General features: G+C 39.1%; 1 protein-coding gene across 1 annotated transcript; it reads right to left on the bottom strand.

Annotated features, from left to right (window-relative positions):
- Positions 1 to 36,129: 36,129 nt before the first annotated feature.
- On the bottom strand, positions 36,130 to 54,635 carry LOC128905585 (desmocollin-2-like). The gene is made up of 14 exons (XM_054191858.1): positions 54,544 to 54,635; positions 53,941 to 54,066; positions 52,337 to 52,492; positions 51,248 to 51,392; positions 49,860 to 50,026; positions 48,026 to 48,160; positions 46,588 to 46,773; positions 44,906 to 45,165; positions 44,547 to 44,689; positions 42,632 to 42,847; positions 40,765 to 40,998; positions 38,629 to 38,750; positions 37,101 to 37,340; positions 36,130 to 36,327 (listed from the first exon to the last, which is right to left on the bottom strand). Exons 2-14 carry the CDS (start codon positions 53,983 to 53,985, stop codon positions 36,130 to 36,132), a joined length of 2,247 nt encoding a protein of 748 aa, XP_054047833.1. The 5' UTR covers positions 53,986 to 54,066; positions 54,544 to 54,635.
- Between the last annotated feature and the right edge of the window lie 17,454 nt (positions 54,636 to 72,089).

Here is a 72,089-nt window from a genome sequence, read left to right as displayed (position 1 = left end):
TGAATTAGCCAAATTATCATTATTCTCTGTAGTGGGCAGATGGGATGTGTTCTGTTATTTGAGTGTGGAGGTAACGAATATATAATTTGTTTAGGCAAAGACCTTACCTGAACAGGGTAGTGTTAGCTTCATTATGTTAAAAGGTTAAGCACATATGGATGTTCAAGAGCAAGTTTAAGACTGCAAAGATGAACCAGGACTCCAAATAAACTTGGGTGTCAGAACACAAATCCCGGCAACGAAGGTAAAGCTACACCTGAGGTTAGTTTGGCCTCTCCTACCAACTTTTTCTGCTACTATAGCTTTATCAAGCTGCCCTTGATCCTTATTCAAGGAAAGGCAGGTCATGACGCTGCCTGTATTTCCTATAAATAACTCATTACACCAGCTAGCAGAGAACTGATGTTGGCGTCTCTCTAGAGAGCTGATTTCCATGCCTTAGATTCCAGCTTTAAGACCTAGGTGGTCGGTGACATACAAAAGAGAAACAGATTCAACAGCTGCAACTCCTGGCCCTATGTGATCTGGAAATAAGTATTAGCAGATCAAATGAAGATCAATAGCATTGAGCACAGAAGTAACAGGATCATTCTGACTTCTTGCTCCTTTCTACTGCATATCTAATTAGGTGCCTGGTAACTTCTACGTTAACTGCTACGAAAAAAAGGTAACGTGTGAATTGGCTAGATTGGAAGAGTACCTGTGTGTGCGTTTTGCACCTGTTGATGAAGAAAAGTAAGAGGTGCAGTTAATTGGCATAATATATTGTACACCTCTAAGGTGAAAAACTGTAGAAAGGTGTTCAGTTGTTTATTTCCTCATTGTTGAAGCGCTGGCCTAAATTCAGATTAGACAGATCATGTGTGATACAAACATGAACTAAAGTAGTAGGGTTTGGGGGGGTTACTTCTGTTACAGATGTAGGAAAACAGATGTAGGTGTACATTCAGCCTCCAAATCACAGTAAGAGGATTTGAACAAACAAACCTGCACTTTGCCTGTATGCTAGATATTGCACTGGTCACAGTGTTCTTAACAAGCTTATTTTAATCAGGAGTAAATAGTATAAGTTATGTTAAGCAGACACAGCAACATCAAAATACTGAAGTTTTCATGTTTTCAAAACAATCCCCAAAACCTTGTTTTGTAGGACTTCAACCCAACTGCAATTACATATACAAGTTTATAGGCAATTACATTCATAGTTGCATGACTATCTTCACCAAGTGCTTTTCTCCATTTTGAAAATGTGAAATCAACGCATATAAATGATACAAAACTAAAAGCAGTCTGTGAAGCATCCCAGCCTGGCATAGGCATGTGCCTCTAATGACAACACACATGACAAATGTTAAAATGATTACCCTTCCTTCAGGCCTGAGAAGTGCACACAACCCGGAAGCACAGGTTTCTGTGGAAGAGTTAAGTAACACGGCACATCTGTATTTTCAATGAACCGCCTGTTTTGGTTTCACAACCACCAGCACCACCACAAAGGCAGTTAAATCGCACAGCAACAATCTTCGCTTTCAAGAATCTTGTTCTTTAGCTAAAACAAAACAAAAACCCCTTCCAATTATAGAGATTAAACTCTTTCTCTGCTTGTATAGCATTCCCCACCCCAAACCCTGCATAATTGAAATTATCTGTCAACATCCTTAAATCTCATTCACAACAAAAGTAATTATGGGAGGCAACAGGGACAGGCTTTTTGTTTTGTTAGTGCTCTTTTGTTTTTTGCATTTTTGGAGAGGGAGGCATGCAAGCAGAAAGCAGCTTTTCCTGTTTATCCTTTGAGTTGATAGCAGCCATGTGCCTACAGATAGTATAGCCCTGAACTGACTAATAATCTCCGTTAAAAAGTCCGATCTGTTGGCTCTGTGCCGTATGTATGTGGCTATATGGCTTCTGATAGACTCAGGGCACGAGTCTGCCTGTGAATGGCCGAGCGGACATATGTTAAATAGTATTACCTGGTAACATCTGCCATAATAATTAAATCCTGCCTGAAGACTAGCAGTGTCTCCTACAGCAACTGCTCTGATCCTGTTCATATAGGAAGGCAATCATGCAGAGAAAAAGGTTACCTGATTTCTTTTACAGGTTGTCAGGGGATAGCAGGTTCCTTTAAGGGGAGCCAAGGTCTATAGAAGCTTTATTTCATAAATCCGTGCTGGCGCCCTGTAATTAGTTGCCTAGCAGCCTCCACAGCAGATAGTGAGCATCTGGCTCATAAAAGGTTACTTGCTGGTTTGAGCTGATCGTGGAAGGGGAAGCTTTAATGAAACAGAGCAGGACAACCTTAAGAAAAGATTCAATCACTTGGTCAATGAGTAAACCACAGCTGTAGGAAAAAAACCGAGGATGTAAGTACTTGCAGATAAAATGTACAGTTTTTTGGACAGGAAGCCAGGAAGAAGGTCTGTCTTTTGGTATGTTGAACTCTTAATTAGTGAGATGCTTGCAAAAGAAATTTAGGGACTTTTGCCCCTGTTTCTGGTTAGGAGAGGAGGGTCAGTAGCCAGAGGGAAGGAAGTGAAGGCTTCTGGCAAAGGGGGAAGCTACTGAAGTAGCTGCTTTAGAGTGTAGCAGAGCTGCAGCAAAGATTTGGTTAAGGCTTCCTGAGAGAAATCTGTAAAGATACATTCTGCGTTGACTTCCCAACTGGGCTTTCAGCTACCCAGTTTATCTCAAGTAACAAACCCTTTTGAAGATCTATTTACAAAATCTATGAAACTAGGCAGGCCTGCATGGAAAATTTTTTAGCAGAGGGCGTTCTTTTTCTAAAAAACTGTCCCAAGATCTTCTAGCTACCAAGTTTTTTAGCCTGTTATCAACTAGTACATATTCTTCTGTAGGAAGGACACCTGGAATCAGTCTGACAAGCGCCTTCTTAAGTAGCTCTGTCTAGGGTGTCATTTATTATTTATTTATTATCTGGTTTGTTGAAAATCTCTCTGCTTAGAAGCTTTTACTTGCTTATGGCTAACTTCAATAGATGCTTTTACCCCTTAATGAAGAGCAGGTTTTTATTATCCAGGTTTCTGACTTAGGGTTCCGTATCGTGTTTTTTTCTTTCCTCTTAATGCTGACCTCTTTGAGGTCTCTGCCTGGAAGCTGTGATTATTGAAGCTTTGAGACAACAAGCAGACACACGTGTATATAAAATGCCAAGCCTGTGTTCAAGTGCTGTCTAGTGGATTCTAGGACAGCAGGGAAAATTTTTGGTCCAACACAAATTTATTATTCTGTTATCTTTTTCTTCCTACTGCCTTCTCTCTCACCTTCTTTAACATTAGGTAACCCTACACAGCTAGAAACAGACAAGAACTTGGGCAGGTTGGTAGGGGAAAGGAGGGAAGAGGAGCAATGAAAAGGAAGCAAGGAAAAAAAGTATATATATAAAGGAAAAGACCAGGGGATTAGGGTCATTAGGGGAAAAGAAAACTACTCCAACCACCTCTTTCTATTAACAGAATCACAGAATCACAGGGGTTGGAAGGGACCTTCAGAGATCATCTAGTCCAACCCCCTTGCCAAAGCAAGTTCACCTACAGCGGGTTGCACAGGAACGCGACCAGGCAAGTTTTGAATCTCTCCAGAGACGGAGACTCCAGAGCCGCTCTGGGCAGCCTGTTCCTGTGCCCTGTCACCCTCATAGCAAAGAAGTTTTTCCTCATGTTCAGATGGAATTTCCTGTGATCCAGTTTGTGCCCGTTGCCTCTTGTCCTGTTGCCAAGCACCACTGAAAAGCGTTAAAAAAAAAATTTGCTAATTACTTAAACCTTCAAGCAGGCACTACATGCTTGTGCTCATATTATAGGTGCTAGAACTTGGTGGAGAGTAGTTAACAAATATACCTAGCTTGTGCCTCTTCTTTATTTCTTTCTTGTTTTTACTTAAAGGCAAATATAATATTTTAGAAAATGGTAGGAATGTTAATAGGCAGAACAGAAGGCATTTGATATAAAAAAAAAAAAGCTTGATAATCGTTCTCCTTCACCAGTCTTTGAAAACAAGTGATGTGCTCTTACGTTTTTGCAAATTAAAAGGTTCTATATGCTGGCCTTAGTTCACATTTTGCTTTATTCCCTGAAGTAATGTTTTCTATATGATAATTTTCTTTCTCTGGGAATACATTATTTGACCTGAGATGCATACTCAATAAGGGACAGACAAGAATAAAAAAAGACCAGAAATTTTCAGACGCTTTGAAGGATAAAGGCAGATGTTCGCCTATTGGAAGATATCGCTTATGCTAGTTCTTGCTTATCTGTTGCCTGTAGATGTGTTGTCTTTGTCATATCTCTGTTCACATTTAATTACTTCTGAACTTCTCAATGTTTATTTATGAAAACACCTAATCTCTTTTTTTAGATCTTCTGTTCAAATTATTTCTTTTAAATTAAGCCTGAACCATGTTAGTGTTCCAGCATGTTGACCTTTGACTGCCTGCTTTAGTGGTAATGAATGCATCAGCATTGTCAGTCGCAAGAAACCACTGCTGCAGGAACAGGAAGCCTTCAATTTTCCCCCTGAAACAAGAGAAGTAGGGTGTTGGGTTTGTTGTTTTGTTTTTGGGTTTGGGTTGGTTTTTTTTTATCAGAATAACAGCAGAAATAACTGATCTATAATTATTAGCTGGAAGGTGCTAACTACTGTCTTTCCATGCCCTTTTCTTCGTTGCTTTTGGTTAGCTGTTTACAATAAAATGATAGTGAAAAATGGCAGCATATGGTGGTGGGCAAGGGAGAGGAAACACAAGTGAGAGAACGTACCAAGACAAAAATAAGTAAAAGTCAAATCTGTGCTGCTGGGTCATTTTCTCTCGTCTCTCTGTGAGGTTAATTAACAGCAAAATATGCCTTACATACAGTAATGTGCCCACTGAGTCCCACAGTAAATGATTCCATCTTCAACCATTAAATTACAGAAATAGCTTGTGTTTCTCAGCCTTGAATTTTAACTGGAGCTGGTGAAACAGAAAAACAAATAAATGGGACTTCAAACTGAGCTTCAAGAGTATTTTGGGTCTTCAAAATATGTGACTTGGTGTACATGTGAGTCAACAATATGATTGTTGTAGTACATGATTTTGACTGCAGCTGCAGGAGACGTCACTTGTACTCGCTCTTTTAAATTCTTTTAAGGGCCAAATGCTGGATACCATAAAAAGTGGTTTCCCTGGCCCAGCCTGAAAGGGCAATGATGTTTTAATTCCCAAATTATGTAACTTTTGTTTGTGTTATCTTCTCTATTTAATTTCCTTTGTAAATAAATTCATGGGCTTATTACAAGAAAAATAAAATGTGAAGAGACTGTGGCTTTTAGTCTTAAAGGGGTGTTGTTTCCGCTGTTGACACATGTGTCGGTAAAAGCAACAGTTGTGTTCCTGGTAGAGGAGCTGCTGTGCTTTGACTAGCAGATTACAAATAGTCTTGGCAGACTCAGTAAATGTGACAGCAAGAGATTCTAGCTACAGTAGAGTACAGTTTGATAGGATGTAGTGCTAAATGTTTGAGGGGTAAAAGAACATGCATTCAAGTTCCCCACTGAGACTTTGGATCTTTTCTAGCACATACCCTGTAGTAGGACAAACGCTGAAAAGGAGCACTCTCTTGAATGTGGTGCTTAGTCTGGTCTCTTTTCTCTCTCTCTCTCTTCTTCCACCAAAAGGCAGATCTTTTGCTTCTAAAAGAAGCAAATCTAATATCATTGCCATAACTCTGCCTGTACTTTCTCTCTGTAAAAGAGATTCTAACTTCAGGGACTATTTGGTAGTTTCTGTTGAGCAGAGTGATGGCTGTATTTGTTGTCTCTCTCTTAGTTTATGAAATGCTCTGATATGTATTTGGAACAAAAGATTTTGCAATAAACTTTAGTCTGTAATAATCTGTTAATCTCATTACTGTCTTATTTCTTTCTCTGTTACACGTGTGTACAAGCATATATGTATGCTGTCATCTGGGCTTTTGTTTACTGTATTTCCGGTTACCATTTTTTTTTTAATACTGAATGAGTTCTCAAATATTCCTTCCTTACTCATCAACACAAAGATCCTGTTGACTTTCTTCCTAGCCTCTACTTCAGCAGTAACTGGCCTTTTGAGTCTAAATGTTAAGCTGTGTAAAGCAACCTATTTTATATTCAACTACGACTGATGTCTGCAGAATTGGGCTCTTGATTGGTAGTATTTTGTGGCTGTAGTGTTATCTTCGGGTAATTGTTCTGAGGTCTGACCTGATTTACTTTGCTGTCCAAAACCACACTATTTTCTGAAGTATTTTGTTTCTTAAAAAGAAATTGAACTGCTGAGTTTCAGTCTCTCAAATATTGAGAATCTGTGTTTCTAAAACGGGGTTTTTTTTTGTTTAACACATGACCAAAGAGTGGAGAGGGCTTCCTACCACTCATCCAGTTCCCAGATGCAGCACTGTTAAGGACTTGCACATCACCTGATGCTAAAATAGAGTAGTCCAAAGTGTTATTAGGACTGCTAGATATTTTCAGAAAGCAATGATTTGCCAGTGTTTGCTCTATACGCTTTCCATCTCAACGGCTGAAAAGAGCAGAAATGGGTAGAGAGAACTTGGTCAACTTGATGCCACTGTGGCCCAGTGGGTCTTTGCTGCACCACAGCTCACCTGTGTCAACAGAAAGGTGCAGCAGCAAAAGACTAACGTGCCATCTTTTAAACCTGAGGCTGTTGTCATATAGGAAAAGGGGGGAAAGGACAGATGGCTTTAAATCCTGGTCACAGACTGTGGACCGTCTAACTTATCTTTTCAGCTACTAAGATTAGTGTGGTACGTAAGTGTCCAGGAAAGAAGTAAACAAAACCAAAATGTGATGGACTTCCCACTTCATTTGAAGCTAGCTTCATTAAGCTGGTGGACTTGAACTGGAATAAGGCTGATTCTTCTCTTGCTTACACTTTATTATTTGTCTGAAATTAATATTTTGGCCATTCTCATACAAAATTTCAAGTAAAGTTCTTCTTCCAGTACTGCTTTAAATACTGCTAGCTCTGAACACCTCACTTACCCTTGTCCTTGTACTTTTCAGCAGCCACAAAGTGAGAAAAACATGCATGCTTTGACCTCAGTATCATTCTTTTGCCAATATTTTTTTTCTGATTTTCCCTTGAGTTTGGGCAATACAATCAAGTAACAGGATTTCTGTCCAGTAGAACAATATTACTGCGTTTTCTGACTTGTTCACTAAATTGAATTGGGTAACACTGGTCTGTTCTTACTGATATAAATGTGAGGCATACTTTTTCTTTTTGCTACCAAAATTGTTTAACAAGTACTAGAATGGAAGATTGAAAAAAAAAAAAATCTTCTTTAAAAGCATTGATTATTTTTTTTTGGTGGTTTCCCCTTTCACCTCAACACCCTAAAACAAACCCTGCTTTTATTGCAAATGTATGAGTATGCATATCCAAACTCATAGACAACTGACCTCTGAAGTGAAATAGGAAATAGGAGAGGCAGGAAAAAATTATTTATAGAAGAGACATCTAAGTTCTGTTTTATCATCACATCAGGATACATTTATTTTACAGTTTGGGGGAGTATCAGTAGAAATGTTTGTTGCAGAATTGTCTACATCTCTGTAAATAATTTAATTGAGCTGTGAATATTCAGTGATTGAAACCTAATTACTTTGTGGCTTAATTTGAGTACTGCCTGACTGCTCTGGAGTTGCGGGCAATTTAACAAAGTAGACAGTACGTGAACATGGAACGTTAAACAGTGACTGGGACAGAGTTAAAAATGAAAAAATAACTCTCCTACAGTTTAAAAGTATGCCACTGACTGGGCTGTTTGTACCGTCCAAGGGCTTTATACAGACAGCTTTATGCGCAGTGCTTCCTGTAATATCTATGGGAATATTTTTATACATCATTAAGTAATTGCTTTCCCCTCCCCATAGAATTTTGTAATAATTTTGCTCATAAAGATTAATGACATAGCACAATGAATCACATTCATTCATGTGAGCTTCAACTTTAAGTTTTAATAGCAGGTTAGGTATCACACAGTTATTTTTCCTATGAGTTTCTTTAAACATTTCCACCAACAGTCTCGTCGTTTCTGGAGGGAATGTGAAGTCTGTGCTTTTCCTGAAGAGGTATTTCAATCATGTTAAATTGCATGGCATGCAGTGCTTCTGCGGTGTGTGTTGCTGATACCCGTAAAATGCAGCTATCATTGAATATTGTTCCTATAGAACTTTAATCCCTGTCTTCTGGGGTCATGACAGATTAAAACCATTATTCCTATTATATATGATTCTATGCGTCTAGTTTTCGTATGACTTGTAATAAACTCCTAATATGAATGCCTACTGTGAAATTATATATAGAATTAATATTTAGCTGCCCATAAAATAATATACTTCTAAAGAAGTCTGCATTTTAAATTGCATTCTCATTTTTCAGAATTGATTAGGAAAGTTCAAGGACTGTATGTGTTGGGGAATTCATTTGCAAAAAAAATGTGTACCATGTATTCTCCAGTGGAAAGCAAGGGAAATGAGAATAATGGAAAACCAGAAGCACATGAATAAAGATGATACACAGTGCTTGCATTGTTCATCTATTATTCTATGAACCAGTCATCAACAGTGATGTGGTCAATAGTTTACTAGCAGTTTATTAAGATGAATAAATAAGACTTTCCACTAATTTATGAGTTTATTATCTAAGTTTCTGTTCTATGTTCATATATCTCAAGGAAGATGTGTAAGAAATGTCAGAGGAATGGGTTGAAGAGCTATCTGGGTTTCATGACAATGAGCTAAAAGGATTCCAAGGTTCTACTCTACTGAAGTAGAGTGCTACCACAAAAAAAATATTTGTTGAGTTTGGTTTTCTTTTCCTAACTATCTGTTCATATGAGTAAAGTGAGAACTTTTCACAAGAAGTTCTCATCTTCAATAAATTAACTAAGGGCACAAGGGGCCCTTGCAGTTCAGGCAGGCCTTCAAAGTCAATATGCATTAAATAAGTTAGATGATTGCTGCATAGACCTTGCAAAACAACATCTGTGAACTTTGTCTGAGCAATTCCTGAACCAGGAGACTGACTGTGCTCTGTTAAGAGGTGGCCTCTCCTTATTTGGCATCAAATGACCTCTGAAGTGGGTTTTCTGCAATGTTGAACAGACTTTAGTGGTGCTCTTGTTCTTCCTGAGGCATAACAGGGTTAATTCTTGGGAATAACTATTACAATGCTTGGCCCACACAAGCGTTGTGCCTAGAGTGCCCAGCATGGAGGACAGTTGGGTGTTTGCCATCACGCCACAAAGGGTGCAAAGTCCAGGGAAGGGTTCTTAGGTGGGATAAGTCTTCAATCACGGCTACCTTTGCTGCTGCTGAGAGAGCAGGTTCATAATGTACGTCATCTTAAGGATGTATGGAGAGAGTGAAACCCATCATACTGATTGACAAGTCACCACACTGAACAACAGAAGAGCCAGGTATCTGAAACCTGTCCTCCATGGAGTTTCTACAGCCTATGCCTTCCAGCAAAGCTTTTTAGACTGAGGCTATCCTGTGCACAGTAAAATAGGGACAGAGCCCTCAACTCACCCATAAGGCAGAAGAGAGAACAATTCATATCCTGAACAGTACCCTGAGGACTAGCATGTCAGCTCCCCAAGGAATGGTGATATTTCACTATCTTATTCAAGAAAAAGAATGTAAGCTGTACCTGGATCAGGGATCTAACAACTAATTTTGTGATATTCTCTTACTGCTTTATCTTATCAGCCCTTCTAGTATATCACAATACATAGTACAAAAAATTCAGACCCTTTGGATCCTAAAATATAAACATAAGTTCCCTGAAAAAGTTCTCTGCACTCCAGAGGATGTGAATAGCATCTTTTTTTGGTTCTTCCCTCCTTCCTTCCACAAAAAACTCACCATGGTGGTGTTCATAAGAAAAGTCTCTGGCACAAGGGGATCTGAACCATTTTAGAGTGTGCTTGCAAATGTTTTAATCACTTTAGGATGTAGTTTTCAACTTCAAAGACAACCTGAGAAGTGCCTTTGATACAATTTATGATTCCAGTTGCCCCTGCTAGGATTGTCTTCGACCCTGAGGAGATTTTTCAGAAGTTGTGTATATTCAGAAGGTGGCCCCTTCAAACTCTCTAGATGCTACAAAATGCAATCCCTTGACTCCAGAAAACTGTATAAAAGAACCTACTGGCCCGGCTGTTTTTTCCTAAAAGCACTTTTCAACACTTAAGGTACTCAGAGACAAGATTAAATGCTTTTTTGCACTGTAAGACTGCATAGGAACACAATAACCTTCTGAAGTCCATCAATACGATGAACATTCTCTGAGTTTGTTTTTAAATTTATAAATGCTCTTACAATGGTTACCAGTAAAGAGGTTCTCCAGAAATTCTGCTTTTCCAGGAAGTATTTCTTTAAGTAACCCACAAGTCCAATCCAGATGAGGTGCTGTAAGACAACTGTAAAACTCTATTGAAAAGTAGGACAAGGCCAAGGGTTTTATTCTCCTATGTGTGAGAAGGTGGAGGGAAGAGGCAAACCATAAAAAAATATTGTATATTTCCACTGTTTTTTGAGACAAGACATAATTGTTTTCCAGTGCTGTTATTGCTGTTATTTAGCTCCACCAGCAGCAGTAGGACAGGAGATGCAAACAGGGAAGCACAGAGAATCCTGTGCATTCTGTGTCAGGTGGATAACTGAGGGATGAGTGCGTGCTGGTATGCTACAAGTGATATGCCTTTTCAGTTATGCAGCAAAATGTAGGGTTTTTGAGTGACTCAACAGATTTCTGTATTCCCAATGAGCTACAAGCTGAAAAACAGGATTATCCTTCACTGTGGTTTACTTTGCTCTATGAAGAACAAGAAGTTCAAGTAAAGTCCTAGCAGCAAATGGGAGTACCACAGTGGTGATGCAGCAGTTGAAACACTTGTCACCATCAAAACAGGTTCAGTGACTCACCACAGCTTGAGTCTGTATGCTGACTCTAGTCAGTCAATGCAGCGCAGGAGACTTCAGACTTCCTGCTGATTAGCACTTGTTTCCACCAAGTACCTTATTCTTTAATTAAGACAGTCTTCTTAAATGTAATGTCAATAACGGTATATTGTCAAATGGAGCAGGTGGAGAGAAGTCCAGCTGGCCATTTTTTTAATGGGTATGGTAACTGTGAAAGTGAGTGTACTAAAGGATTCAGTATTAATAGTATGTGATAAGAGGGAGAAGTATCCTGAAATATGAAACTAACACTTTTATTGGAATTATACAAAAATTAGATTGGAATGGACCTGCAGTCAAAGCAAGGGCAACTTCTAAGTTACATCAGGCTGCTCATTCCAAATATAACTCAAAGTACATTCTGGCATGACAGTGAAGAAGATTTGCATAAGGAATGCTTTTGTTTCTCCTGCAGACTTGAAGAATCAGTCCATTGCATTCACAAGCTCCTTCAGGGTTTTGATCAACTGCTGCTTTAAAACACAGGAATAAAATGCAGGACACAGCTCCAAAATGTTACATGATGTGTTTCTGCTCTCCCTCTTCCCCCGGTCTTCTTTCCTTGATGCGCTTCTGCATAGCCCAAGGTAGGTAACAAAAAAAGGTATTCACAGTATTCACTTAGGGAAACTACAGGTATCTGAAGTTAACCTGAACTCCTATGTTCTCCATGAAGAGAGAGGCTTATGCAGAGCACCAGAGTTGCAATCCTGCCCTCAGTTGTCCTCTGGAACTCTCTGACTCTACCAAGTAGGAGGCTAATTTCCAAATCTAGGCCACTGTCAAAAGTGTGAATGCCTCCCAGGGTGCAAATCAGAACCCCAAAAGGCATGGGTAGCTTTACCATCCAGAAGGTCACATACTCATAGTCAATTTTTTGCATGCTGTCAGTGTCTAACTGCTTGCTTGTGTTTTGTCTGAGTGATTCAAAGATTATTCACATGCATATAAGCAATCTGGCCCAATACTATAAAGATTATACAGTACCTTTACACAAAGTAACATGTTGACTTGAATTTAGTGGAAGGAATGATTTTTCTCCTGCAAATTCAACATTGCTTTCTTCATTGTTTTTTTTCTGATGATTCAAATTGTTAATGTACTTAGTACTTTTCATGTGCTTCCCTGCTCTACTCACTTTTCACCATCTGAGTAAGTGGTAAGTGGAAATATCCGATCAACAAATATTTCTTAGTTGTATTTTTCTCATTTTAAGACAGCACTCTCTTAGTCAATTTTGAAACAGATACTGCAGCTCCTCATATGACTTGACACTTGTACAAACCGGTCCCTCGTGTAACAAGTGATGTCCAAACTGGCTGCCAGCTGAGAGCTTCACATCTAGGGCGAACATTGTTCGGGAATGGGTGAGATCTTATTGTGCGCTCCCATCTGTACTTTTGCAAGCTCCCTAAAAAGGAGGTTCCCAAAGTAATTTCTCTTTGATGCAATGATATAAGTAAACATTTTTTGTTTACTTGTATTCCCTCAACACTTCCTATACTTCATTTGGCTTGGATCCCACACACACCATGAAGAAACAGTAACTACTTTGACTTCAAATTATTTTCTCCTCACTACTCTTAGACATTTTCATGATGACTCAGCTCTTCCCTAGACCTGTGTTGACTCTCAGACATTCAGATGAACTGTTACCTATTGGCATTGCTTCATGGACCGTTGGTTTGTCAAGCAAGTAAGAAGCCTGGTTTCTTTTGCTCTTTAAGCCTGAACATTCCTTTCACAAGCATACAAATAATCTTCTTTCTCACCATCATAGTTGCAAAATCTGCATATAGATTTAAATGCCATCCATTTATTGCTTTTTTTTCTGTACTGTTACCTTCATGTAAAAGGAAGACTGTCTAGCTATCAGTAAATTCCGTAAGGAGTTTTGAGTAAAGCTCTTCTTTCAGTTTGAATAGCAAATGATCACTTGTCAGAGTTGATGCATGTTTGCCTCAGGTAGAGGTAGGCAATGGGTAAAGCTAGAAATATTTCTTACTGTGTTATGCATTTGATCTACTCTTCCCACTCTTGCAGCAATAGTAGAGTTACACATGAGCAACTAACTACTGTTTCTTTCCAGTGTAATAATGATCTGAAGGTCTCTGTTCACAGTTTCAAACACAATACATTGACGTAATACTAATTACTTTTCCACTAGGATTAGACAACTTCACTCATGCAACTTTGAAAAAAAGGTGCTTAAATATGGTATCTTTTGACTTCTAGCTGATGGGCATGAGCGAAAGAAATGTCCACAAAGGTCCTTGACACAGGCTAAAATGAGACGGAAATAGATTCTGCTTATTCTAGGCCTTGCTGACATTCGGCAAACTGTAGGACATTGAAGGGAGACCCTGCCTACAGGCTCAGTATTGGAGTTCCGGCTGTCAGATGAAGGGAATTCAAACCACTTTATTTCTCAAAGGGCTATTTTCCCACCTAAGGGCAAGAAAGGAATCCTGTTTGAACATGGTAACTACACTTAAGAAGTGTTGTATGCTAGCATGTAGGACCGAGCTGGGGGAGAAATATTTTTCTTTGGACTTCAACTAACTTTGCAAGTGGTGAAGTTGTACTTTATACTCTCTTTGTGCATTGTATTTCATCTAAGGCTCCCCAAAGCTTTTGTTAATGCTTGAATGTATTCCAGCAGATGGATCAGCAGGAACAATGGAGGTTTTTCTCCAGTTTTGCACTGGCAGGTTTGCCAGACCCCAGGAAGTCTAGGCTGCCTTGAAAGTCCACTGAAGTTGATGGGCCTTGCTTCGTCAGCCTCTATCTCCAACAGAAATTCAAGTTTCAGATTATAGCACTGATTCAGTTCATTATGATCACTGTCTATTAATCATCCACAAACATATGCCAAAGGATATTTTAATAGAAAAACTAATTTTCCTTATCACTGCTTTAGCATTAGAAATAACTTCAAGCTCTGGTATAACTGTTACCAATGGACAATATAGGATAAAATCTGGCATTTATAGTCACATTTATGCAACCATAAATGCAGTAATATTGCTTGATTATTCCAAACTATGTGAAGTAACTGAAAAAAGTTTATTAACATACAGGTTGGTTTAAGGTAAAATCACTTAAGGAATCTTAAAGCATAATCCATTTTCGTCACATTAACTCTTTTAATAGCATACGCATGCTAAAAGGTAGTTTTAGAACATCAGGCAAATTCAGAAACAAGGTACGTTATTTCTAGTGTTCTTCAGTGCAGCTATTTCTGTTCTCAATTATTTTTTTCTTTTCTCATTTGCCAGTCTGCAGTTAATCTGTAAAGCACTGCTATATATAATCATTTTCTTCCTTTCAAGACATAGATACAATCAATTGTTTAGGTTTTGCTCACAGTGCCAGGGGAAAGACATTTGATACTTTATCTGTCTGAGTGCCATAAATAAATAGCATCAGATAGTGAAAAAGAGAACACTAATACTTTCAGGCATAGAAGAGAATTGAGAAAGCACATACTATTCCTTTCATTTTCAGTGTGTTCCCTAGTCTTTCCTTTTAACCTGATTATGCCTGGGTTTGTTATGGGAAGCAAAGCATCTGACTCCCTTTGGTTCTCACCAATAGTTTCTGTAAAAGCCTGCAAATAGTAACAGTGCTATGAAACACTGCAGCAATTCTGAAATGGGAATTTCTCTTTTTATCTTCATACATGTTCCAAAGGATTGTGCCGGGTGTCTTCACAAGCTGTTTTTAGAGATGTCTGCAAATCCTTCCTTACAACTCCATGAAGAAAGGCATTAATTAAAATTACCAATAATAATAATACGCACTGCTCATTGTTGACCAATTTTTAAATGAAGTGGTCATCCCTGAAAACAACACCGTATAGGCAAAAATATTTAGGCTGTATAAATTGCAATTATTTCATCAGCTGATTTATTCACCCTCTGCTACTTTGTGAAAAATAAAAAAATAAAATAAAATTAAGAAATCAGCTAGAATTCATAAAGCTTTCAAAGATTTATGAAATCTAAATTCATTAGATGATTTATTCCTAGGAAATAATTTATCCACTTTGACTTATAATAGAGCTTGAAGTGGGGAAAACAGTATCCTCCTAACAAAAATTAGACAGATTGGTTCCTAATTACAATGTTATATGTTCCAGAGCCGTGTAGTCTATTGGGTTTTGTCTGTATTTTTCTCTGAGAAAAGACATCCATATAAAACAGCTGCAGCTCCAAAAGGACTTTCAGTGGTAAATTGATTTGATTGATTCAAATTTGATTACATACTGGAAACACATTTAGTTCAAGTTAAGCACATTAGCACACATCAGCTAGAATAAAATTCCAATTGCTTCTTTGTTATTCATTAATGGAACTTAATGACTCCAACAAAACATTAATGAAGAAAAAAATATTGGCTTGCATAATTCATTTGGAAAAATTAATTAATTGTTGTATTAAGGGCAACCTACTCCATATAGTAATTATTGAAGCTTTGGTGGGGAATTACTTCACGATATTTATTTTGCAAGCTGTTGTTTACTCCTTTCATTTCACATTGATTTTGTTATGCAGATAGTATATATTTTTCTTGCAGAAGGAAATTAAACACACTTTGAAATGATGATCATAACTAAGTATTTACAATTGATAGAGTGACTGCATTTTTACTCTCAAGCTGTTAACATGATGTTTACTACATTCAGCATCTATTGGAAAGATGGGAAAATTTGTCTAGGCATAATATATGAAGTCAGGAAAGACCTTTGCAAGAGCTAACTTACCAGTTCCAGTGGACGACAGAAATAGTCACTTTGGCTCAGATGTACCTTTCTAACAAGTAGAAAATAATTTCTGGAGCCATATTTTCTTCTTGCTAAGTTCCATTATAAAATCTATGAGAACTTCCCATAGGATCTTAATATTAAGACAATGAAGGAATCTTCTAGAAACATTTTTTTTTGCTTTTGTGCACATAATTACTTGACCACTACAAACAGAAATTTTATTCCAATGGACCTAAAACTTTGGGTAGAGCTAGACCTAAATCAAGACAGAAGTCTCAACAAGAGCTAGGTAGTAAGAGTTACAGTCCAACCCCCCTTCCCTCACAAATAATTTAATCCTATGGATTTGTTGGGTCTTATGGAAGACTAAATCCAGTGCAGGCATTTACAGGGGAGACATTGCAGTGCTCGTTTTTTTGCCTCCTAGCATCCAGAACTAGGGACCAGAACTAGGGTCTGCTACTTACCCGGATCAGGATGCAGTCAAAGTACTCTGCAGCTCTCACATGTGCCGTGAATCAAAATTTCCTTAGCATGGAAATCAGATCATCATGGAAAGAAAGGGACAAGGGAGACTGGTGTTTCAAGGGGACTGGGGCTTGTCCTAAACCCCAGAAGAGGGAAGTGTTGTGAGGTTCCCATATCCATCCATCCATCCAACCATGGGTGGTTCCAATATTCAGCCCATCCATTGTGGTATGTAAATGAAACACCCCATAAAGGGGTCTAAAAATGCAAGTTAGACCAAGCCAACAAAAATACTGCACGGAAAGGTTTTCTCTCTTTTTTTTTTTTAGGTTCATGATTAGGCATCCATCTCCTTTTACTTTATATTCATGGCAGATCAGTCTCAGTGGAAGGAAAGCATGAGCAAGAAACTATTCAGTAGAGCACTTGTCAGTGGGAGATGTGGACTGAGCCGATGAGGGCACTCCTGTTCCCCAGGCGAGCATTCTGTGCCATTTCTTCATGCATCTACTATGTTTTTGGAGAAGATAGACATGCAGAGAGAATAAGCACTCATCTAAGGATTCTGGCCCTATTTTATAAATGAGGCAAATAGAAACTCAGTATCTAATTCCTGCGTTCAAAGGAGCCTTAGTTCCTTACTTGAGCTAACCCTTAGCTGATAAAATTAATTTTTAATTGAAACCTGACATGAAAGTGATTTTAGGTTAAATAGCAGCCGGTGACATTCAGTAGTCTTGTTGACAGCAAAAACAAAGTTTGCCTGGAGGGATACAGTTGACTGGAGCCAAGTGTCACTTACCTAATAATGGACAGCCAAGAAGAAAAAAAAATTAAAAATAGCAGCACAACACTTCCTTTAAGTGTTTCCCCAAGGGCAGTAGGATTTTTGTTTTGGTTTGGTTTGTTTCCTTCCCTGGAAAAAAAAAATCTTATTTTATCAGTGTTAGGTGAAAGGGAAATGTGTGAGTGAAAATATTACAGACTTCTAACTAGACTCCCAGAAGAGACAGTTCACTGAGCACCTGGAAGACTCTGCAGGCTCTAGTTGTAAAGTGGAACCATATGTCATGATATTGATAAAACTGTACAAAATAAAGCAGAGTTTTGTTCTGCAGTTGGCTTCTCATTGCTGCTTAGAAATTTGGGGGAGTGTAATGAGCACTGCTTGGCTGTTTAACTATTTTTTTAATAGAAAAGCAAAGGCTACTTATATGTCTTGCCATTTCAATCGCAGCCCATGCACCATGTATAGTTTGAGTTTTCTTTTTTCCACTTAAGAAATTAGTTTTAACAACTCCTGATGCCTAACCAGCAAAGAAACTGTCTGACTACAAGAGATATGATCCAGAGCTTACTGTAATTTATGTGATCTTCTCACTGCATTTAGTAGGATTTGCATTAAATTTCGTACTTAGCAATATGCATGGAACATAGTAGGATAGAAAACAGATACTGGGGATGCATTAGTTTAGGTGGTCACAGTTGGAACAAATTGCTAAAATCCTCTAAAATAGTTTTCTTAAGTGTCTATTTTTCTACAAAAATGAAGTCTTCTCATTTTACTATTGAGGCATGGGAAACCGTAGCAAATTTACACTGTAGGCAATTCTCTTTTGTGGTTTGAGGGGGCCTAGAGTAGACTTTTTTCCAATTTCTCCTATGATGACAGTGAAAGGGACATATTGTTTATGTAAACTGGGGTAGAAAGTGAAACTCTTCTACCAAACAAAGACAGACAGATATTTCCTTCATCATAAGTGAAAAAGAGACGATTAGTAGAAGGCTTAAACTTTATTTTCATTATCTTCCGGTCATTAGTACGTAAAACTGTTTCCAGTGAAGCTGAGAATGACCCACAATATCAAAAGCTCGGCAGCTTCTGTGAGTTTTGCCTGTTGGCAAAGATTGACTGGCATGACAGGCTGGATTTTCTGCTACTTTTGCAAGCAAAGGACAAAACCAGGAAAGAATCTGAAGAAAACTCCAAGGCACTACATGGGATTCAAGTCTTCAGTCTCTCTCCTGACAGGCAGTGCCGGGCCAGCAGCAAATGGAAGGGGAAGAAACAAATGGTGGAAAATATTTATTTTTTTTTCTTTTCTTTTTCAATGAATGAACACCTAGCCTGCCACATGATGGCAGCACAGGCTGCAAAATGCAAAGGAGTTGCTGTACACAGTAACTAGGACAAACAAAGATAGATAAACTAATGTTGAATCTCCTGTCTTGCAAATTCTTCTGAGGGGTAGGGTATCACTGAATGCAGCCAGCTGCAAAGTGCAAACCTGAGCTTTTCCTGTGCACTAATGGTCTATGGAGAGCACTTTTCCAGTAAAGACCCTCTTCTTGAGCTTATATAGGTATTTCTGCTTGGAGTCATGAGGAGTTGTCGTCTCCAGTAACCTTCTTTTACTTTCCCACTGCCCCAGATTTTCCATGCTTTCTTTAAGCAGTAATTCCTTCAGCTCAAGATGCACTTGCTGCACTTTCAGACCTGCTCCACATGCACAAGCCTAAGGTTACAGTTTAGCAGGGCAGGGCATGCTTGAAAGCAGAGACTGGTTCCAACAGAAACCTTCGCTTTCCACGTACAGCTGTCTCTGGCACCATTTCAAAAATTTCAGGTTTCAAAAGGAAAAGCAAAATGAACCACAGGAAGGAAAACAGGCTGTAATTTTGCTACCTGATTGAAGGCGGGCTTGGGAGCTGCAATGGAGAAGAGTAGACTTTGAAAGCTGAGCAAGACGCCCTTCTCCGCTGCCTTTATAACCTCCCTTTTCTTTTTTTGGCTTCCTTTCTGTACAAGCTTAATCCTGACCATCTAACTCTATGCTCCTTTTTCATCTGTCAATGATTAAGTATATAGTAGACAAACATGCAGTAAATGAAACTTTGAAAATCATAACGCTTACAAACTGAAATAGCTGTGTAGAAACAAAAAAGGATAAATCACTTTATGTGGATATGGCATAGTGGTGCCTTTTAATTCTGTTGCATCCTAAAATGATTTGTTGCAGTTTAAGTTATTGCAGCATTTACTGCGCATTTTGCTTGTTTGCAGTAGCCCAGGCTGTAGTTTTGGGTTGGAACAGGTATTTCAAACTCTTGCTTTACTACCATCGTATGCTGCCATCCTGAGGCCAATTCTTGCAGCGCATATTAATCTGTGCAAACTACTGGCTGGCTGTGCCGGACTGAAAAACCACTGTGCTTCAGGGCTTAGTGAAATAAATATTGCCATTTCAAACGTTGCTCAAGATAATTTTTTTTATTTTTATTCCAAGTAGGTAAATTAAATTTATTTTTTAATAAGCAAACAAGATGCTGTTGTATTTTCGATTTGGGTTCTTTTGGTTTGAAATTGTCTAATCACTGTTTTTATGACTGAAGCCTAATTTCATGTTCTCCTTCACTAGATGCATATAATTCTGCCTGATACAATTATTGTTTGCCTTTTGTGGGTCATAGGCATCAACCAAGCTGTGTTATAGACTGGACTAGTAGTTAATGTAGTCCTGTATTGTGCTCCTAAAATCAACTGCAAACATATTAAATGATGAAGCATAAAACTCATTATTATTAGCAATGAAATTCCTTGTTTTCAACTAGTGTTTGTTATATAGCCTGAAACATGATAGCTTTAACTGTTGTCTCTGCCATCCTCCCTAATGTAACTAACTGTTGAGTTTTCTTCTTTGTGTATAACATTAAATTGCTTTAGAATTAATTGCATAAGAGTCAGCCAGTCTTCATGTGGCTTTCTTCAGTATTTAAGATCAGTGGCTACGTTGGGGTTGTTCAGCTTGGAGAAGAGAAGGTTCCAGAGAGACCTTATTGTGGCCTTCTAGTACTTAATGGGGGCCTACAGGAGAGATGGAGAGGGACTCCTCATCAGGGAGTATAGCAATAGGACGAGGAGTAACAGCTTAAGACTGAAAGAGGGTAGATTAAGATTAGATATTAGGAAGAAATTCTTTACTCTGAGGGTGGTGAGACAATGGAACAGGTCGCCCAGAGAAGTTGCACATGCCCCATCCCTGGAAGTGTTCAAGGCCAGGCTGGATGGGGCTTTGAGCAGCCTGGTCTAGTGGGAGGTGTCCCTGTCCATGGCAGGGGGTTGGAACTGGATGATCTTTGAGGTCCCTTCCAACTCTAACCATTCTATGATTCTATGATTCAGGATGGAGTTCTGCTGACAAAAAGCGCAGAATAGAGCTTCAGGACATGCACTTTCTGCAGGAGGATCCAAGTTTCCCAAGCTCTCTTACAATCAATCTGAAATAGCTGCTGTCAGGATCTTCAAGAAACACTGAAAAAGCTCAGCTAAACTTCTTCCCAGGGGGTTGACAGGTGGGGAGAGGTAAATGTAGAAGTAGAAAGTTGTGGGACAGGAAAAAGAAAATTTCCAGGCTCTCCGTACTCACTGTTGTGGAGTACATTGAGCTGTGAAATTGATTCAGCATCTTTATGCTGTGATTATAAATTAAACCAAGAATACATACAGCCTTTAGCTAGATGCCCTTTTTAGTGCTTTTACAAACACAAATACATTAAATAATGAATTCTAATGGTTTTCTGCAGGGGTTTCTTTGGGAAAACTTGAAGGGTTAGATCCAGTGGAAGTCAGTTCTGGAAATACTACAGCCTCTTTAAGCATGAATTGGTATGAATTTTTTATCTCTGTAAGTACATACAGCTAGACTTGCATTTTATTTTTTTCTTTAAAACAAATTTGTGATTTGATCCAATTCTTGCCTATAGAAGATTTCGGAGGTAATCAATTGATAAGTGAGCTTGAAGAAAAACAGCTTGTAACAGATTTGTGATAATATTATAATTAAAATATTAATGGCTTGTTGAAACCTGTATAATTATGAAAATCAATGCAGCAAAGGCACTCAGTCGTCATATATGAATATTGGGAGATTAACTCAACTGAAATGCAGAAAAATTCCATCCCTTTGCAGTAATATGAAATAAATTAAGAAGCATGAAATTTGTGAATAAATGCTTTACAAAAACTATAAGAATCATTTTGAGAAAAAAAGTCATGTTTTCCATTGTAAGATGAATGCAAACATTCATACTCCTATGAGTACACAAGAGAAACAGAGTAAAAACCAGCGTTGTATGATAAAATTCAAGTGGAATACTGTGGTGCTGTTACATCTGTCGACTGGAGAAGCAGCCAACTGCGTTAAGCCACGTTGTACAGCTGATAGTGCTGTCCTTCACCTTTCAAACAAATGCTTCTTTGGTTCACTTCTTGTCATGGCTTAACCCTGGTAGGCAGCTAACACAGCCGCTCGCTCACTCCCTGCAGTGGGATGGGGGCAGAATCAGAAGGGTAAAAGTGCAAAAACTCGTAGATTGAGAAAAGGACAGTTTCATAGGGTAAGCAAAAGCAGCATGCACAAGCAAAGCAAAACAAGGAATTCACTCACTGCCTCCCATTGGCAGGCAGGTGTTCAGCCATCCCCGGGAAAGCAGGGCTCCATCATGTGTGTTACTTGGGAAGATAAACACTGTAACTGCAAACATCCTTCCTTCCTCCTTCTTCCCCCAGCTTTTATTGCTGAGGACAATGTCATATGGTATGGAATATCCCTTTGGTCAGTTGGGGTCAGCTGTCCCAGCTGTGTCTTCTCCAATCTTCTCGTGCACCCCCAGCCTACTCACTGGTGGGGTGATGTGAGAAGCAGAAAAGGCCTTCACTCTGTGCAAGCACTGCTCAGCAATAACTAAAGCACCCCTAACTTATCAACACTGGTTTTATCACAAATCCTAACCATAGCACCATACAAGCTACTATACCTCAGCCAAAACCAGGACAACTTCTTTAGAATATACACGCTGTAGTGTGTGCTCTTTTTGTTTGCTGTCTGCTTGTACAGATTAGGCACAGTGAACACCTGACCTATGAGTCTTACTGTTAACCAGAGTAATTTAGGACACTGGAGTCTTTGGCTACAAAGCTGGTACCAGCCCTCTTACAGGAAAAAGGGATTGAGATAAAGAAAAATACCTACTGCAATCTAAAAAGCATAAACACTATTTCTCCAGCAGGTAGCACATTATACTTTTTTACTCCCAACTTTCATTTCAGTGATGTGAATTCCTTTCCTAATGTTTTTCACGCAACTGGAATAGTTTAGGCTAATACCTTGGCAAAAGAGGTTGTCTCAGCCAGAAAGAAATAGTAAATCCAGTTATTGAATAGATTGTAGAAAAGTTACACTATGTTAAAATGGGGCATTAGACAAAGGTCTCCTTCTGCCTGTCTTAAAGTACTTCATTGTGTTATCAGCCACATATTTAGCTAAAGGTGAGCAACTTGGGTGGGTGGGGGAATATATAATTGAATGAGCATCTGTTGTCAGTTAAGCAAATGGATTTAAAAGGAAGGACCGGAATGTAAGAGTCACCTAAACTATTATAAGAGAGGAACTCCAAAATCCCAAAACAATTTGCCCAGAGGTACTAATGACTGATTATACTAGGATGACTATGACAGTGTTTCTCCACTCTAAGTCCTCAAGTTTCTCTCCATGTAAGTTCTTTGTCTGGACAGAAAAGCTACCAACTAGTTTATCCCTGACAGTGAAATGAAAATTTGAATGCCGAGGGTATCAATGGAGATAGAGAACCTGATATGTCTTGCAGTGTAACTCTTTCAATAAGACCTCTGTAATATGTGTGCGTTCTGCATTACAATAGTAGCACTCCTATTTACGACACTAATTCTGTGTTATATAGAGACAGTCAACGCACTGGGCTGAAATGACATTCAGTACAAAGCTGTCTTTGGCTTTAGCTAAAATCTTGCTCGCTTTCCACAGAGTAAATGTTTTTTGTGCCTTTGCAAAGTGTTTCCATTTCTTCCTTTCAGAAGGTTTAACTGTTCCCACCCAAGTAAAAAATCTGGTCCTGAGCCATTTTTTTACATGCTCATACTGCACAGTCACATGTGGTTTTGCTGTTTAAGATGGGCATGTGTCGGTGAAAAGGTGACTGGCAGCTGTAAAACTAAACACCATTAAATCCACGAAGCGGGTGACATTCCAGCAATTTTAGGTCAAAATAGCCCATGTTCTTTTGTCCCTGCAAAAAGGTCTTCACCCACAACCAAGAGCAGAACTGACACCTGCCTCATCTATGACAGGGTATGTGCTCTGCACCCAGCAAACTAGCTCCTGTTGTTTTACCCTGCTGATCTTACTGATGCAGATTCATTGCGAGTCATCCCGGGAGATGAATGCTGCAATCTGAAAGGGCACAAAACAAAGAAGTACTGCCAACTTGCTCTTCCTCGCATTTGTATCTTAGTAGCGCAGTCTATGCATCTCATCCTGGTTCATTTTTCCCATGAACCTCGAGGGTTATTACTTATCCTCAAGAGGCATTTTTGCCAGTGTTTCCTTTTCTTCTCCACTGTATTTCCTCTGATAGCTACTATACTACAATATTATTATTTTACATATGAACATCATAAAGCATTTGGGAACGCACTTGATCTGATCAGAAGTGGAAAAAAAGTGCTATAGCAGTTCCATCTACATAGCACAGTGCAGATGAGTAGGAACAGATCTCTAGAGCAAACCAACTGATGTTGACAGCAGTGTCCACACTGTATATGTTTCAGGGGAATTTATACTCAACTGTGGCTATTCTGATCCCATGGGCTGTGTGTTCCTGCGAGTTTCACTCTTCAAGGTGAGGCCCGGAAACAGGACAATGAAAAAGAAGATACAATGGAAGAACAAAGAAATTTCACAAGCAAGAAAAAAGAGATTATTTTAATGACGTGCACCTAAGTGAGCTAAAATAAAGATCCACCCCCCAGCTTCTGAACTCCTGCGTCCGGGCTGATCACATTTGTAGTTTGGTGTTCTGTAATAGGTTATTCACTTTGAAGAGTTTAGTCTTCCTTATAGTTTAATCTTCCTTTCACAGATGATTTTCTGATGATTGTGTTGGCTCATTTGCCTCACAGGGCATCATATTTTAATGTTACTTTCCAGGAGAGTAAACTAAAGAGTCTTATGTCTTTCGGCAAAATTAGCTTTACCGAGTGTCTCATGTGGCAGGAGTCAGCTTTAGTTGCTCAACATCTCTCTTCTTCTATTGCGTTTATGTTTGATCTTGTCCATGACTGAGTCATTGTTGCGGGAAATTTTGCAATCGTTGTTCTTTGAGAATTTTTATTATCATAGTAATTTTGTTGAGAGCCAATTAAATCATGTTGGTAAGACATGTTTGGACAGTCAGAGTAGACTGCCATGTAGCAGCAGAACAATACTCAGTAACAGCGTCAAACCACCTCAAGTAGCAAACTTCACAAACAGATAGATATATGAATTTGAGCTTGTTTTTTAAAGCAGGTTGCATGACCAAAATAGAGTCTAAGAGGTAAGTTGATGTAAATTGGATATTTGTAAATCTGCTGATGGATGCATAGGTGGAAGCAACGCTTTTAAATATATTTCTCTTCTCTTCAGAAATTTCATTCATTGAGCAACTGGGGAATTTTAGCATTTTGAAGAGGTTGCTGGAATACATGCTCTCTCTGCTCATTTCATCTCATGGCCATTCTTTTCCCTGTGTTGGCCTGGAAGGGAAAGGAGAATTTGATGCAATTCTAAAGAAACATATCATAAATACCATTTTGAGAAATGAAAAATGTTCATTTCAGAGCATCAGGAGATGAAGACAGTATTCCTTCTGTAAATGTGAAGTATTACTTTCAGTGCATTAAAATTGTAACAATTTTTTATGTAAGCTCAAAGATGTGGTTGGTGCAATACTTCAACTTTCTTTTTTTTTAAACTTGGCTTGAAAATTGTTTTGAACTCTTATTCACACAGCCATTATCTACATTTAAGCTAACTAGTTTTGATATGTTTCTTCTGCCTTGATCTTAACTACTTTTAATATTCTCTTCATTCTTAGTATGATACTATCAGTTGTCCCAGATTCTGCACCTACTATGTCATCAAAAGGTTTCTGTGCTTCACTAGCAAGATGTTCACCAGTCCCGCACAGGTATAGACTTACTAGTTGATCCAGACAAACAAATCCTGTTTTCCTTGTGCATTTGAGTTTCACAGCCTGGGGTGCATATGACCTTGACTGAAATAATATCAACAAATTTGTCACTTAATGTTTTTATAATATTAAACCTGTCTCCTTTAAACCTGTCTCCTTTCTGCTTTTATTGCAATGAGCCTGTCTTTCCATGTGGAGTGCCACAGACAAACTTGGTAGCTGTTGCTGAAGGCAGCTACAAAAACATTATATCCTCATGTATCTCTAAATTTAATGAGATTTGATAAGAAGTCCAAGAACAGCCTCATGAATATTAATTTAGGGATGATGGCTTTTTACTGTGTCAGACAGAAGAGAGGTTTATAGCAGATCCCGGATCTCACATTCCTTTGACAAACTGATGGGTCATACAATCCCTGCATTGGGCAAGAGTGCCCCAGTCATCAGGGCAGTGTTTATGTCGACATTTTGCTCTAGAGCATTTTGAAGTGAATGTCCCAGTCATCCCCACTTACTGCATCCCAGTGCAGTTCTCAGACCAGTTTTGCATTTGTTTAGGAGGAAACTCAATGAAAAGCTCTGCTCTGTGTGTTCATCAAGCAAGCACACCCATCACTCCCAACGAAGACGTAAAGCTTCAGCCAGTGAGCAGCCCTTTGAATAACCTCTAGTCACAGGAAGGGGACATTCAGGTCAGAGAACCAGGCTAAATCTTCACTGAGGCTACCTGAAATTTCCCTAACCATCTTCAGTGTATAAGCAGAGGCCTGGGCACCAAGTGCTTTAACGTACTGATCCAGTGTTGGTGTGCCAGATTGTTTGCTAATGTAAAAGTAGCCTGAGACTCCTACAGCCCCTGCTGGATTAGCCTTTGGGGCTCTGGTGACCCTTTTGTGGACTGTGCAGGGAGAGTCTGGAAAACCCACCTCATGCAAGCAATTTCTAACACTATCTTGCAATGGCCCAGCTGCTGGATTTTGAACAATATTTAAAAAGGGAGTGACTGATCCCTTGTAACCAAACAGATCTATGCAGACAACAAATCATTTCCAAATTTGGCTTTTACTCCACTTCAGTCTTGTCTTGCAGTAATTAACTTATTGCACATTTTACTTGTGCAGAAATGTTTCAGTTTACTTTCAGTAAAACAGTTTCAAAGTTAGGTCTGTTCTCATTATACTTATTGATTGATGTCCTCTCTAACACAGATTGTATGTAGAAGCTTATTAGGGCATAAATGTTGATTTGCTGATTTGCTGCTGAATTGCCCATTTTTTGTTACTGTTGCCATCACAGCGCAGGCCGTAGAGATGAAACATATACTCTACATATCCTGGGATGTGCTATCAGTCTGTTATTCTAATGTTGAAAAGAGTCAATTAATACTTCCATTTTTTATCTCAATTTACATGCATCATAGTACATTTATACTCTCTTATTATACCAATGGCTAAACAATGTTCTGTTCCTTTTCTTGTTGACTGCCTTCTGCAGTTTTTGTTTCTAGCCTACTCATAGTTCCTATCATTAATGAGAGCAACTTTCAGTCGTAGCTGTAGTCCTTGTTAACAGTAACAGTGCAACACTGATAGCTTCATGCACAAATGGCAGGCAAGGGAGTATTCTGTCAGTCATGTCTGTCAGTCTCTGTGCCTGCAGAGCTTTATGTATGTAAATGCGTGTGAAACCGATATCCACTGTGCGACACCTTGCTACAAGTCTGCAGTCGAAAACACAACCTCTGCTTCCAGCATCAGCTGATTGCACAGGCTATCTGCTGCTTAAATCAAACCGTGCTTTTTAGCTGCAATAACAACCAGTAAAACGGTAGTTTATTTTATTACAACACTTACCCTGCTTTGACCGATTAAACCACTCCTTATCATTCAAGCAGAACTAACTGCCTTGAAACTGCTTAAGTGTCCGGCAGCTTGCAAGGTTTGTCCTTCCTGGTAAAATAACACCAAAAAGATTCTTCATCCCATCTACATATTTTCCTCTTCTTTTACATATATAATATTGTGTGCATGTATATCTCCCAAAAAATGATAGAAAGCGCTTAAAGGTCTAGAAAATGGCATTCAGGAGTCAGTTACAGCCTTTGTGTAACTGTACCAAATTTCAGAACATTTATAGTGCCGTGTTTCTGGCGGGCATGTATTGCATCCCTGGCTGGAGTCTGCTCTTCCCTGCAAACCCATTTCCAGAAACACGATGCAGAGCAGAGCAGGCCTGGCACGCTCTCCTGGGCTCAGTACCTCCCTCAACGCCTGCCCATGGCAAGGGCTGCCTCGCCAGGACGCAGAGCTGAGAACAGTGTAGACACCTGCACCCTCGCTACAGGGACGGAGGCAAGAAATGAGGCAGATATTGCTGCCAGAAACTCTCATTTCTGCCAACAAGGTCATACTCGAGTAAGAGTTTCGGTCAGCCTGTCCTCTCACACGATTCCTATTTGGGTGAATACTACAAAAGGAGCACTAAGAGCAGAAATGACTTTTTTATAAGTGGGGTACTTGGAAATAAACGCATATTCTTCCAAAAGCAGTGGCTCAGAGCTCTTTTAAGCTGTGTATTGTATCTTATTCTGAGACAAGAAAATGCAATACCAAAAGACGGAAATCAGAACAGGTTTTGGCAAAAATTTTAATGAGAATAGTTAGGGAGACAGACTTTCATCAGTCAGTGTTTACACCTGACTTCATTCAAAGACAAGTGAACATTATAGTGAATGAAGAGGACACAACTACTTCTAACATCTTCCTCTCATCATTTTTCTGGTCTGGACTTTCTTTTTTCCTGATAATCACATTACAGACGAGTGTGATCCATGCTATACTGTCACCACTACACAAGCAAATTGGCCAGCTATCCTAGGAAACAATCTCATTGCATAAAACATTGCTAGTTAGAGAAAAAGTTTTGTGTTTTTGTCCTGATCTACTTTACACTAGGCTTAATATTTTATTGAACAATATTTTTCTCCCATATGATATCCGTAAGATAGATAAAAACTAACAAATCTAACACTGCAGAGGTTATGATTGTCTGTAGTGTTACTTCACATAATGGTCTTTGAATTTTCGTTTTGATATTGTTATTTCCTTCATAATTTTTAAGTGTGAAACATTATATATGTTGTGTAAATGTTTGCTGGCTATTAAGAGCGCTGCAACTGCCCCACCCCTGGAGATGTTCAAGGATGGGGCTTTGAGCAGCCTGGTCTAGTGGGAGGTGTCCCTGCCCATGGCAGGGGGGGTTGGAACTAGATGATCTTTAAGATCCCTTCCAACTCTAACCATTCTATGATTCTATGACTGGAGTTCTAGCAGTCATCTGGTTAATTCAGGTTGCAAAGAAGAAAGTAAAATTTTATTTTCAGTAATATACATTAACAAAAGCTCTTCTGTGTTACTATGGAATTTAGCAGTGGCATGAGAAAATCATTTATCATTTGATTATTACCTAAGGCTTCCTGTATTTGCTTTATGTTAGCATTATATGTTAAACTTCTTCCCTTTATTTTTGTTACTGATGTATTGACAGCTGGAGCTGTGTACAAAACAAAACAAAAAAGTTATAAGGTGATCTTAAAACCATGTGTTAGGGAGGCAAGGAAAAGACGCCAACTCCTTTTGTGTTCTAGAGCACAGGTGGAGCATAAAACCTCATCATATACTCTTTGATCTGGTCAAATTATAGCCTCCTTAAAGTGGGAGGAAAAAGATGGGTCTTTATGGGCCTATTTGATCTGTTTGAACATTTATGTGATAAGTCTATAGTGGTTTGGTTGTAGTTATGGGATAGTTTAATTATAGGTTGACCTGTCGAAGCTACCTGTATTTAAAGAGTTGCACAACGCTTCCGTGTTTGCCCAAGACTACTTTCAGTCATTCATAATGATTTCAACAGATGAAGATACTTTGCATTGAAAATCTAAGCTGTTGGTAATCAGGTGGAGGCTGATTTTTTTCTCCACAGCGTATTTACCTTTAGCTCAAAAATATAATGCTTTCTTGAAAGTGAAACAAAATAAAATAAAAACCACACACAACCTACCTGTTCAAAAGTTTTGATCTCTCTAGCTTTTTTAATAAAAGCTTGATTATTTCCCAGGGATTACTCTACTGTCAGGTATATTCATATCGGTAAGCTTGGGAAAAACATGGTCATGATTGTCGCACTTGATCAAATTGTGAGTCTGATTTCCACTTTGCAGATAACTCATTAGTGTCTGTTGGCTCATATGTAAAAGATGACCCTTCTGAAGCATGTTCCATCTAAGAATCTTTGAGGCTCACCAAGGCTTTCCTTTCAGTTGTCACTGTAACCACGGGCATCGTAACTGAAATTAGATACACAAGTAAGACTCATTTAACCAAACGGAGACCTTTACCTTCAGGTTAAATTAATCACAACCCAAAACTCCATTGTCTAAATCACTTCTAACTATAAATTCACTGCAGGATGATTACCTCATTTGTAGAGGCGTACATATTTATATGCTTATGCTAAGTTATATGCTTTTTCCTCACATACCCTATACAGCCTCTCCTGGTGTGCAGACAGTCCACTCAGATGCAGATGACACAGGAGCTGAACTGGAGGAAGACAGGGTAATTTGCAACAAAGATGTTTGACATATGAAAAAAAAAAATGGACCTTTTGGGGTGTAAGAGATGATACCAGTATTTACCCAGAGACATACTCCGGGGCCAGGGCTGAGAACAAAGAATGCAAAGGGTAAGAGAGAACTAGGGTAAGAAAGGGATCTGGAGGCTAGAGCTAAAGAGGACACGTCCTAAGGTAGTATGAGGAGGTTTGGCTCAGAGAACAGAACAAATTGCTTTGGGAGTTGCTCGAACATAAACACTGTTCGTTCTCTGGGCTCCTGCAAACCATATGAAGCTGGTACTTTGGGACTGCAGATTTCTTCAAGGTACTTGCTGGCGGAAAGCATTGCACAGAGTTTTCAACCAGCTCCAGCCAAAACAAGACTCTGGATGTTTGAAAACTGTGCAAAACAATGTATCGCTTCTGTAGACCTCCTTGTTTAAGTTTGCTGATCATCAGTATTAGCTGGGCAACTTTTAATCTAGCAAATCTGATTTTTATACACAACCTTTTTTTTTAATGTCACAGATTTATCTGAAGACATCACAGAGGTTTCAATGAATAGTTGTATTTTGCCACTTGAAGTGTATATATACTGAAAATATTTGTGTGGATATCAACAATACTCCATGGGAAAACACACATTATCCTCTAAGAAAGATAAATCAACTAATGTTGTAAGGCCAATTCAAAAAACATGGCAAACAATGACAGATTTCATGGTAGTCTATTTTCAGTTTAAGTAACTCTAATAGACAAGTTGGTGCCCTTCTCATCTCAGGTACATTTCTATTCTACTAACACAGTCCTCTTAATCTAAAAATCTTCCCTTAGATGGATTCAGAAGGCACTGAGTGGGATAAAAAGAGCAAGAACAGCACCTTGTGTAGTAGCCTTCTGATAAAAGAATGCTTTACCCCCTTACCATCCCCCCTGGGAAAATACTTACAACGAGGAAAAAAAGTAAGATCAATGGGAGAGTTTGAATCTCATTTTCATTGTGATGCTTAAGTATGGCCTCAACTTGAGGTTGACCAAGGTTGAGGTGGCTCATCTCATTTTCAAGCCTTTTTTTCTCTCTTCTCCCACCAGTTTCTTCCCAGCTATGTTGCCCCAGTGCTCAGCGCTGTGGATATAACAGCCCTCCATCTCATGGATGTGGCCAGCATACAAATGTTGAGCTCCACCCTCTGACACCTGCTGCTCGATGAGGCAGTATGGAGTGCCAGGGCACACAGATGCCCTCCACACTGCCTGTATGCCTGCACTCCTCCCCTGAAAGGTCCCAGAGCATCAGATAACACAGGGCTGGAAGCAATAGCACTCTTTGTCTGAGCTATAGCTGAAACACATCAATTGCCTGGATATTGATGGTAAATGAATATTGAGGCAAGTTCGCTGCCCTCAAAGCTGAGGTGAAACCAGGTATGCTGTCAAGAGAAGCATCTGGGATGACTGACCCTGAGCCATGCAGAAGCAGCAAGTGACAGCAGTGGGTGACTCCCTGCTGCAATGGACAGACACACCCATCTGTCAACCTGACCTGTTGTCTAGAGAGGTTTGCTGCTTGCAAAGCTTCATAAGATTAAAGCTTATGGGTAAGGATAGAAGAGCAGTCCAATATGGGTAACAAGACAGTGAGCGTCTGCTATGGACCCACTGACCAGGAAGAATAAGTGGATGAGACCTATGGACAGCTAGAAGCAGCCTCACGTTTACGGGCCCTGGTCCTCATGGGGCACTTGCTAAGTGGGAAACAGAGAAGGACATAAGCAATCCAGGAGGCTCCTGGAGAGCATCAATGACAAATATCTGTTCCGGTGGCATCCCATGGGATAAGGACCTGAAGGGAAGAGGATCCTGGAAAGCTGGATAATATTCAAGATCACCCCCTCCAAGCTGAAGAGAATTTAATCCCAGTGAATAGGAAGTCAGAGAAAAAATGCCATGAGGCCTATATGGATGAACAAAAAGCCTACAGAAGGTGGAAGCAAGGACAGGTGATGGGGGAGGAATACAGAAACACTGTCCAAGGATCCAGGGATGCAGTTAGGAAAACTAAAGCCCGAATGGAATTAAATCTGACCTGGGATGTCAAAGTCAACAAGAAGGGTTTCTATAAGTACATAGGTGACAAAAAGACTAGGGAAAATGTGGACCCATTGCTCAACGAGACGGGGCACCTGATTATATAGGGCATGGAAAAAGCTGCAGCACTGAATGCCACCTTTGCTTCAGTTTTTACTAGCAAGAGTGACCTTCAGGAATCCCAGAGACCAGAGGGAAAGTCTGGAACAAGGAAGATGTACCCTTGGTGGAAGACAATCAGCTAAGAGAATACTTAAGCAAACCAGGCATACGTTAAGTCCATGGGCCCTGATGGGATTCACCCACGAGTTCTGAGGGAGCTGACAGATGTCATTGCAAAGCCACTCTCAACAATCTTTGATTGATCGTGGCAACTGGGAGCAGTGCCCAAAGACTGGAGGAAAGCAAATGTCGCTCCTATCTTCAAGAAAGGCAAGAAGGAGGACCCAGGGAACTACAGGCCGGTCAGCCTCACCTCAGTCCCTGGGAAGGTGATGGATCCTGGAAACCATTTTTGAGGTATGTGAACAAGAAAATCATCAGGAGCAGTCAAGCGTGGCTTCTCCAAGGGGAGGTCATGCTTGACCAACTTGATAAACTTCTACAATGAAATAACTGGGTTGGTAGGTGAGGGGAGAGCAGTGGATACTGTCTACCTGGACTTCAGTAAGGCCTTTCACACTGTCTCACGTATCATCATAAACAAGCTGTTGATGTATAGGATGGATAAGCAAACAGTGAGGCGGCTCAAAAACCGGCTGAAAGGCCAAGCCCAGAGGGCAGACGGGAACCTAAAAAAGTTTGGGTTATTTGGGTTTACAGAAAACCTAAACCTAGTATAGGTTTTCTTTAAGAGGTTTTGAAGAGGCACTCTGTATTTTTTGCAATTTAGCAGTGAGATGACAGAGTAATGTTTTGTACTTTAAGTATCAAGTATTCTGTGATCATTTTAGAAGCACTAAGGAAGCCCCACTGACAACTGGCCAGCTTGTGCTATAAAACTTCAGCTAGAATTCACACTGTTCATGTTACAAGGACAAGTACTACTAGCCTTACAGCAGTATAACATTGCAAAAACATTTCAATTCAAATTTAAAAATCCAATTCCCTTCAGAAATAAACTAGTTCATGCACAAGAAATGAGCAGTTTTTGTAGAAGTTCCTTTTATTTTGAAAAAAATTTATTACTCACTGTTGTACAAAATATACCTAAAACATGATGTTAAGATAATGTTGACACAACTAGATAGTTTGCAAATTACGTAGTTGAAGAGAACAAATCTTCACAATTTTTAAGGGGATTCAAGAAAGTAACAAGTGAATTATACATTTTGAAATATTCCATTTGTAAGTTTTACACAAATGTTATTTGGTACTTAGTATTTGTAAACCTTAATGCATTTTAAAAAGTTTTCATTCACGTGATCACACAATGAAAATAATGTTTTACAGTTCATTTCTTAGAGCATCTCAAATACCCTTCTGCTCTTGGTTTTACGGGAATAGCTGGTTCAGTTCAGAACTTTAATTTTTAAGAGACAAACAAGTAGAAGTGATTCCAAATTTGTGCTTTGTTTAAAAACGGACAAAAAATGCAAATAACTAATTATCTATGTTTGTTGAAATGTAAAACAAGAAAAAAAAAACATTTTTAAGGTAAATTAGACTAGGAGACATTATTTTGATTTCAGTAAGTTATTATTTTAACTCCGGAGTGGAAAGTTGGCAACCATCTACTTAAAACAGTTAGCACCAATTCAATTAAAGTTCATCCAAATTTGGTCTGTTCTTTTAGAACTGTACTACTATATTTCATGAGGAAAAGAAACCTTATTTCCAGAGGTTTCTCTATGACATCGCCCAAAAATTTTTCAAAAGAGTGCATTCCATTGTTTACCCTAGGTCCTTCTGAACTATAGAATTTTTATATAATTTAAAAAACAAACAAACAAACAAACCACCAAACATTAAAAGAGGCGGGGGGCCGGGGGTGGGGGGGAGGGAGACATTAACATTACCTTAGGAAGTGTATAGCCAATAACCAAAAATAAAGATGCAAGACACAAAGAAGCAAGAAAATCACTAGGGGACAGATCTTCACCTGGCGTAAAGCCAACATAGCTCCACTGGCATCAGCAGAGCTATCCTGACTGACATCAGCCACAGATCTGCCTATCCACGTTCAGCAAAACTCATTTAAGTTAGCGAAAAAGAGTAGTGTTCAGAAGAGTAGTGTTAGCGTGCATTTTTTAAATAAAGTAAGTTCATAACACCTTGGTTCCCCTCTAGTATTTTGGTGCTGGTGATTCGTTCTTAGCACTATCAGTGTATCTAGTTCAGGATGAATTCATCACCACTTTCAAATGACAGACTAAAATACATTTAACATCGCTCTATGAAGTTATTAACCACAGCTAGTTCTTATCAGAAATATTCTGAAGCCCCTTTACAGTGTAAAACGGAAGGTTTTAAAAGCACTATTTTATAAATTTGGTAAGTTTTTATACTGTTGCAGGTTTTCACTGACCATAATCTGTGTGGAATGAACTGCAATCACTGGAAGTCAGCAGCAGCTCTGCACTGAAATTTAGAGCAGCATGACTCTCTGTTGTCACTAATAATTCCTTTTACAGATCATTAGGCATAGCAAATTTTAAAAAATATCTCCCTAAGGCATATGTTTACAGAGCAAATCCTAAAAGCAGAATTATAGCAACAGAAATAAGCAATTGTACAAGTTTCCCTTTCTCATAGGCAGGAAGACATTCTTTTAAGGCACAAGAGAATTCCTGGAGTGCAGAGGACAGATTACTCGACCAGGAGCGCAAATCTTTAAAACATGTAAAACCTGGGAAGCAAGGTTGAATTCCAGAAATAGCTTATGGCAGCATTCAGGTCTCACTACTGTCATCTGCCAATGGTATTTCAAACTTTTGTGTATATATATATAATGTATATGTATGCTTGATCTAGTAAAATAACAAATGGGATTCAGATGATTTCTGCCGGAGATGTGTGTAAATGATTACTTCTGCAACCACCACATAATACACTCAAAGCAGACAGTTTATCCCAGTGTAATTTTGCATCTCAAATAAAGCTATCTTTAAAACACATTATAAATGCAGTGTATGCCCAATCCATTTCAGCTGTATCTTCTGCCAAGTTCTACTTACAGAAAGAAACAGTTTAATGAAGTCTGTAACAAGGCAAGTGAGAAAGGTGGTGGTAGCTTACACTGGACAAAACTCTTGGCAATGTTCATCATTTCTGCAATGATACTATGTTAAAACTCCCAAGAAACTGAGGTACAAACTTATGTCAAGTAAACAAGAGATTTGTCTTCCATTCATTTGAAGTATGATAGTTACCCCTATTTTCCTGATTTTTTTTAAAAATCTTTTATTTCCTTAAAAGAAAAATATATACTCGCATACAATGCTGATACCCTATGTGGAGATGCCATAAATCCCTTAGGATAGCAAGTTTGATGGGTGGTAACCCATTAGGAGAAAAATATATTTTTGAATATTATTTTACATATATACAATATATATATATTTAAATTTCAATCAAAATATAAAGTTTTCTAATTTATTAATAGGTTTTTTAATGTGAAAAAGGAAAAAGTGTTTTGTATCTCAGTTTGTATAAGTTAAAAATTAGAAAGGTATTTCATATCCACCAGTAATGTTTTTTGGTTTATTTCTACAGAATTAAAAGAAAACAAAGAAACAGTGAGTTAAAAAGCTTTCCTTCTCCAAAGCCAAATGCAACAAAATTTTGAAGCTGAGTAATTAATTAATAGGACAACACCAAGTTTTGCATTTTAATTAATCACAAAGAATAGGAAACGTAGTCTAAGTAGAAACTATCATTACTATATTAACGTAGTCTAAAGAAAAAATATTTTTAATCCCTTATTTTTGATGGAACGTGTCTAGCAGAGATAAAAAAAATGTTGTAAATTTAAAGTAAGAGTTAGTTACACTCTCACCAGTCTATATTAAATTTAATAAACCTCTCCACCTTTCTATTCCGAAACACCTAATGTCACAAAAGTATGACAGCCACTAATTTACAGGTTTTTTTAAGCACTGTGAAAGGCACATTTATCTTTTTACGCATGTTTCTGCTAATGTCCTAAACTTGGGCTCCAGCTGATCTAAGAAGTCAAGTGCCTCTTCTTCATGCTGATCACTGCAGCAGCCTACAGAGCCAGCCAAGGATCCTTTTCCTTCATAGTTATATGAAAGGAGATAATCTTCAGAATGCTTCTGTTCTTCATCCTGTCTGCATAGGTGCACCTTCTGCATAGGAAGAGAACACACCTTATTACTTTCTTAAATTGTTATCCTAAACATATTGCATAAAAATAATTTCTTTTGATTTACCTTTCATTGATTAATTTTTAATCAGAGTGTGTCCTCTAATGGATTCCTACATACAAAAAATGCACATGATTGGTCTATATTATTAAGACTACAAAATATAAGTATTTAATAAAGAAATCATTTCTACTAATCATGTAAGTAACAATAAAAGAGGAAGAACCTGTTTAAATAACCTGTCAAGCAACTAAATTCCACTCGAAATTAAAAGACTGATTTACACGTAACTAGTTAGGCAAGTAGTGAGAGGTTTTGATCTCCAAAGCGTGGAGCAACTACATTTCTAATGCTGCACATTCATTCCTGCACCATTGCTAAGTATCAGGTTTAAATTAGTACAAAGCAAGCAGTTAGAATAAAAGCAAACAGACGTTGTCAGAAAAACTCACAAAAGCACGAGTAATTATTCTAAATGAGGAAATATTCTAAATGAAAAATAGCATACTGCCTATAGTTTAAGCCAAGAAAAGCCATTTACATTTATGTCTAAAATATGCAAAAGATGACTTTTTGAAAGGGCAATATTCCAAAGGGGACGCAGGGGAGCACAGGAAAGGAAAAACGAGAGAAAACCAAAACCGGAAAGCCACCTTTCTAGCACAAATACATGTCTTCCTTGAAAAGTCTGCATATATTGATTATGACCTACTCTCCAAAAAAAAAAAAAAAAAACCCAGTTTCAGAATACTTACTTCACCTAAACGAGGATGTGTGAAATTATGCCATTCTGAGTAGGAGTATCTACAGGTGTCCATCATAGTCTGTCCTCCTCCTCCTTCTTTGACTGATCCCAGAGTCTGATGTCCGCCTCCCTTGACTGATTCCAAGGTATGCCCTCTTCCTTTTACCATTTCAAATGTTTGCTGATCTCCTGTTTTTATTCCATATCCTCCTTGATCACATGTGTTTTGTAGAGGAATTATATTGTGATCCTAAAAAAAAGATGCAGCAGTGGGGACAGCTGGACTTTTTTCCCCCCCACTCCCCTCCCTTTTTTTTTTTTTTCTTTTGATTCAGAAGATGAAACAGCAATCAGGAACTGACAATTCTGAAAACTGAACTCTCCAGCTTTGCACTGCGGTATTTTAAACAAAAAGCCTATACTTAGTACACAAAGATAAATAAGTGGTCTGCGGAAAGGCTACAGGGGGGGATCTGCATTTAAATATGATATGAGATCCTAAACCAGATCTTTACCCCAACAAAGCCTGTACTATAATCCATATGCTAGTTTCTTAAATTGTCATGTAAAATAATGTTCGCTTTTCAAAGTCAACAACCTGTAATCCATTAAGCCATTAATCCATTAATATACAGTTATATGCATAAGTTTCATTCGGTTTCTTCACAGAAGAGTTTGTATACTGAGTGAAATACGGAAAAACTAGTATGGGATCACAAATTAGAAACTACATTATCAATTTATAATGGCACTACAGCATGCGTCATAGACAATAAGAAATTTGACACTTGTCACCATTAGGATTTCTTAGCTTTCAAGGTGAAGTAAACTCAGTGTTTTTTAAAGTAATTTCCTTTTCTTGAGGAGGGCATGGTCAGGGGGTGAGGGACAGAGGAGAAGGGGAAGAGTCTGAAGAGCCAAGTCCTTGTGTATGAGCACAGTCCTGGGCTGGACTATGTTTACGGTAGACTGAATCATTAAAAAGCTTAGATGCCAAGAGCAAGAACATGTTTCATGAACACGAACTGCTCAGTTGTATTTTTTCCACTGGTTCAAATATCAACTGTATTTGGGGTCATTTTTCAGGGGAAAGGCAGAAATTGCACCTGTGATCTACAATGACTATCCACTAAATTTAAAAATCCTTCTCCAAGGAAAAGTAAAAGTGTTTTGCCATAAACACACATTCAACATAGGCAAAATAGTAAATTTCTATCTAATCTCATTGTGTTGAAAAGGACTGAAGTGATTATAATATTCACCTGAAAGTTTCAACTAAACAGTTAAAGTCAGGAAGAATTATAAGCAGCCGGGCTAACAACCACAGGACATGTGTAAATATGTATGGTACTACCAACTCTGCCTAAAGTAAGAATTTTCAAGTTCCTGTTAAATAGCAAAGCACATCGAATGGTCCCTGCATTTATTGCTTATTTCCTTTACTAAATCACTTACTTGCAGGTGGTCCTGTTCTCAAACCGAAAGGCTATGGATATCTTAATTACATATTTCTACATTGAAGTAAATAGACAACTTACCATCACTTCTTCTCCTGGAGCTTCTGTGTTCGAAATTATTAAGTTGTGATTGGCACAATCATCAGTCACATGCCTGTGCATTACCCCAGAGCCACAGCAGCCACAAATTGTGATCAGGATTACTATGGAAAGGAAATAAGTGGGGAAGATACTGTGAACTTTACATTATAACGGCATCTACCTTCGTTTGATAATGAATGTTGTTGTATTATCCTTTTTAAATACATAAACATCAAGTATGGTTTTAAAAAAAATTTCATTTCCAAAAATGCCAATACTCAAAACTGTACATATAGACATTATTTCAAACAGTATATGCACTTTTCACTACATTGTTAAACTATTTCATTCTTCTAAAATGCATCTTGGTTTCACCGAAAGAAATATAAGCATCCCTTATGAAAACACTGTGACTGAAAAATTTCACAGTAATAAAAAATAAAGACCAAATTCAGGTGAAAAATCATGTCTTATGCCTACATCAAGGTTGTACATAAGACATTTTTCATGTATGAATATGCAGATGTCAAATTATGTCATAAGGATCTAATATGCAAGCTAACGGTTCCAATACCAGAAACTTCTACTTTACAGAAAAGGTCACCAGAACCCTGGAGGTCTTCAAGCACTATGTTACAGAACAATCTTATTTAATTCCTTTTATTCAGCTTATTCCTCCTACAATAATACTTTGTGTTCTCATGGAGACTCAGCCAGAAATGACTTTGTATAAAAGAATCATGAGCAAGTAATGCCTCTCCTAAACAAAGGACTAAACATTTCATTCAGAGAACCACTCCTTCCTTCTCTTTTCAAGGCGATAGCTTAAAAATAAACCCATGAGAAATAGAGCAGTTCTGCCTAACTGCACACTGAGCAATCCGATCTCTGAACATATAAACTTCTGTGGAAATTGGCCAAGAGCCACTTTCAAGCTCCTTTAGCTTCTACAGCTATCAGCTGTCAGTGAGATCTGCATCAGTGGTTCTGGCGGGTCGCCACTTGATGCTGACAGATGGGAAGAAGACATCCATGACAGCACCAAGCGGAGGATACACAGGGTAAAACCTAGCCACAATAAAATAATGGGTCCATCTGGGAGGAGTGCAGACAAGGGGTAGTGACAAAAAGCTAGGTGATGTTTCACATAGTCCCCCTACTAAGTGTTCCCACATCTGAAAGTTCCACCTCCAGGTTGTATCATGAATTTGGGTACCTGCCCTGTTTAGACAAAACATGGATCTACCTAACTTTCAAAACATGTGCAGGTCCCAGTGTTCTATCTGCCTGAGTACGACCAGCTAGCTGAGACTGAATAGGGGCAAGACAGGTTGACCATTGCCAGAAAAAAAATGGAAAAGAAAGAAGGAAAGAAAGAAAAAAAACCCAACTCTGAAGTATTTTTTACTGTAGCATGTCCTCTGGTGATTTTTAAAGATGTTATTAGTCAGACTATGTCTGATTCTGGTAAAAAAATGACCTGGCTTTGTTACATATTATTGTCACCACCTCACTGGTTAACTGCACTATCAGCCTGCTAAGAATCTGTTAGTCATTGGGCAACTCCAGTAACGCAACATGTATTCAATGGTTGGGTCTGTTGTGGAAGTATCCAACCTGTCTTTCAACACTATGCTGGTTCTTGTAAAATTCCTTGTGAAACCCAATGTCCAAGATGCTCCATCTTTTAATCCATGACCCAAGAAATGTCACAAAAAGCTCTAGGAAACTGATTTCAGCATTCCTATAAACAGAAATGTGCATCCCCAAACCAGCACTAAACTCACAAGCTTCGCTATACTCGCCTCAAGACAAGATCTGATAAGTACTACAAAACTGATCTTCTTTCAGTTCAAGTGCTGAATGCAGGGGGTTTTTTGGCCTTGCTAACATGAATGCACAGAATATCTTACACAAAATGTACTTAAAAGAATAAACAGAAATCCACACACGGTAACCACAGGACAAAATGAGAGCAAGAAGCCTGTGGTACCGCTACAAATAGAGAAGGTACATTGTCAGTGATGAGGGCTATACAAAAGCCTAAATAAAAAAAGAAACATTTGAATCAGGTTCTGTCAGCTAATTTTAAAATTAAGTTTTTTGCACTTCGTGTTAAAAATCAAGTGTACTTACACAGCAATAATAGTGATCCTAAGATCATTGCAAGGATGGCCCATACACCAAGAGTAACATTTCCAGCTTGAAGGACACGGGGCCCACCAGTGCATTCAGTTGGAGTAACGCAATCACAGTAGTTAACTTTTATGTAGTTCTCTCCTACCTTTCCTCCGTTATCAGTCACACTTACAGGAATATCATATATTCCAAATGGAATATCACCCTTTGGTGAAAGATACACAGAATTATCTGTAAAAAAAGACAAAACCAGATCTAGCATTAACAATACCTGAAACCCTATTGTCACAAATGCGACCATAATCACAGTCTTCCCTTCTGTTACAGCTACACTGCTACCAGATCTGCATTAGCTAGCGTGAAGCTAGCTTAAATGTGTTCATACAAAACTACATCTTGGAAGGACTTATCTTTTCAGCACCTTTTAAATGTTGGTATTGAAAAAGCAAACCTTATGCAGCCTTCTGACAACATACGATTTGAAACTGTGAAGTTGATTCAGTTCATTATAGTAAATGACACTATTTGGGCTTACTAGTAAAGACCATCAACTGAACTTACATTTATTAAAAGTATTTCTGGTAGCTTGATTGGAATAATTAATCATAAACTTAATTTATGTCTTCCACTCTTTAGCTCTATTTCTATATTCAGTAGGAACGGCTATATCCCGTGGGAAGTAAAATCCATTTAGTCTGCTGTCCTGCTTAGTGGCAATGATTAATGATCACATTTTTTAAAGGGAGAAAGAAATTATTTGTAAAAAAAATGTACAAGATAGACACTGATGTACATAATGGCTGGTTTATGATGAGGTATATGAAACTACATGTACCATCTAAAATGTTTTTTCAACTTGCCTAATATAAACCTTGAAACTCTCAGATGCCTTTGCTCTCAGACTTTGCTGTTTTTTGCCTTTCATTAGCAAATGTTTGACCGAATACTTCAGAATCAGACCCTTTTCAGGCTAGCTCATGACAACACAGTAGCAAATGCATGTGCTGCTCTTGTCACCAGCATCTGGCACCCACCAAGAAACCACCATCAGCTGTAACTTTTTATATTAGCAAATTTTAGGAAACAGTAATTCCTTTGGTAATAAATTTTTTTATCTAATTCTATCAAATTTATGAAAAATAGCATAAATATATTACGGGAGATTGTAATATTTTCTTTCACCCAGATCAGCTTTACCAAAAATGTGCCAGCTGACAGCAGTACTACGGAAAAAAAAAAAACTGTCAGGATTTTTTTTAGTCAGCTTCTAATCAATTCTAGGTAACGTTTCAGTTTTCCAGTTCTCCACCATAACAGCAGCCTAAGAAAAGTTGTGGGTTTTTTTGGAGTATTAGCCATTTCATTCTGAAATTCCTTATGGATTATGAATGCATACTTCCTTTTCCAGAGGTGGTGATGCAATGCATTACATTGGGTTTTGTTCTCCGACCTAATCTTTTTACAGCATCATTTCAGACAGCAGCTGACTGCTGACCCAAGGATCCCAGGGACAGATTCTTTTTTGTGCTTTAAGAGGGAGAATACAGTATCCTTCTCCTTGCCTTTGTGACGCCAACAGTGCCACCTTCTTAACTTCTGCAAACTGTTCCGAACCCAGGACAATTAAGGTAAAGAATACTTTAGCTGCTTCACCTTTATTTCTGGCATGCTCTTGAACTCCTGTACAGCAAACGAAACCAAAGAACTGCTAGAGATCCTCAAGGCTACCTTGTTAGCCCCACTGACTACACCAATTCCCAACGTACATTCAGCCAATCTATTCTTGCAGTCCACCCAAGGCAGAGGTAGCAACGCCTCCTCTGGCAACCTATAGCCAAGTGAGGAGGAAGAAGTCTTCACATACCATTGTGTCGAGTTATCTTCCACGAGGAAGCCAAGCTACGGTCAGTTATGCGATATACAAAGGGTGTGCTGTAAGGAGACTCATCACCATCCTGTGCAGTAAGGCAGATCGGTTTTCTGTCTCTGCACATTATATACTCAGTTTTAGTGATTCGTGGGTAATTCTTGTTCCCAGGCTGGATGACAACCTGAATCGTTCCAGTGCCTGTTTTGCCATCTATGAGATAAAAATAACTACTTTTAGCACTTACTTCAAACATTCACATATTTAATGAAATATCAACTGCAGTATCCAAGTTAGGACTTAAGGTGGAAAGCAGCTGCTAATTTAGCCAAAAGAGAGAGGAACTTCTCACAGCTTTCTTGGCTGCCTCTCTTTGCTTGGCTGGTTGTAGAACGGATCAACAGCTCCCAAAGCTCCATATTCTGCATGAGCAGACAATGTATATGGTTGAGCATGTGTATCTGTGTGGGGACAGATACCATTCTAACAGAAGGAGGAGAGGAGAAAGAGCCCATAAATCAGGAGTAAAGGACGCTACGCCAAACTGAGAGTCAAAATCAGAAAGCAAAGGTCTCCAGCATTTTTACTTCTGGAAGGAGAAAATAAATTACACCTCTCCTACCCTCACTTCCCCTGGGAACAGGAACACGCTCAGAAACAGTGGGCTTCTTTCTGTCCTCTTCCCTGTGAGTCACCATTCAGCAGTGACACATACTAGTGACACACACCAAAGTCTACACGCAAGAAGTGAATGAGCTCTCCCTCCTAATTACATGTTTTCCACTACAGCAATGCTTTTCAATTCCAATGAAATTATATCAAGTATACTTTAAAACTTTCTCTAGAGAGACCTGATTGCAGATGCATATACCATGTTTACTTTACATGCAGCAGAAGTTCTAAACAATTTAGATTCAATTATTTACATTAAATTTTAATATGCAAGCTTTGGACAGAGTTAGAATTTTTAGCTATAAAGAAACTTCCAAAGGTCTTCTCTTTACTCCCACTGATGTTTAAGCACGTAAGGGCTCAAACTAAATCCTGCCATTGGATTTATAAAGGCAGTCCATTTTTCTTTTTTAATGTAAGATCCATATTTTAGAATTAAAAGTGTGACGTATAAGCCTAACATTTTTCTTTAATAATCCACTTGCTACATTTACTATTTGGGAAGTGAAAGGTGTATTTAATCTTGGCTAGATGATGTTGAGGCAAAACTATGTCTTTTCCTACAATAAATGCATATACCAAATTAATCAGCGAGAACAGATGATCACTCACATTAAATCAGAACCAAAACCTAGTGTAGAATGAGAATCTGAGTGTACAACCCTTCCTCTACAATCAGAGTAATTTGTAAGAGCTCGTCACCTGAGCAACACATAGCATGAACACTGTTACAGAACGTAAATGACCAAGAATAAGAGTAAGAGCACAGTAACATACAGCAATGAATACAGCTGTTCTAAGAGGTCCTTTTAAATTAAGGGTTTCCAAAAGCAAGTCACCAAGAAGTCAAACAGAGGAGGAAGAGTAAGAGTTTCAAGATCAACAACTTTTTTTTCAAGAAGTTCCGTCTCTCCAATTTGTCGTCAACTTCACAGCTGCCAGGTGCTATGACTTAAAAAGCAAATAGTCAGGAAATAAAAGGAATACAATCCACAGGAAAAATCTCTCAATTTAAACTTAACAAAGAATTTTAAATGGGAGCAGGTAAATTCTGAAAACATTGAGAATTTGCCCCTATTTCTGCTGTATAATCCCTAAGTATTTGATAGAGCTATCCCAAAGACAAAACAATGGAATAGGTGGGCCTCTGGTCTGAACCACAATAGCTGTCCCCACACTAAATCTGCACATAAACACCTGTTATAGACCACAAAGAATACTGGCAACATTTAGTACTCACTTCTGTCTATTGCGAGGACTGTGATATTGCATTGACCTCGTCTCATTTCTCCTACATCTCGGTCCAAGACTTTAATGGTTCTGACTTCACCCGATTTTTCCTCTATGCTGATCCAATTACACTGGCCAGGTGGTATCCTGTAGCTGTCATGAATAATTTGTTTGTTTAGTTAAAGATCTCAAACATACATTCACATGTATATATATATACACATATGTCCATATATAGATACACATATTCATTTACACTCAGGCGTGCGCACACACACACACATACACAACATCAACAACTATTTCCCCCTTCCCGTACCCCACCCATGCTGTACTCCAAATAAACTAGTAGATAACATTGTTTTATACCATATGCCTTCACTATTTCCAGTTTCTGGGTCTTCTGCTATGTATCTCCCAATATTCGTCCCAATGTCCTCGCATTCTTTAACATCGATGCGCAATAGACAGGGTTTGAACACCGGCCCCTCATCCACATCCAGGACGTGCACCATAACAGAGCTGGTGCTCTGGGAAAGTTGTTGGGAATGCGGTGCCAGCATGTAGGGTGCCTCGTTGTTGACTGCAATCACGAGGATCCTTTGCTTGGCGCTCTCATAGTCCAGTCCCTGTAACAAAGGTGGGGTGTTGTTTTTTTTCCTTCTCACCAAGACAAAACTTGGTACCATTTTCACTGCCCAATTATCAAATAGATAAAACTGTACCACATTTCTTTACAAAAGAAGTCAGTTATCCTTCTGGAACACACAGCTTGAGACACAGTAAAGGGACATGATTTAAAAATAATAAAAAAAAAAGGTTAAGTTCTAAGTTAGTCAAAGAAAAGAGCCTAAGGAACTACCCCTAATAAGGTAAGCAGCACCACTGTAAAATTTTAGATGAATACTCTAATAATCAAATACTAGTAGAAGTAAGATAAGAATTAAATGTGGTTGGGGATTTTCTCCTCCCATATCTAGTTGCCCATTATTTTAGGTTACACATACTTCCTTTCCAGCACAACTCAATTACGCTTCTTGCTAGCGCCTACATTTATTTCCTAGTAAGACTTCAACCACTGTAAATACATCCGAACTTGTGGGGTCAATCAGTAAGTACCTACCATTTACCGTTCAGACACTCTAGGGCTATTTATATCTTAAAGTCATAATACCCTCTAGTCCACTACAGCATTACGCTAAATATAAGAAATTTCAACTGGATTCATACACCAGGGACATAGCTTTAGAAAAAGCTCTAATGATTACCAGCAATAAAAAAACATAATAAATAAAAAAGCCCAAATATAACTGGCATCTCTGCCCTTACGATTTACATCTTCAAATTTTAATATTAATCTTCTCTGCTCCTTAGAAGTTACCTGTTATTGCAGTTTTAACAGATAATGGAAAATAGACATGAAGAGACAAAGGGACACGCTGGAGTACAGGTACGGTGGTCCGTTTACCTCACATCTGTAAAGTGTTGGGTATAACAAGCAACTAAACTAACAGATAGTCTTATGTGTGTGTGAACTCCCTCACACCCCACAAAAGTAAACCTGAACCTGCAAAACAAAACCTTAAGAGTTTTATGCAGAGTTAGTAAGTTTAATCAACTCCCCGAGAGAACAAGACTAGAGGAGGTGCTCACCCCTCCCCTCCTTTACCACACTCCCATTTCTGTTAAAAACCCAGCCATGAAGCATTCCTCAGTTACATCCCTAAGTCTAAACAACTCCAATTGTAGAATCAGGCAAAAGCCCCAAGCTCTTCTGGAGTGAAAAAACAAAGGGGACTTCTTGAATTCTGCGCACACAAAGCTGAGGAGCAGTCTGGAAGATGAGTTTTGTAGGTTATGGACCACACATGTGCCTCATCTACAGTGCATTATGCAATCTGCTCTAGAAGAGAGTTCAGATCTTGAAGAAAGCATGATTTGCCTGATGGTTACAGATATTCTATAAATAAAAATGTGTTCTAGATGATTGATTTTAAAAGCAACGCCTGAAGACACACAAATTTTCCTCTGGCAGTTCCATTTTTACTTACCTTAACAACACACAGTACTCCTTCATTTGTGTTTTTGTCTGTTGTAATTTCAAAGGACCGATCATCATTTCCTTTTATAATTTCATACACTGCTCCGGAGCCAGGCGAACCAGGCTCATCAAGATCAACAACAGAGACTCTCAGTATTTCTACGTTCACTCTGTTTTCCTCCACCCGCGTTTCATACTTGGAGTATCCAAAAAAAAAAAAAAAAATCAATTTAGATCAGAGAATACTCTTCCATGATGCAGGACTGAAGAACACTGTATTTAAATAAAACCCAAGGGGTAATTTACCAAGTTGCTGTAATGATTTATTTTGTTTTCATGCATTAGCATATTTCCCCTGCTCCTCCCTTACACCGTAAGTGAAACAGTAAACTTTTCCTGCCAGCACAGTTGAAATCTCGGGTCCTTGGTACGCTCAAAAGATCACTGACATAATTAAGTCTGGAATTCTCCTTCCAGGAAAGGCAAATTAGCACAGTCCCCCTCAGTTACATCAGCTATAGATGCTAATTTGTGTACAATGGGATCAAGTTGAGCATTAGAAAAGCCATTGGCATAAATTTAAAAAAAAAACAAACATAAACTAACCACAAGAACTTGAAGAGAAGCCAAGAAGGGTGAAATATGTCTCCATGTGGACAGCAAAGGATGAAGGTTTTTTCTTTTTTTTTTTATCTTTTTAAAGAGCTGTGTTATTCTGTACAAGCTCAAGAAGCACAGATAAGAGTGATTCTGAATCAATATTACTGATATTCTACAGCACTGAGTGGAAAGGATAATGTACTTGTATTCCTCATGGATAATGAATTATTTGTCATAAATTTCGTATTACAAAATCTCCTGTGCTATTTGAGCGGTATACATGTTTATTGAGACATACTCTCTAGTCCCGAAAAATTCAGATAGCTGTGATAATCAAAGACTTACAGTTCAGTTATAGCTATTGATGAACAAGAAGTGGTTTAAATACTACTTCTGTAGAAGAAAAAAAAATTTGGAAAAGTATAGAAAATCTCAGCGACAATCCTTGCATCTACTTCACTGACACTGACGTTTTCATTTGCAACACAGAAGTAGACAAATCTGGTCAAATAATGAAGTCATGACAATGCTTAGAAGTAAATCTGTCCCCTCCCTGAAAATGGTGAAATATGGGATTTCTAAGACTATGCGTTGCAGCAGAAATGAATGAATGAGTCACGTCAGACTTCTCCCAATGGAGATAAGGCAAATGTCTCAAAACAACTAATATACCAATCACCAAACAGCACAACAAACAGGGCATTCTCAAATGTTTATATTGGCATTAACTCTCTCAGGGCATTAGGCTTCCTATTTAAGGGACTGCCCATCAGGAAATTAGAAAGGGGATAAAAATAGTATTTTTTTTTTTTTACCTCCTTACAGACATTTAATTCACGAAGACTTACTTGACTCTGTTTAAAGGATGGTGCGTTGTCATTAGCATCTTCAATTCTGATGACAACTGTTCCCGTAGTGCATAAACCAAAAGGCTGACCTGCCATATCTCTCACTTCAACTAACATAGTGTAACTGGATACCAGCTGAAAAGATGAATAAAAGCATACAGAACTTTGACAAACTCATTTTTTCAATCACATAGTCACACACAAGAGTAGAACTGTGTATTTTACTCTCGTTCCTCAACTCTGCTCGAAATTCAGTACTCCCCTACAAAATGAGTCGATTAGCTTTGGGGCTTTCTCCCTATAGTTACAAAAGGAAAACAAGTAAAGTATTTTTCAGTGGCTAAGCAGCACTGAGTTCAGCATCTGTTAGTAATGTGTATGCTACATCCTGGATCAAATAAAGCTTCTCACAACGTCAGCTTTATTTTCCAGTACCTGAAGTTTTGGAAGATGCAAATGACATGCTTCAATCTGCTATCTAGGTCTCCGCTTTGGCGAGGCAGAGTATTCCCTTAGGTTTCCGGATGGTAAAGTGTTTCAGTGCATGTCTCTAACTTCAGCGAGGATGACCAGAAATAGTGCTGCAATCACAGCCTTTGTCTGGGCTATACATGACAAGGCAATGCCAGCCGTTGGAAGGAGTCAGTGCCCTGATCAGTTCCAAGGGAATCACTGATAAGGACCCACTTAAGTCACTGATTTGAGTCACAACAGAAGGCTTTTTTTTAACCTTATTAATACCTGAACAAACCAGGGAAGGGGGACTGAGGGGGGAAGCGGGGTAGGGGGACACACGAACAGATGGACGGACACTGGGCACAAAACAAGAGAGTTTGCAAATCAAGACAGTAACTCCAGTTCTGAATGCCTGGAAGGAGCACTATGTTTCTCAGGCAGAGGAAAGAAATCTCCTGTTCCACTTTGTAAGTTTATCTTTAAAAGATAGGCAGTGGACCCATTTTTCAAGCTTTCCTTCCCTCAGTAGTCACTGTGATTGTTCCCTTAGTAGTCATGGTGACGCTCGCAGTCGCTGCATTTTTCTCTTGCTAAAAAAGTTGAGCAGTGTACCTGCAAGTGCACAATTTTGCAATACACTGATAATATGGATTTTCAGCCATGAAGTGACCTACGTAAGCCAGGATATGACTCTTTTTATCCTCAAAAACAATGTGTTTGTAGCAGTGTTTTTTTTCTAGAATGACTGTCTTATGCTAGAAATGTTATTTTGAAATATACAGGCCTGACAGTTTTTCTAGTGTAAACAATCTCTCTCACATGATGTTTTATCAAAAAAAAAAAAACAAATCAAATAAAACCTAAAACCTCTTGTGTCTTATTTACTTGAAAGCTGGCTGATAAGGATAAATTGTTTGTGCTTTAATTTTAGGAAACGTTATATTACTCTTTAGGTTTCAGATATTGGAGATACTCTGTTAAGTACAGGATGACTGACTACTTCCAGAAAAGTTGGTTCATCTTCCCTGTAAAGAAGCAAGAAGCACCTCAGATGGACCTTGATTAGGAGGAAAGAGTGGCACATGGGATTCATGAACAGAGAAAGAATAAAAATTCATAGGATTTTCAACCCATAGGTTGAATAAAAGTGCAGCAGGAGGTCCCCCTGCCAAGATTAGCTAGAATACGATATATCTGTGCAGAAACTCTTTGGACTAACTGCTGGTTTCCAGAAAACTTCAGCAGCTCCTTAGAGAGGGAAACAAAAAAAAAGGGTAACAGAAATGATTCATCTGGTGATTCCCATGACAGCAATTCAGAGTTAAGAAGCTATCTGTGTGCAGTAGATGACAGCTAAAGATGCTTCGGGAAATATCACCTCTCTGTCCAGCTGCGGCAATAATACAGAAATGACACCTGTGTCACCATGTAAAGAAAATGCTGGGGTTACTGGTGGATTTTGTGACACAATGCGGTATTTCAGCGTAGTATGCAGAGTATAAGGCTCGTCTCTGTCCTCTGCGGTCACTCTTCCAACAACTACACCTGTGAACACAATACAGCAATTTTTAGTTCCAGAAAAATCCATAAATCATCAAAATTATTTGAACAGGTATTTCTATTTTAGATACATGAAAACAGCAATTTGGTCATTTAGCTCTAAATTAAAATAATATTAAAAGCACAGTAAATAGTAGTAAAAATACAGTAATAGTGTAGAATTTTCTATTTTAATCTGGCTGGTTTTTTCCTTCTTAGACAAAGTTGTAATTATTGCAACTGTCAGACAGAATAATCAAAAGAATTATTAAAAGTTTAGATTTCAGTTAGTGTTTTTGACAGTGACTTCTAATTGAGCATCCCAAGCACAGCTGAAAAGGAGCTGCCGGGGGGTTGGAGGGGGAGGTTCGGTGCTTTCTGGCATGGTTGAAACTGCAGGACTGCCTCTTGGGGAGCGCTGCTGTACTTCATCCTACAGCCCGAGTGGTTTTGGAACTTCACCTGAAATCAGCAACTCACCCAGCAAGATGTAGAGCAGCTCAGAGAATGCAATGCAACTGGTGTTTTTGAGCGAATGGAAAGACACTTTGCTTCCTTTTTTGTGAAGCAAATTAGACTTTCCCCACTCTATACCCCTAGCCTAGGAGATGAGCGAGGAATGGCAAAACCACAGCTTTTGTATTCCTTATTCTCTGCTTTTCCTTCTCCCTGCTTTTGTCCTCTGTTACACAGACACGTGAAGTCAGTAAGGGGCAAACCCCTGCTTTTGACAGGTATGGGCAGAAGCAAGACTTTCTTCCCCCCCACCGTCTCCCACGAAAAGTTCATCAGCTTGGACAAACACTGTAAGCTTAATTAAAGGCATTTTACACCTTAGAACACCACCAACTTAGTTGTTTAGGAAATTAATCTGTTAAAAACTGCCATTTTGTCAAACAAAACATTTTATGAAAAAAGGTTATTTTTTGGATAAAATTAAAATAATAGTGTTCTGAAATTTTTGCACCATTTTAGGAACACTGAATCATCTCAGTTTGTAAAAACTTCTTTTTTAAACAACACTTTTCACTACAATTGGGATGGCATTTTGGAATTTCTAATCATTAAGAAGTCTTGAGCTGTTCTTTGCAAATTCATCCTTTGCTGTAAAGAAATACTCTTTAGTAGATGCCACTGAAATTGATTAAAAGGCAGAATTACACTTAGCCATACACATACTGAGCTGAGTAGTGGTAACTGCGTTCACCAATTTAAAACAATTCTTACCAGGTTTGGAATTTTCAAGGACAGAAAACTCAAAAAGGTCCTGTGTAAAATATGGAGCGTTGTCATTATCATCCTCTATCCTGATTGTATGCACAAGAGGTACCTCTGGTGAATAACCATCTGGCGTGGTTGCAAAGCAAATGATCTGTAAGACATAAATTCAGTAATTCACTTTGTGCTTAAGCAGCATGGAGTATTATTACACTTTTAATTCAATGGAAGAGTCAATAAAATGACATACAGGGTGCCAAGCACGCCCTTCTCAAGACCAGGCTCTTTAGCCACGTAGAAGGGGAAGCGGCTGGTATCTTAGGATGGCAACAACACAAAACCTTTAAATGCTTTCCAATCTTTCCCCTTTCCATTCCTTGCCCTACAAGTATTTGAATCACTTTCTTTCCCCACCCCCACCCCCCCAACACTGTCAAACACGTTTTCCAAGTCTCTTGAACACATTTTTTTCCAGGTGCCTAGGAGGCAATCTCAGCCTTACCAAAAATTTAGATGTAAATATTGCTACTTCGAAAAAAATCAAGAACAACAGCAAAACTATTTGCCCATTACAACATAATCTAATAAAAAGCAGTAACAGGTACTGCAAATTACCTAACTATTTAGAAGCTGTTTGTTTCTACTAACTGCCTTCTTGCACTTCTCAGCCAGTAGAGAGAGCAGTGTACCTTGTTAACTAAATACCAAAACTGAACAGCTTGAGAAAGAAGCTCAAAAACCCCCAGCCGTCTGGAGTACTATTTTATTTTTAAGCAGACCTTTTCAACCTTCCCTGAAAAACTCTGGGAGAAGTTCAAACTCTTCCCGAAAGTGATGCAACTGCAATAGCTGACTACGTTTATGCTGTAATTAGAGTCTAAGCAATGAAAAGCAAAACTACTCTCAAGATCTAGATGACCGGCTATTTCTTTATTTGTCACTGGTTTCATCTCTACAATACCAAAGATATTACTCAGAACAGGCAGCAGATTCCAGATCTTGTCTGCTCCCAGTTACTCTGTAGCTCAGCTTTGAAATATATACATGACAGAAAAAAAAAAAAAGATTTCATTATATTTACATAATTTAGGCCTGTACCTGAAAGCTTGGATATTGTTCACGGTCTACTGCACGAGTAGCAAAGATATTTCCAGTTTCTCTTTCTATGTAAAACAAACCCTTTGGATCTTGATCAATTCCCGGTCCACTTGCAGAATAATAAATGGTGTAGTTCTGAGCTGTGTCTGACTGGACCTATAAAGAACATGTTTTTAAGCCCAATAAAAAACAGCAGCATCATTCTAATACACTTTACCCCTTTTCATTATCATATTTAGCACAAACAGGAACTCTTCAAAAAAACCAAAACCAAACTCATTTTACTTCTACTTCTTTAGCAGCTTAAAGTTCACAGAATAGGAGAACAGCTTGCCCTGTAATTGCCTTCCTTTACATTGTGTGTACATGAGAACAGGTAGTTAATTCAAACTCAGAAATGTTTAGGACTATCAAGCAATTAAAAAAATTTACAGTGTGCATACAAAAAAATTATTTGAAATCTAATCTTTCTAGAATACTGCACATCCAAGGCACATTCAGATACTGATGGTTTATTATTTCTGTCTCTTTTCAAAAGATTTTGGTTTCAGTGCACTCATTGAGAATGTAGTTGGCAACTAGAGAAGAAAAAGCAGAACAAAGAAGGAAGGAAGGAAAGAAGGAAGGAAGGAAAGAAGGAAGGAAGGAAAGAAGGAAGGAAGGAAAGAAGGAAGGAAGGAAGGAAGGAAAGAAGGAAGGAAGGAAGGAAAGAAGGAAGGAAGGAAAGAAGGAAGGAAGGAAGGAAAGAAGGAAGGAAGGAAGGAAAGAAGGAAAGAAGGAAGGAAGGAAAGAAGGAAGGAAGGAAAGAAGGAAGGAAGGAAAGAAGGAAAGACAGACGACCACCCAGAGTATAATGCAGAGATAGGCCAACTCAGATAGCCTCTCTGCATCTCATTACAAGCACCACGGAGGTAACATTAGCAGTTATCTATTTATAAACACTCTCCTCCCCAAACTTTCCTTACCTACTGAATGCCAGAAGTTATAAAGGTAAGATTAGTAGAGGAATGATTGCTCTGCACAGACTCTGTTATTACACTTGTCTCTACACATCTGCTACCAGCCACTCTGTAATCTAGGGCAGGCTAGATGGATCTATGATAACTTTAGTTCTTGCATTTCTCTTTCACGCCTACTTGTTTTCTTACAGCAAGCACTTTTCCTAATAATATAGGCCATACTCAGTCTTCAGTACTACAGGTATACACCTCGAACTCTAGAAAGGATGTAGACATACAGGTAAGATTCCCCCCACTCTCTGTCTACAAAATCTTTTTCTAGGCAATGTTTTGGGGGGGCTGGTTTGTTGGTTTTTTTAAATTACACACTTCACTGATTTCCAGGTCAAAGAGCTCTCTTCTGACAGCATGCCTCTCTCCTTTTTACAACTTTTGCACATTTCCTGTTCACCCCAACAACTACTAACACAAGTTATGTCAGCAACAAGATCGCAAGATACGCAACGACAGAACAAGACAGAGGAATAATAGCAGGAATGGCATCAGTACGGAATATAAGGGAGCTCACTTTTGTTCTTCTTTTATCATAAAAGTCACATACAAAACTATCTTGTGTCATAAAATTAGGATTCGTATAAAATATACCTGCTGGATTTGTAGGGGGAAAGGTCCAAGTGAGTTCTCTATCATAACGGATGGAATAGGGCCCCACCTTCTTTTGGTTCGCTTAAGAACTGTATCTCTAGCATGCCTGGTCTTCTGTGTCTGGGTCTAGAAGATAAAAAGACAGGTAAGAATATATCCATATACTCTTAACTATGTATATTTCAGCTTAGCTACTGTCCTGCCTTTCCATCTTTTTTCCCTCCGTTCCAGTTTTTCCACTGACCATTTGTTTTTCCAAGGTCTTCATTTCTGATTATACCTGTGATAGTATTCCAAGAGTTTTTTTCATTCATTGTAATACTTTGCACGAATAAAATCTGCTTTAATTCCTCATACATGGCTTTTATGATTCTAGATGTTCCTGATTAAGCTCCTTACTAGCATCTCCCATTTCAGAAAGGAAGTCTGCTGACTTAAGCAATGGGCAGTAATCAACAACTGCTGAATAAAAATACACTGTACACCAGAGGGCTTCACCTGATGATCTGAATTCCAAAAATTCAACTACAGTTACGCAGAACGAAGCTGTACTCTGTGAAACAGTATCTCAAGTAATAAGCTATCTTGATATTAGTAGCTCACCTTTTTTTCTTCCTCCACCAAGCTAACATGTATTTTCTTTTGTACATGTTCTTGAATGTCTTTAAGTAATATACTAAAAGTCTTTTGCTCAGCAGACAAAGAAACAGCAGATGTTGTGTACACAGAACCATCCTCTAGAATTTTAAAGTTCCCATCACTGGAGCTGATAAAGTCTGCAGACTGAAGGCATTCTTTCAAATCAACTGTAAGAAAAAAATATTCAGTCAATAACTCAAACAGCAAAACAGTAACACCTCTCACAAAACAAATAAAAAAAAAAAAAACATTTTCCTAAGTAAAAATTACATTTGCTGACACAAAGAGTCTCCAAGAATTTGGTCATTCAGTATTTAAGCATCACAAATATAGATTCTAGAACCCATTTATGTTCTCAGATTTGACCAAGTTTACACAAATTTCCACTCTTGTGTTCCTAAGTGTTTCCTAAAGGACATGGATGCTTCACCGATGTCTTTCAATAAGACACTATTACACTGGTAAAATTATTGAGGCATCAGAAATGAACTAATACATTCAAATGCAAAAAACATTGTAGACACGCTCATTATCGGTTCAGTAGCTATTAGATTTGCCTTGTGCTCCATGCCCCACAAAATCAGTGAAGATGATTAATTGATGCAAATGCCCAATGGAGATATTACATCTGGGAAGTTTTGCCCTCAGGAGGAAAGCACTGACTGGTACTATGTGATTTAATAGTCTTGGGAGGACAAAGGCCTTTAAATTATGAGGCAGACAGATGGGAGAGATAAAGACTAACTCTAGAACAAACGATTGGCAATTTTTTAATATGTACATGATAGAATCCCATGCAGTTTACACGAAGTACTAGGTAAATTCAGCATACTTCTCAGGTATTTTTTACTGCTTTTGCTATCACTTGTGGCTTAAAATAAATCAACTTTGTTCATCAGCAAGCAATTCAGCACTACAGCTGGAGAAAAAGTAAAATCAGGATAATCGTAATGAACTGCAGTAGGACCACAGCACTAAGCAAGAACGATTCGGCACCCTGAAGGCCAGACACTTAAAATCTAGAAAAATGATCATTGCAGAGTACAAAATGCGTCAGTGTCATGTTCTCAAAATCAAAACTTTTCAGCACTCTTTCAATGATATCATAGTGGATGGGACCTTGCTCTATGAAAGCTGATTGCAAAATTCCCAGAGTAGAGTAGATTCAGAATTTCATCCCCTATAGGTAGATGATATTTTCAATAAACTAAATTTCATTTCTCTTTCAAGAATGTAAGAACAGATGGAAAGCATAATTTTAAATATGATATGATTTCTGCCTCTTCTTAAGTCTTTCTTTTAACTGCTCAATTAAACATTTCCTAGTTTTTCTATAGCACTACAGCAGTGATTCCTCTCCCTTGTTAATCTGTACAATGAAAATTTAGTATCGAAGACAATATCATTGCCTCACTTAAAGGTGTTTCATACTGCTGCATATTACAGCACTGCATTTCCAAAAATATCAGACTGGAGATTTTGTTTCTGATGGTTATGTGAGTCAACATTATGCTCAGTTAGCCATAGCTTTGTGGGATCTTTTTTTCTTTACAGCCTCTCGTATATGTTGCATAAGTCAAAAATAAAAAAAAACCTTGCAACAATCAGGAAAATCCTGACTCATTTTATTGTCAAGGTATGGTCCTTGTATCGATGCAAAATATATTACGCTTTCCCAATAAATGTTTGAGTAATGTCATTCAAGCTATAAAGGTTTTGTTAAATGTTTGGGGAGAGAAAAGTTTAAGTTCAATGTTATACAATTTCTTCCATAGCACCATAATAACATGCAGTCTTGTTTTTATATAAATCAAGTTTATTTACACAGAGAAATGCTAAAGTCTCTGAGAACGTGCCAAATACTTCAACAGCTGTAGCGACCCTTCATTTTAAAATTTAACAGAAAGGTCAATGAACTTTCATTTTTAAAGCCAGATTTTCTGGGCGCTTGCATTGTGATGAACTACCAAACCATTTGATTTGTTCCTTCTGTAGGAATGTGGATCACGATGGCAGATTTGGAGCATACCCCTTTCTTGTCCTAGGCCTCACAAGAGGGCACCTCTGAACCCTCAAAATCAGTCTCGGGCAGCACAGAACCCTGCAGCAGCTCCTATGCCACACCTTTAAAAGCTGTCTTTTGAGGACGGGTCTAAAAAAAAAAAAAAATAAAAAAATAGTGGGGTGTTTTCTGGTCTCCCCTGTTCCTCTCAGCCACCTGCACATTGCCCTAAACCAAGACAGACCGTCCAGTCAGACAGAGGCACTCGCCCAAGCAAAGGCGCAGTGCAGGACCCCTTTGCACCCCCTCTCCTTGGGCACCCCAAATGCCCCAGGGCTGCTGAGAAGTCGCAGCCGTGTTCCACACGGTGCTCCACTTGTGTGGAGTTTGTCTTCTTTATTTTCTTTTTCCATTATCCAAATGACTTACTGACTTCTTCACATGACTCTGTGGGTTATGGATGCACTTTGGAATATTAAGCCACTCATTTAAATACTAAGCCCTAGACTCCAAATTTTGAAACCATTAAACTCTGCCGTTCTCGTTTTACAATAAATACTGAAAGCTGACAATAGCTGTTTACGCAAAAGTCAACTGGATGCACGGGGCCAGCGTTCAAATCCATAACAAATACAGGGCGTATCCTTCATAAAAAGGCTGATCCAGCTGTTTAGCTGGCTGTCCAGTCATCCAGTCATTCCATTAAAAAAAAAAAAAAAAGTCTCCTTCGCTCCAGCGAAATCTCCAGCAAAGGTGCAATGTTGTATTAAGATGGACATCTCGCAGTTTCTCACCTCTGCCAACTAACGTGTCAGCCTCTAATTCAGAAGGAACATGAAAAATTACTTTCTTGCAAGCTTCACAGCACAAGCTCAGTACCTAGAAAACAAATTAAGAAAACAGGAGGAAAAAAAATAATTAAATGCTATTTTGAATAATAACTACAGTTACTGAAGCTGCCTTTGGTTTGTTTGCTTTTTAAGACAAACCAGTGAAAAGGGACAGAAAGGGGAGACTCTTCAACTAAAAAGACAAATACTGCTATGCAGCTTAGCATGCCAAGTTTCAAACTGAAAACAAGATCTGACCACTGCTCCTGGATCTGGCCACGGCTTGTGTTTTTCTTCTAAAATCACGGCAGCGCTGACATCAACAGCAAGAGTTCCCTTTGACCAGAAAATTTCACCTATGCTATTACTTTAGCAGCAGAAAGACAAAATACAGCCTCACAGTGCACTCCCTCCAGTAGCGTTCTTGGCCAATTTATTTCCAAGGTCTCTAAGTATGAAGGTTCAACCCACCAAAACCCGGTTCCGTAGAATTGTGGTGATGCTTAGCATTAAAGGGACAAGTGTTTTATTAAAACCACATGACGACACTTGCACTTACATATCACTTCGCATCTTCAAAGTGCATTCTCAACAAACTAATTAAATCTAGCTTCACCAATTAGATATGACATAAATAAAATGTTGTGTATCACAGCAGTCCACTCCCATGTAACCACTTACAAAATGGGGTCCTCCTCAAAATTCAAATGAGTAGTAGATAACCAGACCTTTTTATACAAAGACTCATATGGAGGTACAAAGATTTTCTTCAGCACAGAGCAATTTAGCCCTGACGTCAGAAAATATATACATGTGTGTGTGTATATATATATATATATCACCTAGTTCCTATCCAGATGTTTAAAAATGTAATCCAAAAATCACACAGCCAATTAAACAAAAAAAACAGAGAAATGTAACTAAATGTATTCACCCTTTTAAGTACATTTGTTCTTTCAGGATGAAAGTCTAACGAAAAGGAAAGTCATCTTTATTTTGCACATACCTTTAGGATTAAAGGTATAAAGCAGTAAATAGCTAATGGAAATTCTGAAAATGACTTGTGATTCTTATTAAGAAAATATTTAAATAAAAATACTTTTAAATCTTTAAGACATCAGGAACTTTTAGAAGAACTATGATCGGCTAAAAAAATAAAGCTGAAATGTGGAATTTAATCTTTGCATTAAAGCAATTTAAATGCTGTGTCTGCATCATAAAAGCTCTTCATACTGTTCCTTATATATATATATACACAGATGTAAAATGATGAATATATAAAACAATTTAAACATCCCTGCTTATGTACTAGTAGGTACTTTCATTATTAACAGATACTCAATAAAACACTCTCTCCTGATAGACATTGTATTGATTTTTAAGTTATTAAAATCACACCATCTTACTACATTGTTCTAAGATATTTTAAGACTCAATGACATCTAATTTTGAAATAGTAATACCAAGCTAGTCTGATGTCAGCACAAAGAACTACTGAAGAGTTTAAAAAAGGTTAAATATGATAGTTCTTTGTAGATATCAACATATAAGGAAACACCAGGTAAAAATAAGCTGTGAACGTCTTTACACAAAGACGATGCTTCAGCAGTTTTTTGAGTTTAGGTGTTGGCTTTTTTCTACTTGACAGCGGAATTTCTTTTACTTTTTTTAATTAGATGTATGAGTAAACTTTCCCGGTTTTCTTTGGGTTTTATTATGAATACCATAGCAAAGGCAGACACACATAATGTCTGGAATAGCAACACTTCCATTAAAATGTACATATCTAATGAGTATGAAAATAATAAATTCAGTGTTTCAGCACTACGGAGTATTTTTCTTTCAGGCTCAAACGATCATCTGCCCTCTTTTTGTGAGCCACGATAACAGGGTAAGAAACAAAAGACAAATCACTTTCACTCATCCACTAAAAAAAAAAAAAAAAGAGAGAGAGAACTCCCCTGCTCTTCCCGACAATGGCCTTTTTGTAGCTGATAATTATGTACGAATACAGTAAATTGAAGGTAAAGGAAACCGCTGAAATTGCTTAATACACAACTAACTCTTCCAGAGGAGCTTAACACGCTCCGCACCATACGCACAGCCCCTCTCATGGAAAAGGGACACCCATCGGGGGAAGGGGGCAGAGAGGAGAGATTTCAATGAAATGAACGGCCGTTTAATTTTTTTCTATGAGTTACCAGCAGTACCGTCAACGACCAGAGCATGTGTCCACCGCGTAACCTCAGGGCACACTCCAAAAGCCACCCGACCACCAGTCCGAAAGCCAACCAACAACCAACCGGTTCTCTCCCGTCGCCGAGCCACCGTCAAGTCCCCCCGCTCCGTCCCCGCCCGGTTGCGGCACCCCGAGATGCGCCCCGGGGCCGCGCAGCCACCGCGCTCCCCTGCGCGCCCCGCGGGCTGCCGACCCCTCCTGCGCCCGCAGCCCTGCGCGCCCTTGCCAAGGACCCCTCCGTGGGGAAAGCTTTTTGGGAATGAAGCCCCGGAGACCAACCCCCCAAAAGTTTCTCTTCGGCGCTGCGCGCCCGCGGTGAAGCAAGTAGCAGCGCGAAGAAAAGTTGCGGCTGCGCGGCCGCGCACCGCCGCCGTCCCGCTGCGCTGCCCCCCGCGCCCACCCCCTCACCCTCTCACTCACCAGGAGGCCGAGGACGAGGCGGGGGGCTGCGGGGGCCATGCTGCGCGGGGGCGAAAGGGGCGAAGAAAGGGGGAGCCGCCGCCGTCGGTGCTGCCGCGGCGAGCGAGGGGAGGGAGTGCGCGGTGGCGGTGCCGGAGGAGGCGGAGGTGGCGCGTCTCCGCGGAGGGACGTCTCCCTCTGTCCCCTCCCGTCTGCCAGAGGAGCCGGCCCGTGGGGAGGGTGGGACCGCGCGCAGCAGCGGCGACTTTAATTACTTCTTTTTTTTTTTTTTTTTTTTTTTTCAAACCTTCCTTTTGGGTAATGCCTGTCGCGGGCACGGCGCTGGGACACCCCGCCCGGCCCTGCCCTGCCCGCCCACCTTGGCGGCGAGGCGCTGGCCCTCCCTTCCCTTCCCCTCCCCTCCCCTCCCGGCTCCGCCCCGCCGCGGCGCCGACCGTGCGCGGAGCGGCGCGGAGACGCGCCCGGGGAGGTTCAGCCTTATCCCCCCCCCCCCCATCACCCCCCACCGCGGAGGCTCAGCGCTCCCCGGGCGGCCCCGACGTGCAGCTCCCGGGCGGTCCCCCGTCCCGTCCCCGTCCCGGCGCCCCGCGCTGAGCGGGCCGCAACGCGCAGGGAGCGCGCAGGCGGGTCCCGTCCCGTCCCGTCCCGTCGGGGCGGTGTCGGCCCCCGGTTGGGGAGGGGGGGAGAACGCGGCAGGCCGGTTGGAGGAGCGCGGGTGGTTACCGCCAGCGAAACCTTTGGGGGTTTTGGCCGGATTTCTGTTGGGTTTTTTCGGCGGGGGGAGAGGGTTGGTTGCGGTTTGTTTCAGGCCGCCCCTGCTCACCTGCGTCTCCTGGGTTTCAAGAGCGGCTTCAGATGAATAAAAGCAGAAATAGTAATAATAAAGGCAGAAATGTGGCTGCGCAGGCAGGAGGTGGGATTTCCCAGGAAACACCCTGCGACTGAAGAGCTTTCAGCCTGAGCAGGGAATGGTGTTTCTGTTGCAAGCCAGTAGATACAGGAATTTTTGTTTAAGGCTTTGTTTCAGAAACAATTGTTACTGGTTTGTAACTTTTTAACTCTGCCAATCATAAAGCACATCAAAAAGGAGATGAAGTGGATTAGTAGATACATTTCAATATTTGCTTACATTCAAATGCACCATTAAGAAGAAAAAAAAACTAAAAAAAGAAAACCCTTCCGCTTTCTCACTATTTCGAGCTAATAAGGGGATAAGGGGGATCAACGACCTTGTTGCATCTGAAAGCGTCAGGCATCCACTTCTTGAGGACACCCATGCTGTAGGTGGCAAGAAGGCAGGAAGAGGTGTAACCATCGGGCAGTTGCAGTGGGACACTTGCACATTAGTGTGGGCATAAGAAATGCTGGAATGGCTGGAAACATGGCCATAGCCTCTCTAGTCCTGTGCGCAATCCGTAGAGCTGTGCACCCCACGGACCAGTTACAGACGCATGCATCCTGGGCCTGGTGTGCTGGGAAAGCCAGGGGTGGCTTGAAAGAGTTCCTTGTGCGCAGGGCACTGTGATAACCCGCGGTAACCTATGATAACATTGACAGCTGTGTGCTGCAGTACCCCATGGCATGTCGGTGTTGCAGGCTGGCTCTGTTGGTGGTTGCACCATAAGCACGCAACGTTGCAGCAGGCTCCATCTTCGTACAGACTCAGCGGCAGCAGAGGAAAAATGGCTGCAACGTTTCATTTTTTTGTTTGAACTGGTGAAGTCTGATTTGTCTTAAGCAGCAACCTTGTACCCTTGGCCTTCCAGTCAGCTTCGCCTGGTGCGTCCCGCCGCAGGTGTTCATGTAAGCATACGGCAAGAGCCCAGTGTCCCCTGCAGTCCCCTTCGCTTTGGCATAGTGGGTTTCGCAGCTGGGTGGGAAGCACGGGGCCTAATTTCTAAATGTTTTAATTCATTATGCTCCGTTCAAGTAATTGTGGACACAGAAAGGGAATGAATTTGTCTGGACATGCAATCATTTCCAAACGTAATAACCCAGAATACTAACCTTGTGGTCAGAATTTCATTTTTTGAGCTTTTTAATTCTTTGGTGTCAGTGTGGGACAAACCCACATCTGTCAGAACAGGTGCCCAGAGTCGGTTGACCCAGACTGTCTATTCCAAAGCCCTAATTAACAATCTTAAAACTCTGGCCTGGCTTCGTACCGCTCGTGTTTTCCTACACCTACATGCTGTTCGGCTCTTGCAGTAACACACTGGACCCCTACACTGAACATGGAGCTCCTTCTGCGGTTGCGAGAAGTCCACAGGAGTTCAAGGGGAGACTGGGCAAATACTGGCAGGAAAGATACAGACAGGAACAGCAATGGGATGAGGTCATGGTACCCTCAACCCAAGGCCATTGGAAGTGTTACAGCTGGCAGCCTTTTTCTTGCTTTTCCTGGGCAGTGGTTTATGGCCACAGCTGGAGAAAGCACACTGGGCCGGACAGGCCTTTGGGTCTGACACAATGTGGTTGGTCACTCACATGTTCCTGTGCTTCTGTGAGCTTCTCCCGGAAAATCTGGAGCCTTCCTTAGTGTCAGTAGCGTCAAAGTTGCTCTGCTGTTCAAAAATCCAGTTGGAAATTCCACCTGAGTGAGTAAATGTCTTTTTGTCGCAGCATTTTTTCGAGTCATTCACGCCTTCTTCATCACCAGGAAGCATTTGCGCAGCAGAGAGGTATTTGAAAATGGGCTGGCCTGCCCATCGGAAGAGTTATGTTGTGTAACTGCAGTAAATCCCTGCCCTATTTGCTATGTATCCGTAAGCTTATGGACACATTTCAAGGCTTTTGTTTGAACGTGAGGAATCTCTCATAGCTGGAGCTCTGAATTAACTTTCTTCCTCTGCAGTGCTTTTGACCGCGGGTGTGCATGGGTTTGCTTGTATTTAAAGTTCCTTTTAGGGTTAGAATCAAGGAACGAGAATGTGAGGGGGAAAGCGATCATTTGTTTCATGCTACTTTGGGCACAGAAACCCCACAAATGTCCACAACAGAGTCACATCATTATTTCAGAAAGAATCCTCCAACAAAGCCAAGTCAAACTGTGAAAGTATTATGCATCATAGACTTGGAAAAACAATTTAAAAAAAAAAAGTTACTTGTAATTTTGGTAGCTCGGAGCCCATATACTAATATGGGATTATTAAATCGTAGGTGCAGTGAGTACATGAATACCTATGAAATATTGGAGAAGAGTTAGCATGACTTTTGTTATATCTCACAAATCAACTGCAGTGTAATGCTGGATTCTATAAGCGCAGTGTTAAGTTTCACCTAATCAGAGATATCAAAAAGTTTGATAAAGTCCATCACCAAAAAAATCCTAGTGAAAATTGCAATAGGAGGAGAGGTTTTGCTGTGATAATAGGTGGTTTAAAATGAGGAATAGAAGGTTTATGTAAGTTCTGCTGTAGGGGAGGTTGACAGCTGGAACTTGTTCATATATTCATAAAAGATATGGGAAAGGAAATTAATAGTAACACAATAACAGTGGAGAATGTCATATTCATGATAGCCAAATCTAAGGCTGACTACCCAAAGTTACACAAGATTATTACCATATTGAGTGAACAGGTGATAAAATGATAACTGCAATTTTAAATGAATATAATTATGGAAAGATTAACTGAAGTGGTAAGAACAGAATGTCAGGCTCTAGCCTTGCCGTTACCTCACTGAGAATAGATTTGGGATAGTTCTCTGGGAATATTATGAGCTCAGTGACCAATGTCAATCAAAGGGATATAAAACAGCTGTAATTATTTGGAAAGAAACAACATAAACCTCTTTATGTTTAGTTTTATATACTCTCTGTAACCACAGGTATCTTCATATATTAAAAACAGTTTGCAATTCCATTAACCCATTTCATAAAAGGAGTAGTAGAAGCAAAAAAAAAAATGTACAAAAAAGCAACAAGAAAAGATTGTGGTTGTGAAGGGTAAGTGGAGCAGGATTCTTGAGCTTGGAAAAAATAAGTGGGTGTGGTATGGTAGAGGTCTACACAATTGGTAATGATACCAAGAAGATGAACCTGGAACAGGTTGCCCGGGGAAGCTGTGGATGCCCCATCCCTGGAAGTGTTCAAGACCAGGCTGGATGAGGACATGGTCTAGTGGGAGGTGTCCCTGCCCATGGCAGGGGGGTTGGAACTGGGTGATCTTTAAGGTCCCTTCCAACCTGAACCATTCTATGATTCTATGAGTTGGGAAGGACTGCTTAGTATTTCTCATAGTCCAAGTACCAGAATAATTAGACCATGGATATTGAAAGCAGAGACACCTTTGGTTCAGACAGCTGTAAAATGCTTATTGCTGGAAGCTGTCAGGATACGTAACAGGAAGGAACATTCAATATTTTCTGATTTCTACTCTTTTTCTCTAAAAATCAGATACTTTCTACTGCCAAGGGCAGCAGACTATGGAGTCAGAAGAGCAAACCTGTTCTTACTGCCTCCATATGTAGTTCAGACTACCTTCGTGGCTGGCTGTGCTCAACTCTTCACACCGCATGAAGCAATATAACACCGACAAAAGATTGGGAGAACATGGAAGCCACTTTTCCCTGTGCAGCTGGATGGTGCAACCTTTGCTAGTCGAGTAACCGAGAACCTGCAGCCAGATGTTTATGTTGGAAGCATCCTTGGATGTGAAATTTGCTTCCTTGGTAGGCCACCTCAGAAGACAGAGGCCCAGCACATATTTTGGTCAGGGATTTCTGTTACTGTGCATTGTTAATAAAATGTGCTAAATGTTCTTAATTTAGGTCAGGCATACTAACTACCTTAAGGGTGCCTGAACAATAAACAACTGTGACCCTAACTGAGAAACTAATTAGCTTTGAAAATTTGGATTTCTTAATCATCAAAGAAGGCGGGATAAAGCTCATCTTTAATTTAGAGAATAATTATTATCAGTGGTCTGAAGCATTACAGATTACTCATTCCCACACGAAGGCTGGATTGAACAAGACTGTGGAGCCTGTAGCCTCATGCTTTTGCACTTCCCTTTTTCTCATAATAAAATGCAAGCATACTCTGAAATTTAAGATGAAATCTCCTAGTTTTAAATTACTTTCATTTAAATGTTTATCTAAATTTTAAGTTATATCAGTTTTACATCTCAGAATGATAAAATGCACCTTCTGTACTTAAGCTAGCTTTTCTTGTTTGTGCTTAGTAATTCTTATTATTATTCTTATATGAAAACCACTACTTGCCTAACAAAAGGGTACACTTTTCATGATCTGAGTGTACCCATTGTCACAGCAGATCTTGATTTCCATGTGCTTTTTTGGAGCTGGGAAATTATCAGATATTTCTTTGTGCTATTTCAAACAAATGCTGGATAATTTCTTTCTTTGTCATTTAAATATATATCTCCAAATCTTTGTATAAAAAGATCATTTTAGAATTTGATGTATTTTATTAAATAGGCTTTTTTTAAATAAAAACAGTTTAACTATAGATAATAGTGTTTATATTAAATTGAAATAATTTATTTAAAATTGCATGGGGATATTTACCACTTGGATAAAAAAATGTCTCTGCAGGTGAAATGCCAGTAAAATAGTGGCTGCCATGTCAGTTTATTCGGTCAGTTTATTTGGAAGTGAGGAACTGGAATACTCTACCACTAAATAACACTGAAGGAAATATTAAAGTTTTTCTTGCCATGTTCAGGCCAAAACCAAAACCAAAAGGAAGCAAAAGAGCTCACGTTAAAAGGGTCTTCTTCAAAACTAGATCAAAAACTTGGTCCAAGAGAAAAGAATTTAGAAGGAGGTGGTTGGTGATGAAGTGTCATAAACTAACCTAATGCAGAAAATTCAACAGTAGGAGTCAAAATATATCTTATAGATAAGAAATTCAGTGCAGCTTTTTTGTATGTTTAACAAGTTCCTCTAAATGCTCCTTCTTCCTCTTCTCTTTTGATCTCATAAATGGGAGAGTAAGATGGGTGATATGATCTAGACAGTCACGTGGTAGCTTTGATAAGAACTAATAACATGTATAGACAACTAATCTTCACTATTACCAAAGTATAAGTATTTTTTTTCTATAAGTGTACACACTTGGTCCTGAATTACAGGAAAAAGCATGAACAGCTTTCAATGCAGAAACCCCTCACAGTGAAGATTACTGTCGTTTCTCAGTAAATCTTAAGTTATTACTCAGGGGCGTTTGAAAACCAAGTGGAATCTTAAAAATTATCAGGAAAGGAAAAGAGGATGCAAAATAAAAAATGATCATGCCACTGTGTAAATCCACAGATTGCTGGTCCAGTCATCTCAGAAAACACCTAAGGGAGGCAGAGAAGCTGTCAAGAATAGAAATAAAAAAGAGCAGGTTTCATATAATGAACCTAAACCTAGTATCAGCAATGGAAGACAGCGGGTGGAAAGTCAGATGTGTGAGGAAAAGGACTATGATGGAGATTTGCAATGTAACAAGTGACATATAGGCAAAACCAGGGAATGTTTAGTCAGAGGTTCTTGCAAGCTGGTAATTTAGAACAAAGGAAAAGATCAGGCAATAGAGATAAAATGAATAAAAGCAGGCACTTTTATTTGTACAGTAAATAAACAAATGGTGCCACTCAGGGCTGTCATATTGTGGAGGACAAAAGCATAAATATGTCAGAAAAAAAAAAAAGAAAAAAATAACACAGGGTATGCTCATCAGTGGTTGCTAGAGACACAGGTCTGAACCCTTGACTTTGGAAGTCCCTAAAAACTGATTGGCAGAGTTGGAGAGCATACGGGGAAAAGACCATGCCACCCATGCTTTGCCCCTAAACATCAGTTACTATCTGCTGTGAGAGACAGGATGAATTTAGTGCACCTTCAACAGGATGTAGTAAAGCAATTAAATTTTATTCTCCTCTCATAAAGTCTGCCTGCTGAATTTTCCTAGAGATCTGGTAGAGGTGAGGGTGTGAAGTGATACGAGACAAATGTGATTTTGTGCTTTTTCAAAAGTCTGGATTTAGTTCTGTATCATGCTTTCTTCTCTCTTTTCCTAGTTACATATTAAGAAATTTATTTAAGAAAGTAGTGTATCTAAAAGGAAAAAAAATAAATTATAACAAAATGAAAATGGCTTGATGAATATTTTTAAACAGGAAGTATTTGTTCTGCACAGCTTTATTTTGTCTTACATCAAAGATGCATAATAAAATTATATAGGAGGGGCTGAGATGGGAGTTGCTTGAGTATTATTCATCAAGAATTTTTTTCATGTACTATCTTTGCTAATCCTATGACTCCTTTTTTACTCATGTCAGGTATCAAAACTGAAACCTTCTGTATCCATATTCCTTGCATGTAAGAGAACATGTAGGTAGAAATCACTCGAAGAAGCAATTATGTTAAAAAGAACAAGAGCACTCCCCTTACACATTGCAGAGTTTTTATTGTCATCAAAACAGAGTCAGATATGGGTTAGAAAACTCTTTAAAACTATGAGAAAAACACATAGTAGTCTGAGTTATGGGAAATTTTAGATTTTCTAGACACAATTTTGTCAAAAAATGCTAACAAGTTACAGTAGTAGTAATCAACGATACTATGATAGCAGCTCAAGTATTCTTGGAGACAATACCAGACAAACTGCCAATAGTGGGTTCAAGTGCAGGGTAGATGAACAGGTTGGTAATAATTAAAGCTTCAGATTTCAGGACACCAAATTTCGAGGCTGTAAAACAACTAATGAGGCACCCATGGACTAAAATGTGAGATATAATATCAAGATAAAATATCAATAGTCTGGGGCTGAGTTTCAAGCAGAAGAAGTATGTAGATAGGGAAGAACTATGGACCTGCATGCACCACTAAACACCTACCACAGGACATTGGTCCACAATTGGGGAATTTACCGAAATGAAAATCTTACGGATCTTTAAGTCAGAAAGTACCAAAATACAGTGAGAATGGCAAAATATCTATCTTCAAAGAACTGTGAACTTCAAGAGAATTCTTGAAAATTATAATGAGGTTTCTAAACACAATAGTGTAGAGGTAATATGAAGGGAACAAGTGGGGCTGTATCCTGAGGATCAGCTGGAAATTAAGGGACATCAGATGTCATAGATCTTAATACTTTGAGCCAGTTTTGACAGAAGAAATTATGTATACAATTAAGTAAAGATTATCCAACAATGATAGGAAGTGGAAATGGTCAGTCCATGATGGATAGAAAAATAAGCATGTATTGCATGAAATCTGAACAGCTCGGATAATGACCAGTAACAATAATTTCAAAAGAACCTGCAATTTTGGGAGCAGCACTTCATTTATTTCCATTAGAGGACAGTAAGTGTGACAGACATATCTGAAAAGTGGGATATCCAAAAGAATTCTTCATTTATCCTTAATACAATATGCTATAGCAGATTTTGAAAGGAAGAGTAGCCAAGAATGTGGAGTTTAAATAAGATAAATTCATTATGATTTTGGACAAAAGTAGATTGTGTCATGTTATAATATAACTTTCTTTGATATCCTTTAGATGGGATGTATGCAGCCCATTTAATAATCTAGATTTAAGTAAAGCATCAATTCAAAGGAATTAAAATGAATATCAAAGGAAATGAAATGAAAGCGGGAATTAAACCAAGGACTATGGAATGATTAACATGATAGCTGAAGGGAAGACTACAATGAAATACATTGATAAGAGTTGTCCGGATGGATAGAGGCTAGAAATTATATTTTCCAAGAACCAGTCTTGGAACAAGTTCTGCTTAATATTGTTATTCATGATACTGCTTTAAAAACTTTAGATTAAAGTTTGCGTTAATAATGCATGGTTCAGATGATGTAACACTTGAAAAGTCCTGCCGGTGTTGATAGGAACATATAGGTCATACATTGTGAACTGGAATTACAGAAGTAGGATAAAATAGCATAGTAGAAAGTAATGCACATAGGGACTAAATCCAGAATTTTTACTCTAAATGGAAGGCTTATCAGCTGGAGTTAGCACTTCAAGAGAGGGAACTGGATTTACTAGCAGACCACAGAAGGACTATCCTGTCTAGAATGACAGGGAGTCATTTTAAGATCACAACAATCATTTTCAGTAAAGACAGGAATTTTAGCATTACAGAGAATAGTATTAGCAAGATGTTCTCTAAAATGTCACTTCAAGTTTTTATCATCCATGCTTATAAAACAATATGAATTTCAACAGAGATAAAGACAGGCCAATATAGTAATAGGGGAAGGTATTTTAGAACGTTAAAAGGTCTATTTAAGCTATCAAAGTGGAAGTTTTAGAGGAGATATGATTAAACGATTATTCTTTATAATTCATCTGGTTAATGACCAGAGCTGGAGAGATTTTTAATCTTTCTTACAAAAGGCATTGGATGTATAAGGTCTGTAACTATTAAAAGAGTGAAACTCTGTAGATGCTTTTCAAATGAAGTAAAATAGGCAAGAAACATTCATTGTTTAAATATGATGCTCGTGAAGTTTATGAAGTGTTTTACAGACTCATACTTGCTTTTAGTATGCTAGCAATAGTTGTTGCAGTGTCTTTTATTGCGTTCAATTTGTTCCATGGATCATGGACTCACTTAATTTGTACATGAGACAGGAAGAAATTTTTACAAGTTTTGATGCAGATCTTAGACTCCAGAGCAATTTTTGTCCCCTTACTTTAAGGTTTGGAAGGTATCAAAGACTGGCAACAGTCAGGGATAAGAAACCATTAGATTTAGGATTACAAAGTAATTTTCCATCAGATCCCAGTACAATAAGCCCTTGATTTAGAATTCCTCCTTTATTTTTGTGTGTTTTTCTAGAATGCCTGATATTTTATTTCTTTGGATTGGATCATTTAAGAATATTTCATGCTCTGAATCTTCCTTGTGTCAGAGGCCAAAGCAACATTTCTTCTCTCTCCAGGTAGAGAGAACATGCCCCAAGACATAGCTTTTTACTAAAAACCTAAACTTTTTGTAACAAATGTCAGGAAGTCTTTGTGATGTCCTCCAGTGGACGTGCAAGGAAGGGTAGATGAACTACGGTTTCTAATGGATTCTTCTAGAATCAACATTGATTACAAACTGTAACACCATTCTCCACTGTGATGCTGGAGAGCTAGCTAGGGTACACAACACAAATGTGTCTCTGCAATGCTATACTGCAAAACTCCTCATGAATACTGTTTCTAAAAGCCCTGTTAACTTTATCAGAATTAATTTTGGGATGCTCAGACACTTGCTAAGCAATTTTTTGCTGTGGCAGTGTCTAAGGACATGTAGTTACATTTTCATGCATAATGAAAAAAACCCACCCTGATATTGTAACAATATTTTATTCATATAACATCTGATGTTGATATTTTTCCACTTTAATGTGTAGATAACTGTTTCTATTTATTGTTGAAGTTTCAGGGTCTTGGAAATGTCATCACCCACATGGAGGAGTGGCTGACATGCCAGAGGGTTGTGCTGCCAACCAGCAGGATCTTGACAGGCTGGAGAAATGGGATGACAGGAACCCCATGAAGTTCAAGAAGGAGGAGTGCAATGTCCTGCACCTGGGGAAGAACAACCCCATGTGACAATACATGCTGGGGGCCACTCAGCTGGAAAGAACCTTGGCAGAAAAGGACCTGGGGGTCCTGGTGGACACCAGGATGAACATGGTCCAACGATGCCCCTGCTGCAAAGAAGGTGAATGGTATCCTGGGCTGCATTAGGAGGAGTGTTGCCAGCAGGTTGAGAGGGGAAATCCTTCCCTTCTACTCAGCACTGGTGAGGCCACACCTGGAGCACTGTCTCTAGTTCTGGGCTCCCCAGTACAAAAGAGATATGGACATACTGGAGAGAGTCCAACAAAGGGCCAGAAGGATGATGAAGCACCTCACATATGAGGAAAGGCTGAGAGAGCTGGAACTGTTCAGCCTGGAGAAGAGAAGGCTCAGGGGATGACCTCATCAATGTATATAAACACCTAAATGGAAGGTGCAAAGAGGATGCAGCCAGGCTCTTTTCAGTGGTGCTCAGTGACACAAGGGGAAGGGATGTCTCTTTAACCTCTCTGCACTTTGAATTCCGGCTGTGCAGGTCTCGATGGTTAGGACTCTGCATAGCTTCAAGTATGAAAGCCTGTCCCTGATGAAGTCATTGGTAAAAATCCCAGGATTTCGCTCCCGGACCTTAACTGTAGCATTCATTTGGTAAAACACAGTGATATGATGGAGCAACTCTGAGAGTTTCCTTAGCTCCCAGAGCTACAGAAAGTCAAGCTGTAACAGCACAGATTTAGAAGACAACTGAAACAGGGGACTGGAACAGTGTGAATGTAATACTACTGCTGTGATAGAAGTATTGCCATGCTGTTCTGTGAAATAGCACTGTTGATCATCCTTAATGAAAATAGTACTGCTGATCGTCCTTAATGAATATTCTACACTGACTAAATCTTACTCCTGCCTTCTGTTCTTTCCTTCCCCTTGACTTCCTCCCCTTCCCTTTTGCCTTCATATTCTTGCTGATTTGCTGGTGGTATCACATCAGACAGTGCATCCTCTCAACTCACTAGTAAGCTATGATTTTTTATTTGTGACACTAGATGTATTCTGGACTTTACTTAAAACTTCATTAAATTCCCCAGTAAAAAAAAAATAAGGACTGTATTTTTCTGTCATTTAGCCTGGTGCAATTTCCTAGACCTTAATTTTTGCGCTGGTGAAAACTCAGTAAGTTTAAGAAGAGAATCTGACATAAGCTTTCTTTAGTTCTCTGCTCTGCAAAAATAAAGTTGAGAATACTTTTTTAGGGGGTAAACTATATGCACACCTGCATAGGAACATTAAAATTTTCCTTTAAACTTAGCAAATACTGGGAAAATATTTAGACATAGAAAAAATACTTAACAGTGTTATTAAGGAAGCTTTTAGAATGTGGATTACGATAGAATAATTTCCAATTGAAGCATAACAGTAAATATTAGAGTATTGTTTTTAACAGGAAATATTGATTCACTAATAGACATTTTTTAT

This window comes from Rissa tridactyla, chromosome 2 (genome assembly GCF_028500815.1).
Source record: "Rissa tridactyla isolate bRisTri1 chromosome 2, bRisTri1.patW.cur.20221130, whole genome shotgun sequence".
Taxonomy (NCBI): domain Eukaryota; kingdom Metazoa; phylum Chordata; class Aves; order Charadriiformes; family Laridae; genus Rissa; species Rissa tridactyla.
Note: the sequence above shows the minus strand (reverse complement) of the source record. Positions and strands in the feature narration are given on the sequence as shown.

What these genes read in the sequence shown, in the direction of transcription:
- LOC128905585 (XM_054191858.1), bottom strand. Translation starts at nt 53,985, where the DNA reads ATGATAGAGAACTCACTTGGACCTTTCCCCCTACAAATCCAGCAG. An exon ending in CATCCTTTAAACAGAGTCAA is followed by an intron (nt 46,774 to 48,025) that starts GTAAGTCTTCGT and finishes GGATACTCCAAG; the next exon opens with TATGAAACGCGGGTGGAGGA. An exon ending in CTCCAGGAGAAGAAGTGATG is followed by an intron (nt 37,341 to 38,628) that starts GTAAGTTGTCTA and finishes TCTTTTTTTTAG; the next exon opens with GATCACAATATAATTCCTCT.